This window comes from Seriola dumerili, unplaced genomic scaffold (assembly GCF_002260705.1).
Source record: "Seriola dumerili isolate Sdu_G_001 unplaced genomic scaffold, Sdu_1.0 BDQW01001449.1, whole genome shotgun sequence".
NCBI classification, from domain to species: Eukaryota; Metazoa; Chordata; class Actinopteri; order Carangiformes; family Carangidae; genus Seriola; species Seriola dumerili.
Window position 1 is genome coordinate 675618 of NW_019175704.1, and position 72089 is coordinate 747706.

General features: G+C 40.1%; 3 protein-coding genes across 5 annotated transcripts in view; all 3 read left to right on the plus strand.

Annotated features, from left to right (window-relative positions):
- Nucleotides 1-5744: 5744 nt before the first annotated feature.
- On the plus strand, nucleotides 5745-57168 carry LOC111238670 (E3 SUMO-protein ligase PIAS1-like). Its single transcript, XM_022768298.1, has 13 exons — nucleotides 5745-5786; nucleotides 33839-34334; nucleotides 47942-48026; nucleotides 48133-48271; nucleotides 48376-48510; nucleotides 49220-49325; nucleotides 50210-50283; nucleotides 50576-50736; nucleotides 52115-52251; nucleotides 52584-52815; nucleotides 53442-53581; nucleotides 54151-54191; nucleotides 56063-57168. Exons 1-13 carry the CDS (start codon nucleotides 5763-5765, stop codon nucleotides 56426-56428), a joined length of 2136 nt encoding a protein of 711 aa, XP_022624019.1. The 5' UTR covers nucleotides 5745-5762; the 3' UTR covers nucleotides 56429-57168.
- A 4270-nt stretch (nucleotides 57169-61438) lies between these two features.
- On the plus strand, nucleotides 61439-64157 carry LOC111238675 (relaxin-3 receptor 1-like). The gene has a single exon (XM_022768307.1). The coding sequence runs from the start codon at nucleotides 61531-61533 to the stop codon at nucleotides 62515-62517; it is 987 nt and encodes a 328-aa protein (XP_022624028.1). The 5' UTR covers nucleotides 61439-61530; the 3' UTR covers nucleotides 62518-64157.
- Nucleotides 64158-67580: 3423 nt separating this feature from the next.
- The window catches only part of LOC111238659 (mortality factor 4-like protein 1), an 8804-nt gene continuing 4295 nt past the window's right edge, over nucleotides 67581-72089 (plus strand). For 2 of the 3 annotated variants that reach the window (XM_022768278.1, XM_022768277.1), the window contains exons 1-9: nucleotides 67581-67750; nucleotides 68067-68113; nucleotides 68215-68282; nucleotides 68503-68589; nucleotides 68842-68922; nucleotides 69343-69368; nucleotides 69713-69801; nucleotides 71487-71588; nucleotides 72061-72089. The exon at nucleotides 72061-72089 is cut by the window's right edge and continues 60 nt beyond it. In XM_022768278.1, the coding sequence (XP_022623999.1) occupies nucleotides 67711-67750; nucleotides 68067-68113; nucleotides 68215-68282; nucleotides 68503-68589; nucleotides 68842-68922; nucleotides 69343-69368; nucleotides 69713-69801; nucleotides 71487-71588; nucleotides 72061-72089 (569 nt within the window). In that variant the 5' untranslated portion in view covers nucleotides 67581-67710. Of the gene's footprint in view, nucleotides 67751-68066; nucleotides 68114-68214; nucleotides 68283-68502; nucleotides 68648-68841; nucleotides 68923-69342; nucleotides 69369-69712; nucleotides 69802-71486; nucleotides 71589-72060 lie in introns of those variants that run through there. The other variant, XM_022768279.1, reaches the window with a different exon arrangement.

Here is a 72089-nt window from a genome sequence, read left to right on the forward strand (position 1 = left end):
TTAGGCTTCTCTCAAAGCCTCCAAAGTTAAACTGCAAATTGAGTCTGTTGTGAGTTTAAGGACAGAGGGCCTGAAAGCTGCTGACTACTGGCATGATAAATTATTTCATTATAATTCCATAATTATGAAATTTTAAAATTTAAAGTAGGACTTAAGGGGCTCATTGAAAATGTGCCCTGTGTTCCCACAGTGCTCCACGGCGCATGTCATGACACACTAGTAATAAACTACATACACTCCTGTGAAAATACACAATTTAGGCTATACATCACCACAACTTATACTATTATATATTTATATATATATGTATATAGTGTTTTACAGGGTGAACCTTAGTGTTTATGTCATACCTATAGGAAAACAAAGATAATTAACAAAATAAATAAGTAATTAGAAAATAACAAGCAATATGAATTAAAGAAAAGATGCTGAGGAGAATAATATTTCAAACAAGTAAAAAACAAAACAGTGAACAAAATATATCACACAGCCTGGGGTGATTTCATATGATGCGTGCAATACCCTCCCATACATAACATCTCAAAACAAACTTTTTTTCAAAAGTTTTATACACAGTGTGTAAAGTGGTTTTGCAAGTTAAAAATTGTTTATATGACTTTTGCATCAATATGTTCAAGTACCTTTAATTTTCTGGACTAGCCAGTGGTGGAAGAAGTAAACACAAGTCCAAGTTAAAGTCAAGGATTCAAAATTTTACTTGAGTAAAAGCAGCAAAGTATTAGCATCAAAATCTACCTAATGGCCCCTGTGTCTGGTATTTAATCATAATTGTTGAATCTTTATTATTGATACATTTACATGTAAGCTGCATTTTAATGTTGTAGTTGGTTGAGTTGGAGTTGAATCTCATATATGTACATATGTTTGTGTAATTTAAAGCAAGCATGTGTTTTACTGATTTCACAGCTTTCATTTCATAAAATGGAAATTAGGCACATAAAGCACAAGTTCCTCAAACTTGTACTTCAGAACAGTATTTTCTGCTATTTTCCACCACTGGGATTAGCCACTTTTTATCCATATATTTTGTCCATAAACAGTTTCTCAGCGGATCTTCTATATCGTAAAGTATATGTATTGGTATACTGTACTACTCAGAAAGTATTCAGACCACTTCAGTTTTTGCAGTTTATTGTGTTGTAGATTTAATTTTAAATTGATATTTTTGTCAATCACTCATAATGACAAAGTGAAAACATGTCCTTAAAAGTGTGTACAAATTTATTAAGAATCTAACTGAAATATCTCATTTACAAATATATTCAGACCCTTTGCTGTAGCGCACCAGATTGCGGTCAGTTGCATCCTGTTTGCTTTAATTATCCTTGAGATGTGTCTAGAACTTGACTGGAGTCCACCTGTGGTAAAGTGCGTTGACTGGGTGTAGTTTAAAAAGGCACATACCTGTGTATATAAGCTCCCACAATTCACACTGCATGTCAGGACAAAAACCAAGGAGCTCTCTGTAGACCTCCGTGATAAAATTGTAGTCAGGCATAGATCAGGGCAAAGGTATAAAACCATTTTTAAAGCTTTGAGTGTTCCCAGGAGAACAGTGACCTCAGTAGCTGTGAAATGAAAGAAGTTTAGAAACACCTGACTCCCAGGCCTGACTGAGTAGCCTAGCAAGAAAGGCCTTGTTCAGGGAGGCGACCCAGAACCCAACAATCACTAACAGAGCTGTAGAAGTCCTCTGCAGAGTTAGGGGAACCTGCTGGAAGGACAACCATCTCTCAGCAGCACTCAGGTCTTTCAGGTAGAGTGGCTGGACAGAAGCCACTTTGAGTAAATGGCACATGACAGCCTGCTTGGAGTTTGCTAAACAGCATTTAAAGAACTCTGACCCAGCATAATGGTGGGCACCAGGTTCTTCTGTGCACTGTCCTTGAGTGGCCGAGCCAAAACAAAAGACCTAAACCCTATAACATCTGTGGAGACACCTGAAGGTGGCAGTTCACAGACACTTCCCATCCAGTCTGAGCTTGAGAGGATCTGTCAGGACGAATGAGATAAACTGCCCAAATCCAAGTGTGCAAAGCCTGTAGAGACTTTACAAAGAAGACTTGAAGCTGTAACTGCAGCCAAAGGGGCTTCTACAAAACACTAAATTAAGGGTCTGAATACATTGTAAATGAGAGATTTCAGTTTTCTAAGAACAAAAATGGCAGTTTTGCTCATTTAAAATTTAATCTACAACACAAAGTGTGCAAAAAGTGAAAAGGGTGTGAATACGTCCTGAAGCCGCTGTATAATTATATATTGATATCACAATACAAGATTGTGTTTTACATGCTGTTGGAGTTAGTACATGAAGTGCTTTTACACAGGCAAGCAAACATTAAAGCCATGCACTGTAATATCAAACATTTTAAAAGAAGAATAATGTTTTATCTTGCTGTTGGGCATATTGTCTCACAGTATTTGCTGTCCGGATTAATGATTAATCATTCGCTTGTATAAACATGTGCGGTCAGCAGACACCTGTCCCATCACTGGCCATCAACAATACAACAGATGGCAGCAATACATAATGATATAATAAAACCTCTGTGATTCTCTGTGTATGAAACGAGCAGCAGAACTAGTTTGTCAATAGATTCTTTGTCTGCACCTTGAGGGAACGAGCATTTTCTGATAATGGATTTGGGCATAAAGCCTAATGTGTTTGTTATAATAGCGAATTTTTTTTCAGGATGGAAGTATAAAACCATTACACTAAGCGACTGGTTCTCAAACTGGGGGGGCGGAGGTTTGTAGACATACAGCCACTGCAAGGGGGGAGGGGCTTGGATGACCAGGGGAACAATATTTAGTGAAAGTTGAATGAATATGATTTATGTAGGTAAAATTAACAAACAAGAGTTTGCTGATGACATTCTGTTGACCTTTATTTGACTCAAATTCAACATGGATAATTTTTCATTAGTCACTTCCCCTATCAGCGAACTTCTTTGGCTTCTGAAGAGGGGCGTGTCAGAAAAAGTTTGAGAGCCACTGCATTGAGCAAAGATGTCTTTGATAGGACCAAACAAGCTTTACAGGCTGTAACACTGAGGAGGGTCTGGAGCTGAATATTCATGTTATATTAGATTCATCTTCATTTGAAATGATAGGGCGCCACCTGCTGGCTCATCCAGCATTAAATCTTTTACCTGCTTGTTTCCCCTGACAAAGACTTGTGAGCAGCTTTCTTGTGTCTGATTTAGACCTCTTGTCTGACTTTACTACTGATTGAATAGCTGGTTGAATAGGGAAAGTAGTGGCATGAAATTACTAAACAGGACACAACCTGTTATCCTCAGTCGTAGCTACAACCCTGATTTTGTTTTCTGCAGGTTTGCAGAATCGCATGCTTCACAAAAAAGTTTTCTCACTGGTATATAAAAGTATTCATGTCTTGACAAAAGGGCACATAACAACGAACATGGAAAGTACTTGGTTTTATTACTGTAAAGTCTGCTTTAACATGTACAGAGCAAATCTAGACTTTTTAGTAATAAATTTGTGAGAAACAGAATAACAAAGATTAGGTAATATCAGCCAGCAGAGGCTGAGACATCTTTTACTCCTTTAGTTCGACCCTACCAGTCACTTCAAGCTCCAAGTGTCTGACATGTTTTTCTGTTATGAAAAGTGTAGTCTCCAATCTCAAACTGAGGGTTATTTTGTCTTCTGTGGCTCCCTCCAGAGGGCACTTTCCGTCTCAAGCAAACTAACCATGATGAGTGAAAAGTGAGTTACCATAGAAAAAGAAAGAAGCACCTCTGTGGAGCCAATAAAAATGTACTGAGTACCCCTCAGAGCACTGACCCACTGTGTGTATGTCGATGCGATGCTTTTGATTATCTTGCTCTCAAAGGTTTAATGAGAAGCACAAATCCCCCCTGAACGCAGCTTTGAGAAAACTCTTCTTACTCTTACTCTATTTTTTACATTTATTTTAAAAGCAAATCTAAAGTTTTCAAATGGCTGATCCCCTGTACATTCAGAGAAGGAACCGGCAATCATAGATACGTCTGCCACATTGAACATTCTTTAAAATCCATACAGTTTATTCAGGGCTATGTCATTCTTCAAGAACAGATTTGTAATTTCTTTAAATCTACAGGAATAATTGACAGACACAGAACAATCGAATATATCTAATCATTATCACATATAAATATGTAAAAATGTACTTTTAGTAGTTTGATAAATATAGGCCCAGGGGAAACATGTAAGATTATGCCTTGTGGAGAGTTACATGGATCTAACTTCCAGTATTTGATACTATGACAGTATAAACTGGAGTGCTGCTTGTCTCCCTTTGAAAGATTGTTTCCAAGAAATGTTTAAGGTTAAAAGCGGCAGTTATTATGACTACTTGAGAGTAAGTGTTTCAATTGTATCTAGAAAACTGAAAAACATGTTTATTCTCATATTCCTCCTTTGTGCAGCATATATGAACATACAGTCTGTATGTTTTAGACAAGCCTCTCTTTCCAAGAACAATATCTCTGTTTTACTGTGTTAACTATGTGCTGGACATATACTGTTTATTTTAGATAATCCACAGAGGACAGCGTCAGAAGTTTTTATATAAACTATTTCCCCAGTAGAAAATAGTTCCACTCATGACAGTTAACAGAGATCTTTGGCTTACTCAAGCCACCAACCTGGACACTGTTTCAGTGATGAGATGCTGCTGGGGGGCAGGTACAGTATGGATCAAAGCTGCAGGTCAGTGTTTACATCTAATATAAGCAAAGTGTACAGTTAAGTACATTATTTATATGGTGGCTTTTCCATAACAACAAAGAGTGGATCTACTGCAATGGGTCCGACCTATTCTAATCTTCCAGACAGTATGGATTTTAGACCACCAGTGGTTAGGTTACAGGCTGGATGGGAGAATAGATTTAAACAGTTATTTTTGAAGAATGACTTAACTCACATAGCAGACTGAGCTGGACCAGATGTGTCCCAAGGTTGGCATTGCTGGCCTATGGTCAACACTGGCACAGGGAATGTGAGCTGAGCATGTTGAGGTGGTACAGTTTTTAAAATGGCTAACAAGATATTTGTCGATCTTTGAGACAGAGATGAGATCAGACCATTTGGTCAGTGTTGTTATAGACAGAGAAGTCCGGCATTTTTGAGTAATAATGTTTAAAAACCCATTGGAGCAGAATCACTTCAATACTCATGAAAGAGCTTGAAAAGTATAATTCAACTGTTAATTATACTGCTTGGCTAACACATTATTATCATTATTATTATTATTATTATTATTATTATTATTATTATTATTACAGAAAACAGTCTTGCAGGTTCTGTACTGCAGTCATTAAAGATCTACTCTACCTCTAGACCTCTGTAAAATTTAAAAGTCAGTAGAAGTTTGATAAACAGATTTTTTCATTTTTTTTCACCTACTTAACGAATTTGAGTTTGTTAGTAATAGTAGGTCTATTTGTTGTCTTTCACTTAAGTCTAAAATCTAATTTTAGTCGTTTGATAAGTACGATACCTAGTTGAAAGGTCCATAAAAAGCCAGAGTGGACCTCAATTGAAGATTAAGTTAAGATTATTCTATACTTCCATTCTAATAAATAATATTTTACATCACTGCGCAGCTGTTTTTTCCTCTCATCATTTGTGTCCCTGAACGCACCGCTACCGCTGTGTGCGCGTTCACGCTACGCTCTGCGCGTCCCAGTCATGTGACAACACTTCACCACGCCTGCGCATAGAAATACAAGATGGCGGAGAGTGCGGAACTGAAGGTAAGGCGCAGCCTGAAATCATTTTAAATTTACTCGGTTGCTGAGCGTTTGATTGTGAAGTCACACAGTGCCTCAGTGATTTAAGTCCTCGGGGGCTGAGATGGTGTCGGATTTGGTGTTTATCGCTCAAACACAGCAGGAACTTTATTGAACCCGCCAGCGCCAGCGCTTGCAGGAGCATGTTTATGTTGATGTTGGTTTGTGTGAACGGACCGTTTTCTTCAGCACACCCGGCGCTGGCGGGGCGGGATTCACTTTAAAACCATCCTCTGTGTCTTGCTTTAAGTTGATGGCAGCGGGTCACCTCATGGCTTCGTGGTGACCGCCTCTGTTCGCGTTGCTGAGTGATATTTTCAGGAGGAATACCGCTAGCTTCGGGGCGTTTGTCGCGCCGTCGGGCTCCAGGCTGTCAGTCGGTTTGAATGTGACAGCAGCTTCATGTGTGTTGGTTCATGTTCGAAAACACGCGACCTGGCGTCATCATTATTGTTGTTGTTGTTTTTTTGTTTTTTTTTTACTATTATTGTCGCACATTAATGACTATGAAGTAAATATCGATCCCACAAACCGAGTCCCAGCAGAGGCAGAGTCCGTCTGCAGCTGAAGTAACGTTACCTGTTGATACTCGCAATAATAAAAACACGCCGCTTCATATAATGGTCAAATCAGCAAAGTGTTCAGGGGGTCAGGCTTGGATCATCAACCCCAGACCCCCACGTTTACGCCACATTATTAATTAATTATTTGCAAATCGTTAAGAAATTTGCCCCTCTGAAGCACAAGGCTGGATTACCGACCGGGCAACTGCTCCATACCCCGAGGGCCACACATTCATCCATCTTCACTTGTTTCAGCAGTTTGATAAGTCACAAATGTGTTACGTTATTAACACCACAAAGGTACAATATCACCTAAGGCAGCACTTGCATATTAACCACATGTCTGACCCCTGTGTTTCCAGACTCAGTTTAAAGGCTTCGGTTATATTATCCACACATGGAGCAAATTACTCAATAAAACTCTCAGTTAAATCGCCACAAACTAAGACAGTGTCATGTCAGAGCAGGAGGTCTGGTTGCACAGGACTGGATGGGAACAGGGAGGCAGCATTGTTCATATTCAGAGAGCAGTAGGTGAGGGGTGGGGGTGGGGGGGCTGTCAGTGTGCACCTTGATGCCCCTTGTCTTTACATCCCAACAGCGTTTGGTGTGGTAGCTACACTGAAACCATGTTTTAATTTAACGCTGTAAAGCACAGTTGGAATCTATCTAGCAGTTATTGATCACAGTCTTGGGCTATTTTTAGACTTTTCCCCAGTGTGTTGCTGTGGATCTATACATGCTCCTTTGTGCCAGCTGCTGCTCAGCTACACAGACTGTGGTGAGCTGGGGTTTTTTTTAGCTAGACCCGCTGCCTCTTTTGAAAAGCCAGATGTGGTCTTACTATATAACCCACCAGTGTCTGTATATTATGGGCTTTCTCTGAGGTGCCATTCTTTGTGGGGAGATAGCTGCAGCTTCTCAAACTGGGCTTGCTATTTCTCATTACCATAGCTGAATACTTGGGGTAGGGCTGCAACTGACGTTTACTTTCATTATCAATTAATCTGCCAATAATTTTCTAGATTCACATAATGTCAGGAAAAAATGAGAAATGCACATTGAAATTTACTGTAACCCAAGTTGACAAATACAAATTCCTTGTTTTGTCCGACCAGCATTCAGAAACCCACAGACACATTCAATTTTTAACCCTTATAATTGAGAGGCTGTAACTCAGGAATAATTGGCATTTCTGCTTGACTTTAACAATTAATTGATTATCAAAATAGTTGCCAGTTGATTTTCTGTTATGTGATTGACACAAAACTAATCAGTAACTATTTTGATATTGTGAACTAAAATAGCTTTTTGCGTTTTGGACTTTTGTTTGTTGAATAAAGCAAGATGTCTGAATACATCGTCTTGGGCTTTGGGAAATTATAGCGCCATTTTATAGCACCTTTCACTATTCTCTCACAATTTGTATTCAAATCAATCATTGAAGAAGATAATTGGCAGATTAATCAATGAGGAAAATCATCATTAGTTGCAGCCCTACTTTCAACTCTGTGAGTTTTTGGACTGTATATCAAACAAAGACTGGCATGTCTTGTTATGTTTTTATAGGTTACTATATTAAATGAATAATAAAAAACAATAATCAACAGTTGCAGCCCTAATTTGACCGTGGATAGAGGTGATTTTTGTGGGATATTAGAGTAAAAACTGTAGTAGATTTCTTGTCTACACACATGGACGTCTGTTTTTATACTGCATGCATAAGTGTTTAACTCAAACCCTTGACTTTGCAGTAGCATACAAATTGAGGAGGCTTTTATTGATGCACGGATAGTTAATTTCACTATCATATTCACAGCATCATACAACTACTGTAAGGCACTGAAGGATCTGACAAACTGGCCTGAGGGCTTTGTTTAGAATCCAAACAAACGAGGTTTGGCTTCGCAGTGATTTCCTGGTGACAGAGTTGGCTCTTGCTAACCCGCTTTATGTGTTTTTTCACAGCGGCCAATCACTTATGCATTCCTGTGGATAAAATAGACTAAGTGAATGAAATAAATGAAGGTGGCACACAAATTAATAGAGACATGATATGACATGGCATAGATTTGTGACAACTCCAGGGCTGCAACTTATCGATTAATCTGTTAGTTATATCCTTGATTAATCATTTGGTTTATAAAATGTCAGAAGATAGTGAGAAATTCCCTCTAGGAAGTCCAAGCTGACGTCTCCAAATTCTTGTTTTGTCCAATAAACAGGAAGAAAAAAAAAAGCATCCCAAAAAGTCCAAAATTTATTTACTATCACACAAATTGAAAGAAAAAGAGCAAATCCTCAAGCTTAGGAAGCTGAAACTAGGGATTCTCTGGTATTTTTGCTTGGAAAATCACTTCAGTGATTCATCGATCATTGCATCGATCATTGATCATTGATTACTATTCTTATTAATCAGCTAATTGTTTCAGTTCTAGTCCAAAACCTAAAGATATTCAGTTTACAATGATATAAGAATGACAAGAAAAGCTTCAAATCCTCACATTTGAGGAACAGGAACCAGTGGTTGACACTTTTGTTTGTAAGATAGCTAAAATGATTTCAGTCATCAAAATAGTTGATGATTAATGTCTATCGGTTAATCAGCTAATTGTTGCAGCTCTAGAAAGCAACATTACAAGATACTGATGTAGGGCTGGATGGATGGGGTGTAAAATTATAGTTGTCTCATCATTGGAGACGATCCACGGTACCCGCAGGATATTTTTAACTCAACAGAAAGTAAGACCAAAATCAGACTTATTTTATCTTTACTTTGTCTCATTTAGGCTAATGTGCAAAAACGTGTTCATATTTGACATTTTTTAAATACTTAATCTTTCAGCAAAAACTTAATCGTCTTAAAAACATTGAAGAATGAATAATTTTGTCAGTTAAACAGAAAATGTCTGAACTTGGTTGAATTCAGTTTGCCACAAACCCCAGATTAAACCTTCACACAAACTATTTTTAGGTTTGTAGAGTAGGACAAGGACACATCTGAAGACTTGTCAACAACTTCAAGCAGCAGTCGAGACCTCTGCAGTTGACAGTGTTAATAGACTGTGGTTAATTACGTTTTGTTGCATTTATGTGTGCAAGCAAAAGTCATGGCTTTTGGGAATAATGACTGCTCATATTTAGTTAATATCCATTTGTCAGCTCTGTGTACTGCAGGTGCACACCATGATACATGGTTAACACTGACACAGCAACAGTGGATTAGTGCTGATAAAAACAGTAAAGTTACAGTAATCATAATGAACTATTGCCCTTCCTTTCTCCTTTGTTATGTGAATATACTCATTAAGACTTAAAAGTATGAAATAATTAAATGAGCCTCAGTAACTGTGGTGCATGATCTATTTACTGCTGTTTCACACCTCAGATCAAAATGTGTTTATTATAATGAATGAATTTGTATCTTCTGTCCACATGAAGCATCTGGGGCTTTTGTCGGGCGCCATAGGGTTAGAGAGCACTAAACTGTGATATTGAGCACTGGGCTGACAGCAAACATACAACAGTGACAGTGTGTGGCAGGAGTCATCAGCCCACCACAAAGAGAGAGCTCAGAGGCTGTGGATGCAGAGAATATTAATGACAAGAGAAGGCGCAGACCAAGACAACAGAAACTTTCCAAAAACATTATTGCAGTGCTGTATACTGTGCAGAAACATAACCCCTATTTGCTCTGTAGAACATGTAGGACTGCAACAAATGATTATATGCATTATGATTATGATATCACTTTCTCGTTCAGTAGATGAATCATTTTTCTATAAATCTTCAGGAAGTAGTGACACGTGCTTCACATGTTTCCAGATCAGACTTCAGATATATATGAAATATATATATGAAAAGCAAAGAAAGGCAACAAATTCTCATTTGTTAGACTCAGAAAATGTCAAAAATAGTTCCCAAGTTTAATTTTCTGTTAATCATCAAACAGTTTCAGCTCCAGTAACATGATGGTTTGGCCCTACCTGCTTTATTGTTTTAATTTCAGTAATGAGCGAAGCCCCCCCCCCCCAATCATATTTTAGGAAAGCTTCAGGTGACGTCTTCAAGTGTTTTGTTTTACCTGGCGAACAATTCAAAACCCAAAGATTTTCACTGCACCAAAGAAAAGCAGCAAATCTTCACAGACGAGAGACGAGAACTGGGGAATGTTTGGGATTTTTGCTTGAAAAATTAGTTGATGAATTGATTATCAAAATAGTTCGGGCGATTGACTGATTGATTCATTGACTACTTTACTTCAACTATAATATACTGTATATTGATTTGAATTACTGCGCGCTTTGTTCTTGGTTGCCCCAGGCTATATATTGTTATAGCTGAACTGGTGCATAAGTGTGATGCAGCTGCCCCAGACAAAATCTGTGCTTGTGAAAGACTCTGATGTTGCCAGGCCCCCAAATGTGTCCTGTTGCATCGCATTTTGTTTCACAGGAGTCCCGATCCGCCTCAGCTTCTTTGAACTGTCTTCTCTCTTCTCTGGAGCTGCTGCAGCAGCAACCTGGCAATACAAATAACTGTCTGTGCGCTGGCGGCTTATAGGTGGAGACAGTCTATTTGTAGAGCCTGTGGCTAGGTTAATCCCTAATGATACAGGCCCTCATCTCTGCTCCCCTACATCCTTTCAGCACCTGCCTATTTCCCTTATTGTCATTGTCATTATCGCTGAAGTTAATTTTCGGTTTAAAGAGCATTAGACATCCGCGTGGAAATTAGTGGTGTGAATGATAACTGTTGTTGTCATCTGCTGGTTGTGTTTAAAGCTTACATCCATGTGCAGATGTTCATGTGTGTTTTCAAGCTCATACCAGGCGATGAAGAGAGGCATCTCACAGCACCATCCCAGACAGGAAAGGACAGAAATGTAAAAATCAGATTGATGATAGGCAGATTAAAGATTTATGGCAGTGAACGGCAGAGTGTATGAAGCTCACAATGTGAAGCATGAGCTCGTCTGGTGCAGAGATGTCAGCGCTGATGCTGGAACAAACTGTTGGAGGGTTTATTACCCTTTTCCTTATTCTTGGTATTTAGTGAAGTTTATCATTTCTGCTGGCGGATGAAGACAACAAACATGCTTTGTCACCTCAGTCTCTATGATTTATGTTCTGTATTGTACATTCGAGCTCTGCTGTTGTTTTGTCCTGAGAGCACATGTTGTCTGCAGGCATCGACTTTTAAGCTAAGCTTTTCTGAACTCCTGTGGTGATTTTGTTACGCAGTCCTGTTGCCGTGGAAACGTGTCACATTTGAGATGCACATGGCTAGGTTGCAGTTTTGTTTTTTTTTTAACTCAATTGTGTGTTTCCAACTGGAAGAGAAAGACAGGCAACACTGGCCTCCCTCTTGGCAGATTTGTAAGGTTTTTAAATTTTGGAATATGAGAGAGATTTTGGTGTGAATCAAGAAGGATAAATGAATAAAAAATGTCTTGCGAAAAGCCTATCGCCATAAAATATTTCTTTATCTTGCTCCAGGATTTAAGAGTGTGGTCTGTTTGTCAAACCCTCCCCCTTGAAGTTCATAAATCTCTCCACTCAAGACGTGCAGCATTGTGCAACTATAGTGTTGTGAGTTTAGTTAAACTTTCACTTTTGTAATTTGTGACTCATAATTCACTCATGATTTGCAGCGTTGTTGCATGCGGTTTTGCACATGACACACGTCAAGATTGGCTGCTGTTTTCCAATAAATCTCCAGCCTAAGTTTTACGTTTCACTGCCACTGTGCAGTGTATTTGACGTCATGCTGCCAGTAACACCTGATCGCACCTACACCACAGGTCACACAAATAGAAACAATCATTTGGAAAGAATTTGTTGCATCTTGCTGCATAAATTTGCAAGTTAATGAGGAAAAAAAATGTGAAACATCTGCTTAGAAATACAGACTTCATATTTATAGGCTCTGTATAGTATGTTAATGTAAGAAAACATTTTCCAATTTCCTGTTTTTAACTTTATTTTATGAACTGTTGAGGGTTAATAATGTCATGGTGAGTGTGACTGGACAGTCATCGATTCAAATAGCTCTTGACTTGGCTCTTGAGTAAATACAAAAGCAGTGATTTAAGATTATGTAGAGATGTGTATTTTTGGGTGTTTGTCCAGATGCAACTGTCTCTTCCAGGTAAAAAGAACAAGGAAGCAGCAAGGATTAAAAGAAAGTGCTGTTTTATTTTGACAAACACGCACAAAAAATCATTTAGATGTCCCAGGTTTTATTTTTTCTACATTTTAAGATAATTGAAAATTTAATTGAATGTCAGGCACTGCCACCAAATGAAAAGAAAGACATTTGTACTCTGTACATGCCCAGGTGTTTGACTTGACGGATAGTTTCCTCTGTTATGTCTGTTTAATGTCATATCATGACACCTGCTGCCCCACAGCCCTTTGTCTCAGCAGAAGTGATTATGTGAGTGTGTGGGAGAATGAATCCAGCTGGTAAAGATGTTTCTGTTGAGTCCTGAACGGCGAGCTGAAGGGTTAATTGCTAATAATAGAAGAGAGCGCATGTCGTAGCCTCTCCAGTGACCTGTAACCTGAGGGACTGCAGCTTAAGACACTGATTCACCAAACGCTCTTCATTCTTCAGGAAGTGGCTCACTCTGAGCAGAAAATCCCTCAGCATTTTTAAGAAAACAACTTTGTATGCTTTGCTTGAAGAACAAAATTAAATGAAAATGTTGTGATGATCCACTGGGTCACCTCTTACCTGTGGATTAATGGCCACAGAGGCCACAGTTGGCTTATTAACCGACCATGACGATGACGATTAAAATGTAATGTTTAGAATAGATGAGTCTCAAAACACATAATGAATCCTCCGGCGCCAAGTGCGCTGTGTATAACCAGCGTAATCACCTCTCCTGTGTAGGAACATGTCGAATAACTTATTAAACTAAATAGCAAATAGTAGCCAGACTTTCTAATGTATTATCAGATTAACAAAATGAAAACACTGTAATGAAAACTTCCTCCTCCTCCTCCCCTGTTCTCAGCTGATTAATGATTAGAAACAACAGGTAACAAAAGGGGAACTTCCAGACGTATTTTACAGACCTTAAAATAAAATAAAGGGTCCGGGTCCTGAGCAGAGCGAACAGCTTGTCTGCTGGTTCTTATTCAGAAATAGCAGCGTGTCGACGTGCTGTGTGGTTAGTCTGGTGCGCAGTCTGTTAACTGTGAGACCCGCTCAGATGGTACTGATGTCCCAGGATATTTGAACTGTTAAATTGATTTGTAGTAATTAGTCAAAATTCTAATTGTTGGTTAATGTTTAATTATGAACAACACTAACTGATACACACAGAGCTACTGTACATTGTATCAAAACATCATAGATGTTTTAGATGTTTTAGACACCTACATCTATATCTAATGCAATCCAATATAAATGCTCTGATGTAGTATTTGTCTTTAGCTCATAATGTTCCCTTTTGTTTTTTGACATTGTTGGAAATATTTTTCAGTCATAGTTCAAGGTGCTGTTGTACTGACTACATTATAATGATATGAAATGACACATAACATGAATATTAGAAACACCCCAGAATATAATGCAGTCCAGTACAACACCATCACTAACGACAGCATATAACATGTAATTCAATTATCAGCTCTTTGACAGGATCAACAAAAGCTGAACATTACAGTTATCATAAAAATAGACTTAATGGCTGAACAGTTGTATTGGATTGCATTATATTGCATTATTGTACAGGTGTAGGCCTACCTGTTTAAAATTGCCACTGGATACAGGGTGGCCTAGCTCTTCCAAATCTCTGTCATTACTATTGGGCCACAAATGTTCAAAAAATCTTATGTTGGTTCCACACTCCTGATACAGACTGGTGCCACTTTGAAGCCACATCTTGCATCTCAACGTCTCTCAGAGCCCTGGTCACCTCCAGCCTTCCCCTCTCTATCTCACAATTTACTGACAATCCAATCGTCATAAATACCCTCAAGATATGGTTTCAACTTAGGCGGAACTTTGGGTTTAAGAATTTTCTCCATGCAAGTCCTATACATAATAATCACCTTTTCCCCTTGGCTAGATTAGACTCTGAATTTACTCTTTGGCAAAGACATGGCATTTATAAATTTAAAGATATGTACATAAACTGTATTTTTGCAAGCTTTGATGACTTATCACACAAATTCGGTCTCCCTCGGTCTAGCTTATTTAGGTATTTCCAGGTCCGCCACTTTATTCAGCGTCATCACCCCAGCTTTCCACACATGTCTTCACTCTCTGGTTTAGATGATTTGCTAGAAATTCCTTTCAACTCCAAAAGACTAATTTCAAGAATCAGTGACTGTATAACTTCTTTTAAAACCACAACCCTTGCGAAGATCAGGGCGGACTGGGTGGATGAGCTGGGGGAGGAATTGGAGGAGGACACTTGGAACAGCGCTCTACAAAGAGTGAATGACAGTACTTCCTGTGCGAAACTAAGTATAATACAATTCAAGGTTTTACATCGTACTCACTATTCCAAAGCAAGACTGGCTAAAATATATAATATATATAATATATATATATAATATATACCCTAGCACAGATGCAAGCTGCGACAGGTGTCGAAACATTCCTGCCAACTTAACCCATATGTTTCGGTCGTGCCCAGCCCTGACAACTTACTGGTCTGTGATCTTTAAAACACTATCAGAGGTACTTAATATTGATCTCCAACCCAATGCAGCATCGGCCATATTTGGCATCACAGATAGAAGACATTCTGCAATAAGGAAAAGACATAAAAGCATCATCGCTTTCACAACACTGCTTGCACGTAGAAGAATATTACTACATTGGAAATCTAAAAATCCTCCTAATGTGTCTTTGTGGCTGAGTGACTTGACGCAGTTCATACAGTTAGAGAAGGTCAAATACACACTCAGGGGGTCCAGGGACAAATTCTTCTCCATCTGGGATCCCGTGTTGAAGTACTTAGGTGGACTTAAAATCATGCCCACTTAGTATCACATAGCAACCCTTCTCCATTTATGATCATTTGTTCATGCAAACCGTAGTATAAAGTGCACAGCGTCAATAATGATAAACCTATGTATATGTTTTCTCTTTTCATCTGGGTGGGTGTCCTACATGTTCCGGTTGGGTGGGACATGTCGGCTGAGGTGTTACTTGTGTTTGTATAACAAAGGAAACAAGGGTAAAAAGTCATATTGAAAATAATGTGTGAGCATTGTTCCAAGGATTTTTCCTATGTTTTATTCTTGTGTACATAACTTGTATCATTGATGCTCAATAAAAATATATTACAAAAAAAAAAAATGCCACTGGATGTAGATAGTAATATAAAGTGATATGGTACACTAGTGATTAACAGATAAACTAACCATTTGAACAGGAAATGTACATGAATGCACAAAGGCAATCTGCAAGTGGTGGTCATGCAAAAAGGGGTAGAGTGGAAACACAATTTCTCTCAGGCAGTATTGTCTCAGAGGCAAAATAGTTTCAGACATGACTTTTCCAGTTTGTCACTGGCTCTGCAGCAGCCGGACGTCTGCCTGGTTTCTCAGAAAACCAGCAGTGTAATGTTAAAAAAATGTGTTAGGTGGGTATTGGGTTTTTGTGACATACCTATCAACCAAATGTCAATAAACGGAGTACATTTTTTTTTAATAACATATGCCTGTTAGGGTGACAGTAACAACATGACTACATAATACATTAAAGCTGCTAATTCAAGAATACAAACCATGACACTACAGGTTAATTGGAATTAAAACACCTAACCAAGTATCAGATTTGATGTTATTAGCCATCCTCAGTAAACTGACAATAGGTATTGTTCTACAACAGGACAGGTTTCTTGCCAAAGGCTGTAATTTTAATTTAACATCATGGGGGAAACTGCTAAACAAAGTGTTGAGGTGTGACGTATCATGAACATCTGCTAAACTCCTAAACATTTTTGGTTTAAATTTAGAAAAAAGAAATTATATTGGAATGGCTTTCTCTGCACTATGGATCATAGTTTCAGCAAAAACAAATTGCAGCACATTTTTCCTGTCATGCAGCTGCAGTGAGATATGTGAAGCAGAGTAGGAATTGATTTGGGAGACTTCATTCAGCACAGGCCAGCTGCCTTCTTTCTTTGAATGAAGCTCAGAACGAGACCACAGTAATGCAACTGCAGGTCCCAGGCGGTCCTGAGATGTAGCCCAACATCAGAGCGGCCTCTCTAATGATAAAAAAGTTATCTGTGCTCTCTGCCAGCAACATGTTTGCTACACAGCCTGCAGTCACAGGTTACCGTTCCCCTTCATATCGCTACCTGCTGACCTCCACCGAGTCGGCGGGAATTAAAGGGTGCGGAGGGCGAGTGCAGCTCACTAGTGTCTTCCTACTCTTCTTCATTTTCTCGCCAGGCCAGTGCAGCGGGATTGAAGCATGTAATGTCTTCATTCTCAGCATTTTAGCTTCTGTTCCGTCCTTTCTTCAACACCGGGGTCGGAGATGTGGCGTTTTGCCCTCACTCTATTGTTAGTGCCAGTTTGCTATCGCACTTCTTTGCCTTGTTTTTTTCCTGCCATCTGTCTTTGTCTTCGTACACGGCACCAAAACTACCAGCAGCATGTACCTGCACCGTTTTGGAACCAGATTAGAAACCCCCGTGTTATCACAACTTTGTGCCATTCAGCCTTGAAAGGTGGGTTTTAAATACACTATCTGACTGTGGCAAGGGACTAGAGTTCTGTATGCTCAGGTGTGGTGGCACTGCATTTAACATACTAATGATTAAAAGAGAAATCATTCTGAACTCAGTCCAGCTAGGCTGCATGAACCGATCCTGCTTTGGGGGAGGGATGGCCTAATCCATATTTTTGTCCCAAACTCTGTCTTTTGTTTTGATCCATAGTGTGCACTGGTTCTGATACCACAGAGGCAGAAGGGAGAGAAAACAACAGGCGGAGGTATTTCAGAGTTAAGCCTGAGTCAGAGAAGCTGGAAGGCTAAGAGGAGGGGGGGATGGGAGGACAGAGAGGGGTGGAGGATGGGGAGGGAGCTGGCACTGAGTACACAGCCCTCTAGCCGAGAGTGGGAGCTTTATATAATGGCCAGGTAGTGTGCACGCTCCCCCCCCTATCCGCCTACACAACCTCCACACACCCACACACAAACGCACACATCCTGCAGAACCTTTGCAGAAACTGCTTGGCACAACATTATTAGCCTCACCATCTCCCAGTCTCCTGGGACTCAGAAGAACTGCATTACTGTTCACCTCCTCAAAACCAAGTAAAGTGCAATAGATTAGCTCTACTAGCAAACGTGTGGAGCTCAAAAGGAAAAGATGTTGGTTTCTTAAAGCCGCTACTTTGGTCAAGTCAGGTGTAATGGCAAGCATTATCTCTACGGGACACCAGCGGACGTTTTAGAATTTTACTATACCCCATTCAGTCTGACGCTGCGACACAGTTAAAACTCACGGCGACTCTGTTGGGGATGGAAGTTTAATTTAATCCTATTGACATTTAAATGTCATTTACACAAATACATACAGAGGAAGAGGAAGAGAGACACTGAGTGCGCACATGTGATCGGTGGAGTTTACGCGCCATTGTTCACTGATTTTCTCGTATGCATCCATGGCAGTTACTTGCTTCTGATGGAGACCAATGAGACAAAGGCCTGATAAAAAATCAAACACTTGACGCTTAATATTTGAGAGTTTGGCCTCTTTCTTTTATAAATGAAGAAATGTTTGTTGTATAAAACATGTTTTAATTCTACAAATTGTTTTGGTATTAGTTGCTTAACTCATCATGCACCGGCCTAAAAAAAATGTCATGTGATACCCATCCCTATCTGTGAACCCACAACATACAGTGCATTTGGAAAGTGTTTCACATTTTGTTACGTTGCATCCTTATGCTAAAATAAAAATGAAAAAAAAATTTCCCCTGATCAACCCTAACCCACTTACACTAGACGCTTTGATATGACACTTGAAATTTAGCCCAGGTTCCTCCCATTTCTCTTGATCATCTTCTAGATGTTTCTGCACCTTGACTGGAGTCCACCTGTGGTAAATTCAGCTGGTTGGACTTGATTTGGAACGGCACACACCTGTCGATATGAGCTCTTACAGCTGACAATGCATATGATAGCAAAAACCAAGCCATGAGGTCAAAGGAACTGCCTGCACAGCGAGACTAGGTGTGTTGAGGTGCAAATCTAGGGGAGGCTACAAAAAAAAAACCTCTGCTGCATTTAAGGGTCCCAAGAGCACAGTGGCCTCCATACTTCTTTCATGGAAGAAGTGTGGAACAACCAGGACTCTTCCTAGACTACTGAGTGATCTGGGTACAAGGGCCTTGGTAAGAGAGGTGACCAAGAGCCTGATGGTCACTCGTCTGAGCTCCAGAGATCCTGAATCCACGGCAGAGTATTGTCATCGTCTGCATTCGATTGATTGTGCCTCATTGAGTTCCGCTTACATTTTCTCACAATAGGAACTTGTGCCAACAGTATCTACAGAAGTTGATCGTTGACTGACATTTACATCGGCTGGTAGTTCTTAATCCCCAGAGACTCGTGGAGGTACAGCTGGAGTGGTTCCTATAAATGATTGATTGAAATTTGTGCCCTAAAAACCATCAGCCTCCTCAGTCACTAAATTAAGGCAACGCGATGATGGAAACACGGAGGTTTCAGTACACCTTCACATGACTGCCAACGTTTTCTGACTAATCTGTTTAAGTGTAAAAATCATGATACCACTGAAGGCTGCAAGTTGGAGTCAGAATCAAGGTGTGGTGTAGAGACTCCTGTTTCACCACATTACCTCTTAGTGTCGTCATCAGCGCGAGAAAATATTTATGGTGTACTGTGTCACCTCAGGCAGTGTAAAAAAAGCTAGCCTAAATTCGTCTTCCTACGCGGGCTAAATTTGTACCAGGCCATTTCAATCTTGCATCGAAGGATTTTTAAGTGGAGTTCATCATCTTCATCACCACAAACTCCTTTCGTCTTTGGTTTCTCTTTAGCCCTTTGAAAGGGGAGGTTGTGGTTGTTTTCAGCTTGTTTACAGGTTTATTCACATGGATAAAGTGTCATTGTGTGCATGTCATTTGATGGTCATGGGACTGAATGGTACATTTGAGGTTTTGCTACACACACACACACACACACACACACACACACACACACACACACACACACCAGTCATTTGGCCAGCACATGCGAACTCTGAGAGCTTAATGATCTCTTGTGTTGTGCACGGGTCCTGATGCGCTGTGTGTGTGTGTGAATCTTTTCTTGCTGGCATGCTAACTCTTTGTGTGCCAGATCTGTGGCATGCACTTTGTCTTTGTGACTGCCCTTTGCACGTGTGCTCAGTTGAACTGAACCTGGCATGATCAGAGTAATGTACGTGTGTGTGTTTGTGTGTGTGTATTGCACATATCTGAATTTGTAGTTTTCACTTGTTTGTGGTCGTTTCCCCTTTGAAAATTTGAAAGCTAATTGTGTGTGATGACATTTAAGAAAACGAACAACACAATTCAATAGTAGACCTTTTTCACTGAAGACATTTCACACCCGAGAAACACAGGTGTAAATAAAATAAATAATGGCTGATTTTCATTTAGCTCCTTCAGTTGCAGGATCCTAGAATTATACATGCTGGCTTAATAAACAACTGTAAGCAGCAACACAAAACATCAGTTTTAAGTAGATAGTTTCACAAACATTTATTGAATTAGAGATAAGAAAAATAATATTCAAATATATGAAAAAAAGTCTGAACCGTAATAAACTATACATGTCAACAGACTAAACTCCAATCAAAAATGTTATTTTCAGTTCATATATTTGCCATTTCTGTACTGTTATTTCTTATCGACATGCAGCACTGATTAGAACTGCAATGATTACCAAATTAATTGATTTTGTCTACATCCACACTACTGTGTTTTCATTTTAAAACAGTGTTTTCAAACGAAAACGATCTGTGTCCAGACAAGTGTTTTAGCTCCGCATTCATACATCAGCAATCACGTACACTAGACATGTGCGAGCTGGTGTTAAACAGGAAGCAGACTGTCTTCTATGCCGTTGATTAGTTGCAGAAAATACTACGAACGAGGGACAGCAAAGAGCTGCAGTGTTAAAATGCACAATTTAAATGCACAAAAGCTGCTAGCAAAGACAACAAGGTCAGTAATGCTTGTAATTCATTATCCATGTTGCTTTCACCACTCGTAGTCGATACAGATGAGACCCAATCAGGGAGCGACTGTGGGTGTCTGGGTCATCGTTTCCAAAGGTGTCCGTTTTCACCCATCTAGACTAGAACGCAACGCTGTAGTTGTCAAACTAAATCGGGGCCAGCAGCGTTTCCAAAAGTCTCCAGAGTAGTGTGGATGAGAGGCGAAAGCGTAGCAATAGAGATGTATTTTAAAATGAAAACGTAGTAGCGTGGACGTAGCCTCAGTCGAACAATAAAATTCATCAGCATCAACTTTGATAAACAATAAAAGTAATTGTTTTGAGTAATTATTTCATAAAAAATACCAAATTTCTCCTCAGGTGTAAATATTTTGTCCTTTTCTGAGTCTTCTGTATTAGAAAACTTAATAACTTTAAGTTTTGCATTGTTGGTTGCACAAACTGCAACATTTGAGTACCTCAGCTTGGGCTTTGGGAAATTGTGAAGGGCATTTTCCCCATTTTTTGACATGACATGATTGCGTGCAGATTTGTCAGCTGCACATTCATGCAGTGACTCTCCCATTCTACCACATCCCAAAGATGTTGAATTGATTTGAGGCCATTAGAAGTACACTGAACTCATTGTCATGTTCATGAAACCAGTTTGAGATAACTTTTGTTTTGTGACATGGTGCATTAACACTGGAAGTAGCCGTTAGAAGATGGTAAATTGTGACCATAAAGTGATGCACATGGTCAGCAACAATACTCAGACAGACCATGGCATTCAAATGATGATTTATTTGGAATAAGGGGCCCAAAATGTTCCAAGAAAATATTCCCCACACCATTAGACCAACACCAGCAGCCTGGACTATCCACACAAAGCAGGTTGGGTCCAAGGATTCATGCTGTTGACTCCAAATTCTGACCCAACCATCTGCGTGCCTCATTAGAAATCCAGATTCATCAGCCCGGGCTGAGTTTTTCCAGTCTTTAGCTGTCCAGTGTTGGTGAGCCTGTGCCCACTGCAGCCTCAGATTTCTGTTCTTGGCTGACATGAGAGGAACCTGACGTGGTCTTCTGCTGTTGCCACCTCAAGGCTCAATGTGTTGTTCATTCTAAGAAGCTTTTCTGCTCACCACAGTTGTAAAGAGTGGTTATCCGTGTTATTGTAGCCTTTAACTGAAGCTCCTCAGCCGTATCTGTATGATTCTATGCATTTTCAGGGCTGCCACATGATTGGCTGATTTGATAATAAGCAGGTGTTCCTATTGAAGTACTCAGTGAGTGTATGTGTTAAGCTGTATTTGCTGAGCCAGTGTATTGTTTGGGCTCTGGCCAGTAATCTTTTCAGGTGATGTAGAAAAACCAAAAAGCCAATAAACTTCTCAGCTTAAAAAAGCATAAAAAAGAACAGAAAAGAAATGACAGCAGAAAAATAATCAAACATCTTGACTGTCCCTAAAATAACAAGGGAAATAAAAGACGAGTCCTGGAAAGTAAATCATAGCAGCTGCGAGAGCGGTAACCTGTACTGATCAGGACTTTCTCAGAAACCAGAGCCACTCTGCAGTTTTGGAGGCCAGCGTGTCTCCTGACAGATAAAACAGCCCATTGAGGGCGGCTCGGCCACTGGCCAGTTCCAACCTGTCCCTCCCCATCAAACAGGCCTCCGTGCTGCCTGTTTCCTTTCATTATGGCTCCACTGCAGTCGACTGCTGTGAGCTGCAGCACAGTGCTGCTAACAGGTGTGTACTCACGGTAGAAAGTACGGGTTTGTTTTTTTGGGGTTTTTTTTGGAGTGAGTGTGAGTGTTTGTGAGAAAGAGAGAGACCAGGCATGCAGGAGTTGGTTTGCGTCTTTCAGTAATCTTTGTGTGTATATGGGTGTTTTGATAACATCTAAGCCTCTGACCGATGCAATAGTGTCAATCTGAATCTCCCTCTGTCTCTGTCTCCCTGTGCCTGATAACACATAGGAATGGAAACAAGCTATATTTAGCTTAGTGCTCTGTTTTTTAAATATTACTGTAATAGAGTTGAGAAGTGGGAGGTGTTATTTCAGGCGTCCCGGAGTAAAAGTTCTGTGAATTTTCTGCATAGACGGTGTTAGGTTACTGACATTTGGAGCACTACCGGACATGCAACTCTCCCAGTTGAATCATCAGTGCAAAGAGGAACTGTGTTAGAATATAAATATGGTTCATTGATTTAAAAAGTAAAAGCACTTAACTACAACTCCCATGGTGCATTTGTGCACATGAGGAGGCTAAAGAAAGCACTTTTTACTATAAACTAGAGCTGCAGAAGTTAACAGTTAATTGACAGAAAATAAAAACATTCTCTGGTCCCAGCTTCAAATGTGAGAATCTGCAGCTTTTTTTCAGCTTTATAGTGGCTTCAGAAAGTATTAAGACCCGATCACTTATGGGATAAACTGCCCAGATCCAGGTGTGCAAAGCTTGTAGAGAGTCACCCGCTAACATCTGTCAACACTTGGCTTTTGTCGGAAATGTGAAAGGGTACAATCGGCATTCACTCTCGCATCAAATGACCCTGAAGTACTCATGGGAATTTATCGGCTGCAGCTCCAATCAGCAGGGAGTTAAACATGAGGCTTACCGTGGATTTAATTGCTGCCAAAGGGTCTGAATACTTATGTAATTTAGAGATTTCACTTTAAGATTTCTAATAAATTTGCAAAAATTTCAAAAAACATTTTCACTTGGTCATTACAGGTTGTTGTGTGTAGATTGATCGGCAAAAGTGGCAATTTTCTGACAACGTATATGATTGTAAACCAAATATTTTGGATTTTGTACTGATGGTCAGATAAAACAAGTTTTTGAAGATCTCACCTTGGGCTCGAGGAAACTGTTCACTGTTTTCTAACATTTTACGGGTCAAACGATTAACCGAGAAAATAATGGGCAGGATGAACACAAAAGTCATTTTTGGATGACTTTGGCAACTACAGTGAGATGTTTTCTTCCCAGCTGCAATGTCAAATCAGTCTGAATTTGTTACAGGTCAGAGTTGTGAGTCTTTCTTCTCCAGAGCAGCAGTGGATGAGGCCCGTGGTGTCTTACTTACAGTAATGTCACCAGCTATAACCAAAACGTGTGGTAAAATCCAGATTTCTCTGAAACTCCATACTTGGCCATGACATAAAGAAAGATTGTTAAATATCCAGAAACAGGATATTATATTATTAAAGAATAGTGAAATTGGAATTTAAAGAGCCAAAAAGCAATAAGCCTCCAGCTGCTTCTCCCACTTAACAACTCTTTATACTTTTAAGTGTTTGTCTGTCACCATCAAATGCTTTATCCGCCTGGATTTGCTGTTACTTACTTATAAAATATATTTTATAAATTATAATCATGACTTGTTTATCTTCCTAACACCAGTTATTTTTTTATAATCAAAAAAGTTTGAATACAATTCCAGCAGCGCAGTGTTAGCCTCACCAGTACAGAAATGTGGATCTTTTTATTTCTCTGATAACGTGTCCATCTAAGCTGCCCCCTCCAGCCTCGCCACCCTCCTCCCATCCTCTCTCATCCTCCCTCCCCCTCCCTCCTGTGTTTTCACTGGAGCTGTGGAGAATTTCATTTGGTTTGGAGGCTCAGCTGCTCTCTCTCTCTCTCTTTCTCTCTCTCTCTCTCTCTCTCTCTCTCTCTCTCTCTCTCTCTCTCTGCCCATCCCCCATCCCCCATCCCCCATCATCTCATTCCTCCATCCGTCATTCTCCCCAGCTCTGGACATAGCAAATTATTACCCTGCACACTCTCCAGACCGACAAGAATCTAAAGGGTTTCTGCAGGTCCTGAAAAGTCTTAAAAAACATTGAATTCAGCTTCCTGAAAAAATCCCTCAGAAGGTCAAAAAAAAGTTAAATTTTATCTCTCGTGAACCCTGCAGACACCCAAATCTTCCAAACATTTTGGGACGGATGAGATTGTAGCTAGCGTCATTTAAGTCAAGCTCAGAGTGAACAGTGTCCACAGTAAACCGGTTAATTATATGGAAGCCATTCAGCAGTGCCTCCATATGTGTTTGGTTATTTTTGTAAAGATCTTTGTCCACACTGAAACACAAAGACAACAGGATGCTGCTAAATTTCTCCTTCCACTTTCTCTTTGCAGTCAGAAAGCAATGAAACTGTGCATCACAGACAACATCAGCTGTGGGGTGGGATAGACACAGCCCGGCTTCTCTGCTGGGTCTCAGCTTGTTAAACCTCCGTTCTCTCCCCACCTAGTCTCTGCGATCTGTACTGTTTTTCTAATGTTAGACAACTGCACAGGCATAAAATAGTGACTGGATCACGCTGCAGAAGTGCAACCTGGGATCAGCTTTGTTGACATTTAAAACAGAGAGGTTCCCTAACTTTACTGCCACACAGTCTTACAGCACAGTCGTCTTTTCTGAAAAGCTCTGTGTTGAATTAATGAGAGACAGAAGGCCACAAAACAGAGAGAAAAACATGCATCTTAATTTTTAGCTGGCGTCATGTGGATGTGGTCTTGGAAACATGGATATCCAATTTTCCAAAAATGGATGTATTTCAGGACCAGACTGTCAGAAAGCTAATATATTGGTTATTAGTTAACAGCAGACAAAATTGACAGATTAGTTTGCACCTAGATTTTTGGGTCGCGGGTACATGAATATAATATGCATGAAATAACATTTCAGTCATTTATTTTGAAAATGGTAATTTTATTGATGATGTGCAGCATTGCCCTTACTATAGCAGTTACAATAACCAAATGCTGGCATGTTGTCAATGAGGAAAAAATAAATATTTATATAAAAAATATTTTTAAAAAAATGTCCGTTAATCTTAGTTAATCCTTCCCTCTTTTTGTCTACCTTGAAAACGGCCATCTTGTTTGAATTGTCACTGGACAAAACCAACTGGGGGCTTCGTGCTTACGCTCAGTATTAGCTCCACAGGTCAGTTGACCCCGCACAGTGTGAGCAGAGAAGTGGCAGGTTCTGGCTGTGCAGCAAGGCAGATTAAAACATCACAGCATCGGCTCAGCTTTGAGGGTGAACCCCTTCGATGAGATAGAAATCTCTCTGTTACACCTTTTTGCTATCAGGGTTTGTACGTAATCACAAGCCAACGTGTCCAGTGGGCCAGCATGTTTGGACAGAGTCAGCTGCGAATGTTTCGAAAAGAAGAAGGAACATGTCTCCACAATCACCAGTACCGTAACGGAGAAGTTGAGAACAGCTATAGTCAGGCTAAAATCTAGAGCAGAGCAGTTTCTATTGGACTTTTATTACTGACTAATCAGATGTCAGCAGAGGGCTGACCAGAGACACAAAGATGCATTTAGAGATCATGTCAGTTTGTTTTTCATGTATGTTTCTTGCCTTTGTGCGAAGCGATGCTTTACTGAGAGCATAACTGTATGTTTTAATGTTTATTGCTCTGCCAGCGGAGATGAGGAGGGGTTTTTATTTTGATCCTGTTCCATCTGTTCTTGTTCAAAACATTTTGGAAAGATTAGCTGTGTTGACTTTTGTTGAAAATCTAACATTTGGAGCTGTCATACCTTCACAGCTGCACAGAGTTGATGGGGCCACCTGCTCCACTGAGTGCCATGTCATTTGCTCTGCAGGGAGCACGGTTACAAAAATTAATTCCAGTATACCTTTGTTACTCATATACTCAGCTTAGATATTTTCATAAATTCAACACGAGATAGAATAATCCATAAGACTAAAATTGAGCACTGAGGAAAATGATAAAAGATTGAAAAAGTGGTTTTAAAAACCGAATTCAGGCCCAATAAACCTAGTAGAGCGAGAATCCCTTAAAGGTAATTTGTCTAGGGGTAACAATTATAAAACTTTTTTTTTATTTTTTTAAAGTTCAGTTACATTACAGCAACTTTTGTTTGACTAATCAGCAAAAATCAGCCCTGCAAACCCCACCTGGATAGTGCCCGGGGCATCAGGAAGAACTACATCAGCAGGGAATTTTTGAGGGGAGAAACTAAAAACTGCCAAAACTGGAACTTGACTCCTGCGATTGAGAAGAAGATAACATTCCAGACTTCCTCAAAAGTTTACCTGAAAAATTCCTGCATTGAAAAAAAGGGCATTACTTAAGGTCAAAGAGGGCCTGAGATGGCAGGAGTAATAATTGTTTTTCTCTGTCTGTTTCTTTCTCGGCTTTAATTGAATTCATTGAAATAAATTGAACTCCATTTATTTCCAGGGACGGTTTAAATGCTAGCTGTTTCATGTCAAAGTTAAGTTAACAGACTCCCCATTTATTGTGCACAAGCCTGCAAATAATATATGCAAAATAAAAAGGTTACTGTTCTTCAGTGACCTTTCTTTGTACTGTTTTGATAGTGGGGTTTTTTTCTAAATGAGTTGTGGTGCCGTGGTTTACTGTATGAAACGATTTCATCATTCGGGGGTTTTGTGGGTTTCAGCTTTAGTGCCATGCGTTGATCAAAATTTTGTTTTAGGGGCCTTTCCATTCTGTGGAAACAGTGAATCCTCTCCCGCTCTCTGGGACAAAAACTGTCATATTTAAATATACTCCACATATATTGCAGAGTATATTTACCAGGCTGGTAAATTTAAGGCTGAAGTCTCTGCTTGGGCTTTCAGAAACCCACACTGGTCTGCATGCTGTGTGTGTTTGTGTGTAAAAACTCCTCTGTTACCACTAGCTATTCTCTTTGTGTTGTATTCTCTCTCCCTCTTTCACCCTCCTTCTTTTGTTGCAGCTTCCCTTTGCACCTACATGTCAAGTTGTTTCAGTGAAGCAGTACAATAGAGCAGATTCTCACACAGATGTGCTTTGTTGAAACCTGGCCTTTCAGCGCAGTCTGAGCTGTGATGGTCTGATTTTTTTTGTTTCAGAGTTATGCAAAAGTGTTATAACGTTAAAATTATCTTCACTGTGGTGTCCTCAGGAGATCAGTAAGTACTGTTTACCACATTAGAAATAATGTTGTGACATAATAATGTCAAAATGCCTCTTTGATGTTACTTTAAAGCATTTACTTGCTGTTTTTCAGCAGCTTTGATCAGTGTCATGACTAAACCAACTGGTAATTCAGGCACAGGTTAGTTGTTTCATCAGGTCACTGCCTCATTATGAAGTGCAGGAGGATTTGCAGCAGCACCACTACATATTGTATCCAAATAAGGGCTCCATCTGTTATTATTTCGATTAATTGATTAAGAATCCAAGGTCACACCTTTTTAAATTCCTTGTTTTGTCCGATCCAAAGTCCAAATATATTCAATTTACAACAATATAAAACAGAAAAGCTGAAAATTCTCACTGACTGAAGCAAATAATGTCTTGTTTATAGCTGCTCTTAATTTCATAGTTTTTCGTTATATGAGGTGGAGCTCAAGCAATTAGTCAATAAATCCGTACGCTGCCGCCACCACCATCACCACCACCACCAATCTGATTAGGGGGGTTTGTGTCCAACCATTTCTGACTATACGGCATTCACACCGTGAGTGGACAGCGGTTCAGAGGTCAGAAATTAAGCTGGGTTTGACCTTTTTCATTTGTCATACGGTTCATAGTCTTTCAACTTACTGAAGACGGCAAACAAATTTTTCTTTTCCTTTCATCTTTGACTTGTTCATCGTCTTCCACTGCGAGAAACTCTAACAGGTTTAGTTCTCTCCGTGTTTGAAGAACGGCGCCCTCCTGGCTCTTTAAAGCCATGAACTGCCGCAGTAAATCTGGTGGCAGACAGTAAATTTTAGGGAGAGAAAAAAAAAGTGCCGTCAAATGAATCACACTGTAAACAAAGCTGGGAACACCAATTCATTCAGTGATTGTTGACCGGGGAGATGGAGCAGTTTGGGGGCCACCTGTCCTGGGGAGGAGATTGATTGACTGATGGAGAGATGGACAGAGGAGAGAAGAGAAAGAGGAGATGGTGAGAGCAGTGAGCTTCATCTGTCTCTCCTCCAACACCACCCGCTCCACTGTTTTCTCTCTTCTATTTGTTTTCCCTTTTTTTTTTTTTTTTTTTTTTTTTTTTTGTGAAGCCAGAGGAATGTTACACATCCGCAGTATGGTGGAGGAGTGTGCGTGTTTTTTGTGTGTGTCAGGTTTATGTGAGCCAGTGTTTGTGCTTGTGTGGGTTTGTCTCTCTTTTGTGAGTGTTTGCTTTGCAGAGAGAGTGGGTGGGGGCGGGGGGCTTCGCGTGTGTGTTTGTGTTAAGGTGTATGCGTGTGTGTGTGTGTGTGTGTGTGTGTGTGTGTGTGTGTGTGTGTGTGTGTGTGTGTGTGTGAGAAATGGTGGGCAGCCGGTGTCATCATTTTTTCACACCCCCCCTCTTCTCTTCCACATGCATATTTCATGGAACTGGTCATTTATGTCGCCAACCGTAGAGTTCCTTCGCCAAACCAATGCACTATACTCTGTATGTGTTTGTGTGTGTGTGTGTGCACGGATGTGTGTGTGTGTCATTGTGTACTTTGTGCTGTCCAACTCTAGGGATATTAAATGGAAAAATATTGAATTATCTAAATTATTATTCTGTTAAAAAACATCTCTTACTGTTGAAAATCCATAGACAGACAGCTGCTGTCTGCGCGCTGCATGATTGAGCGTGATTGTCCTGCTGTAGGAGCCGTCTATGTTTGACTGATGTGTTTTTATAACTGCAGTGTAGTTCAGACTGGAGGCATCAGAATTACATTCACATATGGGTGTCCGCCTTCTGATTATCCCCCCCCCCCCCCGAGTCTGCCTTTACCGTATTTCTGCAGTGACAAAGGACAAGGACAGACAATTTTGTCTGGATTTTATACACTTGTTAATACCTGTGTGTGTGTGTGTGTGTGTGTGTGTGTGTGTGTGTGTGTGTGTGTGTGTGTGTACTTGTGTTGCTCAAGTTGGGGGGGCATTAATCTGTCTACACAGTCACATTGTGGGGGTTGGGGACTTGACTTGACAAGAAGGTTTAAGGCTAGTGCAAATGTTAGGGTTAGGCAAGTAGTGGTTAGGGTTTGGGTAAGGCCGAGCTCAAACAAGTGAACATTTTTTTTTTTTTTTTTTTTTTTTTTTTTTTTTTAAATGTTAGATAGTGAGAGAGAGACGGGGACGTTGGAGAGAGAGAGGGAATGACATGCAGCAAAGGACCGTGGGTCGGATTCGAACCCATGGTTGCTGCGGTTAGGACTGAGCCTGTGTGGTACGTGCTCTACCAGGTGAGCCACCGAGGCGCCCCGAGCTCAAACAGTGACTATGAGTTAACACAGGCCCTCTCCTTCATTTGAATAGGGGACGTGTGCTGATGCAGCTGGGGTGATATCAAAGTCGGGTTGTCTAAACTGATGCAGCGTTGTGGGGCAAAAAAGCTGAACCTGGTTCAGCTTTCTCTGCCATGCAACGTAACATCTTCCCCATTCTGCAAGGTGCTGCGTTGGCCAATCCCATACATGCAAGTGTATGTTTGTTGGTGAATGCTGTATTTCTGCTGCTCACCTCAAAATTGTCACAACAGTTGTGTTAACTATCCAGAGTTGTAAAATCATGTTTCTGAGTATTTCAAACCACTGTGCTGTGTTTTGGCGTCTAACAAGCTTTTAAAGACATAAATCTGTTCTACAGGATCATATTTCTTTGTCTCACCCCCTCGGTAGGTGAATGAACAAACACGTCCCCGCCAACACGGCCCCTTGCATTGTTTTAACAAAGGGAAAATGTCTGTGTGAATACAGCGCAAGTCTCCAGGAAATGTAAGCCAATGTTTATGTCCCCTGAAGTGACGGAAACACAACTGTATGTGTGTGTGTGTGTGTGTGTGTGTGTGTGTGTGTGTGTGTGTGTGTGTGTGTGTGTGTGCGTGTTGTGTGCGTGTGCGCAGGGCTATGCATATGTGGCAGCTGTACACAAGATGCAGTGTTTGGTCTGTAAACAGCAGCCTCTGCTCTGTCACACTGGGCAGTGTGAAGCTTGGTTGGAGCCCAGATTGTCTAAAATAGTCCTCTCCATGCAGGAGCAGGAACCGAACAACCCCATAAACTAGGCCATTGCATAACTGTGTGTGTACAGCTGCAAAAATTCAACGATCAGTCAATAGACACAAAAATTAATATGCAACTATTTTGATAATAAAATAATAATTTAGTCAATTTCCTAATTCCAGTGTGAGGATTTTATGCTTTTCTTTGTCATACATGGCAGAAAAATGAATATCTTTGGTGTTGGACTGTGTTGGTTGGACAAACTAAGACATTTGAAGATGTCACCTTGATGTCTGCCATATTGTAACAGGCTTTGTTGACAATTTTTTGAGATTTTATTGACAAAACGGTTAAGAGATTAATCAAGAATCTGCAGATTAATCGACCCTGTGTGTGTGTGTGTGTGTGTGTGTGTGTGTGTGTGTGTGTGTGTGTTTGTTTCTCCTGTCAAGAAGTCTCTAATTTCACAATTTGATTTATGTAAAATAATAAATGTGTACTTCTCTTTTATTCTCATAAACAAAATAATAAAATGATAATAAATATCATCTCATCTACATGAACATATTACAGAACAGAACCGTGGTTTGTTTTGCTCATCATTACCATGAAATGTTTTTGGATGACTTAAGACGGTTCAACTGTCGTGCTGTTATTTGAAGCACCTATTGCTTTGCTACACTTGTGGCCACTGAAAGCTAGAAGTGCAAAAGTGCAAAAGTTTTACAGTAAACTGCAACACACAGGGGTTTCACTTCCTTTCCCATCTACTGTTAATATGTCATTTTTAATAATGCAACACTGTTCTGTGGTCGGACCAGATCAAGAGGTTTCTGTCACACCTGTGACACTCGCACACACACTAAAAAAGAATGTAGTTTTGGTATTGTTTTGGTTATTTTTAACATTCAGATGATACTTAGAGCAAAGTAGGGCAGCAGTAGAATAAGTCTCAGTTCTGTCTTCAGTGACCTGACAGTACTCCTGCAAAAAGGATCATAAAGGTGTGCTTGAAAGAAGTAAAACTAAAGCTAATGAGTGAGGTAAGGGCTATTTCAGTCCCAAATGATGTATGCTAATTTTGATATGTGGATGTGATATGCATTTTCAGATAATTATGCATGAACTTTACTGTTTGTATTGTGCATGTTAGTGTTTTCATTTTTCAACTGCCTGTAAGGCTAGGTCACAAAAAAAAAGATGCATACAGCAGTCATTTTAAATGTCAATTGAATGCAGATCTCCAGAGTAACCCAAAAAGAATGTGCCTCATTATAAGAAATGTAATCAAGCCTTAAAGGTTTGATTCTTTGTATGGACGCTACACCAGACATATTCTGTACATAACTAATAACTATCATGTGTGTACATAATTGATTAGCCTCATGGAAACTGACACTAACAGTCCTCTGTGCTTTGTCATTTAAGGGGTGTGTGTTTGTGTGTGTCTGTGATTTTTTTTCATCCCTGCTCTGTAATTAAAGGAGATGAAGGCAGGTGGTTTATATAAGACATGCTTAGAGGTCTGCCCAGTAGGTGTGTGTGTGTGTGTGTGTGTGTGTGTGTGTGTGTGTGTGTGTGTGTGTGTGTGTGTGTGTGTTTTAGTTACAAGAAAGGCAGAGCTGGTTCTAATGTGTATATACAGTATGTGTCCATGTTTATGGCTCGTGTAATGCTGTTAAGATTGTCTGTCTTTACGGCCTGTCTCATAGCTATAATTTTCCATAAATTGTCCACATGGTTAATAGATGCTAGTGATGGATGCTAGTAGTTAATGGGCTGAGGTTTCATTTGAACTCTATTTCTTACCAACATCAACCTTTAGATAACCAAGCTTGTGCATTACTATTTTGTTCTGTGTGTGTGTGCGTGTGCATGTGTGTGCGTGTGCGTGTGTGTGTGTGTGTAGAACGATGGATAAAAACTGTTTTTTTGAGAAAAAATAAAACTTTTGAGTGTGAAAATGCTTTCAGTGGTTTTTGAAGTGTTGTTTTGAATGCATTTAAAACTTAAAGCACTTAAATTCACATCTGGGATTTTAGTTACTGTATATGCAGTAACTATAAGTGTAGTTTGTTTCTCTATGTAAATCTAAATTTGTCTGATGTTTTTAGTTATTTTTCCCAAGTTACTGTCGCTAAGGGTGTAACTTTGCTTCTCATTGTCAAATCTTACATATAGGTATATGTGGACAGTTGGTCTGTTTAAATGAAGAGCTGCTAGCACTGGTTGTAGTTTTGGCCAACCCTAAGCTGAACCTAAAGTCAGTGCTTTTTCCCATGCTTTTACTGCAGCTACTCCATCCCACTGCCTCCTGGGAGGTACCGCCTCGGCCTCATGTTGAGCCTTGTGTTGAGCCAGGGAAAATCCTTTGTTGGTTAAAGTTTTTTTTTCTCATTCCAACACTGATGAAATCTTGTTGCATCAAGTGCACTGCTTCCCAGTGTCAGTGGTGCCTGTAGTATTAGGACAGGTGCTGATCCATCTGACAGGTTCTCATGCACAGATCAGAAAATGAACCTGTTCTTGTACTGAGTCTTTTATCGTATGCACTGCAGTGCAATGAAATGCATTTCTGCCAGGAGGAAAGCTCCTGTGTGTGTGTGTGTGTGTGTGTGTGTGTGTGTGTGTGTGTGTGTGTGTGTGTGTGTGTGTGTGTGTGTGTGTGGTTTTGTATAAACATCTGTGAGGCAAACTGCAAGCTGTGCAGAGCTAAGGTATCTTAATGTATGGAGAGACTCAGCTCTGCCTTTGGCTTTGTTGAAAGGCAACACACCAGCATCAAGCCTAATAAAGAGAGTACACAGAATATTGATGAAACTATATCCAAATATGCATTTAAATTTCAATCCATCCATTTATATTCATACCTGTTCAGGTTGACAGTAGCAGAAGGACTTGCAGAGCAGCCAAATGTCTTCTTTCTCAGTAATGTCCCCCTCCTTCCCCCGAGACGAGCTGAGAGTAAAGCTGTGTTCACACAAAGTCGTAGATGGTTTCTGGCCTCTCATAAATCTCCAGCTCTGTCAGTGTGTTGCGTCAAGCACATAATTTACAAAGTCTTTGGCCACTGTCCTACGCACAAGGAACTTTTTAATTTCCTGTTATGCAGTTGTTTCCCAGAGTACAGAATAGCTTTGTTTCCTGTCTCTCTAAACACAGTGTGTTTTGTGGAAAGTGTTTTAATATGACAACGATGCCAGAGTGGACCAGAGTTGATTCCTAATCCTCTTTCTTATCCTCTCTCCCATCACAGCAAATGGTGATGAGCCTGCGGGTGTCGGAGCTGCAGGTGCTGCTGGGCTACGCTGGGCGAAACAAGCACGGACGCAAACATGAGCTGCTGACCAAGGCGCTGCATCTGCTTAAAGCCGGCTGCAGCCCCGCTGTGCACATGAAGATCAAAGAGCTCTACCGACGACGCTTTCCTGCCAAAATGGTATCCCACTCAGAGCTTGCCCTGCCTGGACCGCACCACCCTGCCACAGCTGGAGTGGTCGGAGGAGGGGGCGCAGCACTGCCCGCTGGTCTGACACAGCTGGCGTATGAGGGTCACGCCGGTCACGGTGGAGCCCCGTCGCCTGCTGCCTTACTGCCCCTCTCACTGCTCGGCCCTGGGAAACATGAGCTGACCGGGCTGACGCACCACCTGCCCACCTCAGCCACGCTGCATCCGGTCCATCCAGATGTCAAGCTCCAGAGGCTCCCCTTCTATGACATGCTGGACGAACTCATCAAGCCCACCAGTCTAGGTAAGGAAGCGTGCGAGTGTGGTTTTACTTATCAGCTTTATAGTTTTGAATCAGGACCTTCAGTATTTGGATCAAATGGCCTGTCAAAAATAAGGTTGGTTGAATTTAGACGGCTACGCTTGTTATTTCAATGTGTTCAGTAAATATAAGTATCAGATTTGGCCTCATGGTTAAAGTAAATACCATATTACTGCAATGTACATTATGATTCCAGCCAGGGAACCTACTTACATCTCAGTCTCTCTTTCTCGCTCTCTCTCTCTATCTTGTCAGACCGTCTAATAAATGTGAAGCTACCGAAAAAATAATCTGCAAGGTTATTATTAGTTAGTATATTATTCCCATGTTAATCATGGCAGCAGTCACAGAAAACATTGACATTTATATTTCCTCTGTTGTGTAAAAAGGTTTCCTGCCAGTCTTGGTGTTGTGCTGCCTGCTAATGTGTTGACAGGCCACAGAGAAGTTAATGCAAAAATATCATTTTCACATTTCTCTGGAGAGTTCAGAGTCGACAGGGGCCACAGTTGGTTCCCAAGAGGTGTTTGTGAAAATATTAATCGGGTGCCTTATCCGTCATTCATCCAACAAAGTAAAAGCTGGAGAATTTGTCTTCTCAGATTCTCTTGTACTAGTTCAAAGACTTTACCTAAGAGTGTTTGTTCTCGTTCAGGTGTTTATCTCCATTAATGATCAAGAAAGCCTGCAGTTAGTCACAAGCTTGAAAACAATATATGAATATTAATTATACCATATTTCCTCTCATTAAAAACCGAGAGTCAATTAAAAGCTGGGGGCAAATAAAGGCTGGCCCCCAAATACAGGCCAGGGGAGAAACAAGGATGGATAAACTCCTGGTGCCTGTCATATCATGTGGATGGCAATAAAGCATAATGTATCTCTACTGCTCTAATTTAATAAATTCAATACAATCGTGCTACTTTCAACACTTTGTTGATCTGGATTACTCATCGAAAGTATTTGATTCAGTCATTCTGATCCACTTTTCGGGTGTTGTTTTATTTGAGCCTGCAAATGTTTCACAATAAAAGCCCTGTTAAGAACTAAAGAGTTTCGGTCCAGTGAAACGCTAGAGGGCTTTTAATTAGAAATGGTTTGTATTAGTTTGTATTAACAGCATAATGCAGGAACTTTGAGAAGACAAACAAGAACGGATCAAAACGAGGTTTCTTACCAAAATATGACCAATTATATATATCAACCAGAAAGAATTAGAAATCTTTTTTCTTTTTTTGTGGATCTGAAGGTAATTTTGAGGGGGGCATTCAATCACTGGATAAGGTTTCAGTATGCATGACAGGTGAATAATGCTGCTTATTTGGATATTTGTAATGCTATATGTGGACTGCTGTGCTGTAATTTGTTTTTGGTGGGTTGAGCAGTGCTGCCATATGATGTATTTTCATTGTATGTATATGTTTGTAACTATGAGACCAATTTTTCATCAGCGTGGAACCACTGAATATAAATGGATCACTGCATGTAGACTATCAACAACATAGTTGACAGTATTGTTACGGCGCTGCCCTGGAAACAGCTGTGGCCAGAGGCATTATGTTTTCTGTTTGTCCGTCTGTCCATCTGTGGATATGTTTGTCATGTGAACACGATATCTATAGGAACACCTGGAGGGAATTTCTTTAAATTTGGAGCAAACGTTCACTTGGACCCAAGGACAAACTGATTAGAATTTGGTGATTAAAGGTCAAAGGTAAAGGTCAATGTGACCTTGCAAAACACGTGTTTGGATAACTCCAGAATTCCTAATCTGATTATTGGATAATACAATTAATACCTTTTATTATGAGTCTGGTCAGACATAAATGTAAACTGCAACTTGACAACTGCAAGGCAGTAATTCTAATATTTACCTATAAAGGCTTGTGTCTCCTAGGATACTACATTAAGTGAGCAATCAGAGGCCAGGCATTTATAATGTTTGAAGGAAACTCTTCAAGCACAGTAGTTGAGCTTCACTCAGTAGCACTCCTGAGAAAATATTTGTGCACTGGCTCCACATAACACCATCATGTCTTAACTTCCTTAACAAAACTCAGTTTTCATAGTGGTTTGATTGAAATACTACGAAATACTGTTTGTTGCACAGATGTATGTGACATCACCTCTTTCCAGCTGTGCCCCACCCACTTCAAACCCATGAGAGGAACCCAGGCAAAAATGCAAATACGCAACTCTTTCATGTAAAATAGCTAACACTGTTCCAACTTTGTTGGAAAATAGTGTGTTCATGTAAGACCTCACTGAGAGTAAGAAGCTGACTTCATAATCCAGATATCTGGTATCTTCTCTTGTCTGATTTCATGAAGGCCCAGCGTTTAAGCATCATGTCTTGTATGCAGTCTGCCTTTTAAATCGCTGCTTAAGAGACTTTTAATCTTGGCTTTATTTTGGTCAGATTTGTCTTTATATTAGCTGTGCATCCAGCACCCAGCCTGCATTTAGCTTGACAACATTCTTTGGGCTCTGGGATATATTGCAAATATATGGAAATGTCTAGATTTTCCTACATTAGCATTTTAATGGAGTAAGAGACCATCTCATGATTAATTTGCCTGCAGATGCATGTACAAACACAGTGCCTGCAGCTCTGTCATCACACCATGTTTCTCCTCTTCCCTCTCCCTTTCTCACTCTATCCATTTCCTGCACATTTCCCTTCCTCCTCTGGCTCTTCTCTCTCTTTCTTTCTCTCTCCCTCTCTCTCTCTCTCTCTATCCCTCTGTCCTCCATCCTCACTCTGTCTCCGTGGCCATCCTCGATTAAAATTTGCATGCAAAGTGATGAAATCATACAGGCATACACCTGTGCCCGCAGAACACACCCACCCCTCATTTGAATCACACTGCTCGCACACTAACTGATACACGCGCGTCTGCACAGCACTTTGAAAACACAAACGTACTTTCCAATAAATAATGCATGTTTATCGCATTGTTCTCAGAGAAGCAGAGAGAGTGAAAGGATAAGTAAGAGGAGCTAAAACCCAGAGGAAGATGGTGCTCATCATTAGACGACACCGAATTTGCTTCAAAAAGTGAAGCTCAGCTGCGGCTTTGGAGGTGGCGACCCTCTTCATCCTAATAATAATGTAGCGCAGTAATGAAACCACTTGATTAACTGTGATTCCTCACTGGTGTGCGGACTGAGAGATTTTTTTTTTGCTTTAAGGCAGCCGTGGTCTCCTCTGCTTGTTTACGTCTCTCTGATCTTCTGATTACTGTTCAATCCTTCTCTCCCTCTCTCTCTCTCTCTCTCTCTCTCTCCATTGTTGGTGCCTCTCCTATTCGCCTCCTGTTTATCTCTCCCTAACTCTCTCATTTTTTTCCTGACTCCCTTCCCCCCACTTGCTTACTGTCCTGTTTTGCTGTGGTTTTTTTCTGTAGAAAGCTGATTTGTTGGCTATGTATGTGCTTAACCAGGATTCTAACAGGGTTTTATAAGAGCACATATGCATGACAGACAGTGCAGTGAAAGGACAGATTATCACTTGTTTGTTGCGTCCTTGAATCTAAAATTGGAATAAATAAGTCTGTTTCCACAGCTGAACTGGAGGTCATGTATGACCCATGTGAAATTTAAAATTGAATTGGTCTGCTTGCAATTACACAAACAATTTGGCAAAAAAAAACACACATAAAAAATGCAAATAACTACAAAACAGCTCAGCAGAAAACAGCACAACATTGGATAGGGGAAGGTTTATGCCACCTGTCTTAAAGAGCAGCAAGATGCAGTACGTTCTTAAATATGGGGCTAAAATTAGATAACATTCACAGTTTGTTCGCATTTGTTCGTATAAATAGCTGTGTAAAGAATGAACAAACGCTATCTGACATCCAGATGTAGCATCAGATAAGATTGTATGCTGTCTCTACCATACAAGTTCTGCACAATGTCAATTCCTCACTACAACTGTCCTATAAATTCAGCACTTAAACTAAAATACACAGATTTGTTTACTACAGTAATGACCTCTTGCATATTCCTCTCATGTTAGCTTTCCCCTCATTTTAAACAACTTTTGGATCATTTCATTCAAAAAGCTTTGGATGCTTTTTATTGCCGTCTGGTCGCAGATACAGGGCTTTAAAATGGAGAAAAGCTTGTTTTGGCAGAAGTTTTGTCCCTTCTGCCACAGCAACCCTAAACAAACTGCATCACTGACACTACTGTGCAGATCCAGATTCGTGTGTGTGTGTGTGTGTGTGTGTGTGTGTGTGTGTGTGTGTGTGTGTGTGTGTGTGTGTGTGTGTGTGTGTGTGATTCCCAAATTTTTGAACCTTTAACTGAATAAGCACGAGAAGTAGTTTTGTCTGCAATTCTGCTGTCTTTTCAAAAACTGGACTTGATCTGTTTAATATGCATTTCCCAACACTTCATACAGGAAGTGATGTTGAAGTTTACTGTAAGTGAACAATTCATGATCTAAGAAAGCTTTGCATGCACAGTAAGATGAAAACTATGTTCTCTGTCACTGCAGGCCCAGTCCTGTTACTGTGACATCGGTCCAAATGTTAGAAACTGTTCAACCTGCAGCAGTTTGTATCACAGATAAACTCAAGATATGACAGCTGTGGTTCATAAATTCGGTAGAGGAGCTGGAAAGAAATATGGTTATGTGGAATGAGGAATTACAGTCCTTGTGAACATCTTCTTTGGTTTCCTGTCTTAACCTGATTGTGCATTGTGTGCATGGAAATGTAGTTATTATCACTCACACGACACCCACCCCCCTTCTCACTCACTCCCTCCCTGTCATTATCCTTCCCTTTCTCTCCCTCCTGTGCCGTCTCCCTCCTGCTCTCTGCTGAGTCTTATCAGTCTGTGGGATAAAGGTTAGTTAGGTCACAGTTTAGCCCTGCCAGTATAAACTGGTCAACAGTCTGGCTGTTCTTTTATTACCACGGCAACCTCACTGGTTGAACTCCAGTCTCATCTCCATCATTATCCGTCCTCAATAGAGAACTATGCCTCGCTACTCATTATTGGATATCACTGTGGTGCACATGCATTATACATGATTTAATCACCATATCTCTGGGAAAAAGATGCAAGTCCATTTTGCGTTTGATGAGTGTTTCATGCATAATGGCTTCTTTCATGAGAAGATTGCTGTGATATTCATACAATGGAGTAAAATAATGTGGTAAAAAAAAAAATGTTTCGACCATTGCTTCCTTCAAAGATGAGTCACTCAGTTTCATTTTTGTATACTGAATCCTTTGGAAAACTACACATCAGGGTTTCATTGTTATTATTTTTTTTTGTTCCCATTTAGACAGTAGGTCACAGTCATATTTGCACTCGGTGTTCTTTCAAAGGCTCAGAAAATGAAAACGAAAAAAATATCTTCAGCAATACATACAGTTTACTGTGGTGCCAGGACATGAATCACGTCAGCATGGTGCCATCTGCCTGCTGCTTCAGTTGCACTGTGAACATAATAACTTATTAACTATTGATAACGGATGCAAATATTATGCTTATAAAACATGTTTCCCCTCCAACTTATAGTGTAAAATATATGAGAGAAATATTCAATTTACTACATATATAATGAAGACAAGCAACAAATCTTCTTGTCATTCTTGAAACTTAATCAAGTTCCACAATTCTTACATATAAAACTCTCATAAAAATATTAATTATTTAGTTAATGGTGTTATTTGCATGGATATACCGTATACCATATTGATTATAGCTGCACATGCTCAAGTGCCTCTCAGACTGCCACAAATTGATTAAATGAATTGATTTGAATACATTTGATATTCATTGTTTTTAACTGTTGAATTAAAGTGTCCCTTCATAATCTTCATATGTAACCAGCAGTAACATAACGTAAAGCACAACCACAGAAAGGTTTATTTGTTCTGTGTTTGTAGCCATCTGTTTTATATTTTGTGATGTGAATGAATTGTAAAGTGTGTGTGACAGATGTTCTATGTCTTTAGATATTCATATATGGATACATTTATATAAAGTATGGGAAGGGTAAATTACATAGTTGTTGTTTCTGAACACACACTTGCATACATATGTATATCACCACAATGTTACCAACATCTGCAGACTCATTTACAATGCAACATTCCACAAACCTGTCGGCCTGCCACAGCCATTCCTTCACCTCAGAAAATGATTACACAATCACCGTATGTTCCAGCAGCCACACCGACGTTCATCCAGTAACATACAGCACAACACTAAGCACTAGTCCCATAATGTAGCACCAGCCTAAATCCTAAACTTCTCACATTTTCAATATATGCCGAGTCTTGGCACATGTTCATTTTTCCTCCCCAAACTATTTACATGTGTAGTGTTGCACTCACCGCAAGAGTGTTTGTTCAAGCCTGTAAACTGTGTAGGGTACAACCATAAAGTGTTATATAATGGCTGTGGCCTTTATGTAACGTAGATTTTTCTATTTTTTCTTTATCTGTCTTCATCTTGATGATGAAATAATTACAGGACTTAATCGTTCTGTCCCCGACATAGTCTGATATGTTGTATTTTAAATATATTATTATGTTGTGGATAAACCAGACCAAAAAGAAAAACAGGAGAATAGAATCAGGTCTATATTTAAGATAGGTTGTCATTAGAAATATATTCTATCATATTTTCTCTTTCCGGATCTGCTTTGATTGGCAGGTGCCAGTGTTTTACACTGAAAAGTGGTTCAGAAGCAGCAGTAACTTCTTTACTTCCCATAAAGGCTTTTATTGTGAAACACCTGTAGGAAGTGCTGATATTAACTACCAGCAGCCTAATATCAAGAAAATATGGTAAAGTAGAATCAATCTTGAATGAATTAATCCATAAACTCTGGGTTCAAGTCCTCAGGATGACAGTCAAGCACCATGCTGGAGTGTCCTTGAGCAACCACGCTTAATCAGTGCAAACCAGTTGTTCTGTACATCTTGTTTTGCCTTTGTCCTCAGTGAATCAGTAAAGATAGTATATCACATACACTATCAGCTACATAAAACAGGTTATTGTGGTGTTGTTCCTAAACATCTACAGCACAGAAACCAACAGAGCACCTCTTCACTCCACATCAGACCACCACCTGACATTTACCAGCACACACTCTGACCCCTGCGTGCTCCCGAGCAAAATCTTTTTTCTGGCTGTAAACATCTCAGCCTTCTCACAACAAATGAACATCAACAAAGGAGCCCTGGCTGCGCCGAACTATAAACACGCTGCACAAAATGGCTTCCATCTCTCAGAGCCTATTAAACCAGCATTATTTTCTTCGAAGCCCGGGTTGATGCGTTGTCGTCATCGTCATCATCATCATCATCATCCCCACCAGCTGCCTGATTAGACAAACCCCAATCCTGATTGAAACTCTCAACATTAGCCGACCTCAAACATAAGCAACTCTGTTCTTTCCACTGTTGTCAGACATTTAATGTTAACTCTCAGTGTGTTTAATGGTATACTCACTTGGGTGTGGCATACATTGCATGAGGGCAGCTCAGGAGATATTGTGAAATACCTCCTACAGTCTATACATTGATATGGGTAGCAGGGCCAGCTGCAAGACTGAGAAAATGTAATGCCAGCCTTAGCAGTCCTGTAAGCACATTGGAATGCCTTAATGAGCCCTATAATATACATAATATATAACTGCACAACAACCTTATGCAGATAATAAAGGGTAATCACTGCAGTTGGGGGGGGGGGGAGAGAATAACACTTCTGGAAAGTTTTCAGTTGTCAGTGTGGGTGTAACATCCAGATCTGACCTTTTGTTGCGGATCCTTCCAGCACTGTAGTTTTGAATTTGAGTGACGCTGAAAGGATTTTTGTCTTTGTTCGGCCTGTGAATGTTGCGCATGTACGTGTGTCTGTCATTGTGTGTGTGTGTGTGTGTGTGTGTGTGTGTGTGTGTGTGTGTGTGTGTGTGTGTGTGTGTGTGTGTGTGTGTGTGTGTGTGTGTGTGTCTGCGGTGTTACGCAAAACAGAGAAAAAGTAGCAACACCACTAACAAGTTAATAAACTCCAGCTGGGCTTTGTTGTGCTGGAGACAGGCTGTAGAGTTGAGCACATTCTCTGTAGCTTAGCTCACACATCTTTTCTTCAAACCAGAACTCAGCCCAGAACCAAGGGTTTTCTAGGTTTTCACGTGCTGTAGGTTCAAAATCAGCATGGTAAGAATATTCATACTTTCCATACTAGCAGGCAAATGAGCTGGTTGGTAGACCCCCCCCACACACACACACACATATTTCAACTATGAAATACTATAACACAGCTGGGTTTCAGTGTAGCTGCAGCAGAAAATGTAGAAAAACTTCACTGTAATGTAACGAGTGCCTTGAGACCAGATGTGACCAAACTGGCTCATGAATCTAGTTATGTGCAAACGTGAATGTGCAGGGTGCAAAGGCTTGTTTCATCTCTCAGATTAGAGTTTTTCCTCTGTGTGCAGAGAATTTATGTTGGACCTTAAAATGAAGATGACAAGCATTTTGTCACCTTCATCCCCTTGTGACCAGTGATTATAGTCTGTGGTTTATTTCCTTCACCACATGAGTATTACAATTTTTCCCCAGTGTCTCCTGTATTCAATGAGATTGACAAAATTATACATCTTCAAAATAGTATGTTTGAAGTGATCGTGGCTTTTTTCATTTGAATATTTATTCAAATTTGAGAAATGTTTAAAGGTGTCACACTCAGTTTGCAGTTTAGAAGTTTCAACTAGGTGAAACTCTTTTATTGACACGTGTTTCAATTATTTATTATTCATTTATATCAATACGGATGAAATAAATATTAGAAACACTACTTAGTATAACCAAATACAATTCAACAGCACTACAAACTAGGGCTGCAACAAGCCATCATTTTCATTATCAATTAACCTGACGATTTTCTCTAATTGGGGTGGAAAAAATATTAGAAATACCTCTCAGTACAGCTGTTTATATGATACCTAATTAAGTGGCAACTGACTGTATGTTCTGGGTTGTCCTTAGTTTATTTCCTCTTCAGTGTAAACATCAACCCATTAGAGGTATCAACCCGTCTGTTACCCTTCCCACCATCTGTCTTTCAGTATAAAATAGTATAAAACAATGTGAAGCACAGCACAGCAGGGGTCTCAAGCCCTCAGACCACATCCCACGAAGCACAGAGAGTCTGCAGGTCTTCATGCTATACAGTCACTGCACCAAGACGCTTTCTCAGTATGCACTATTTAACACAGACAGTCCATCACAAACTGAAAAGAATCATCCATTCAAGAAGTCCATTCTCTTCAAGACAGCTTGGAAAGCACTTTTTTCCCCCATAAACTCTGTATTATCCACTTCACACCCTTGTGAAATGTCACCTCAGCTGCCCTTCTGTCCTGTGATGACTGCACCTCATCAGCGGTGAAGTTAAGTCAGAACAAACTCTTAGTACTTCCTTGATGCTCGGTTGGAGATTTGTGCTGATAGACGCTCTTATTTCTTTGTTGTAATTAGGCTTGTGCCTCAAAATTAATGTCCCAGTGATTTATTAATGTTCATACTCTAATAAGCACCACTAAGCAGAAATACGATTACATGCAGTGGCAGAAATGTGCTTAATAATAGTAATTACAATCCTGCTCACAGTGTCATTAATTTTGTGTCTTCTTTCAGTGAAGTAGAGACTTCATTTATTGTAATTATTCTGTATGTTGTGTAGTAAACTTTATGCTTTATAATGACTCAAGTAAAAAGCAAAAATATTTGTGCAACACTTTTAAAATTGAAGAGAAAAGACTTAAACAAGGATCATCAAAATAAGATACTTGATATTTCAAACCTGCTTTTGCTTACCCAACCTTTAGCCTGCACTCCTCTATGTTAGTTACCCAAATTTAGCAGATGATAGATTTGCTGATTGGTTGAACTAATCAGGCCCATTCTGATATTTTGAACCAAAGTAAATTATGATTTACTATCTGTCTCTGTTACCAGTTCTCTGTTCGCCCATGTGTTTTTCCTGTGTGACAGTATTTTTATTTTTGGCTTTCTGGGTATGGTTTAAAAATTTTTTATACTGATACTGTTTTTGTTTTGGCACCAATACAATACCAACAGTATATTTAGTGATATTTTGTCAGTGAATGGATTGTAAAGTACATGAGACCGATGTTCTATATGTGTGTGTTTAGATTTATATAAGGATACATGGGTGTGTGTGTGTATATATATATATATATATATATATATACATACATAAGGAAGGGTAAGTTACATAGTCGTTGTTTCTTAGCACACACATATAGTACAGACTGTACATATACAGTGCAAAAGTCCAAAATCACCATAATCTTGTCAGTATTTGCCGACTAATTTACAATATCACATTCGACAAACTTGTAGGTCTGTCAGAGTCATTCCTTTACCTCAGAAAATGATTACACCACCACTGTATGGTCCGGCAATCACACCAATATTCATCCAGTGTCATACAGCACACGGCTCGAAAAGCTCTAGTCCCATAATGTAGCACCAGCTTAAATCCTAAATCTCACAAAAAATTATTTCCATCAGTAAATTAAAGGAAAAAAAACTGAAAAATTAGTAGAGAAAGAGGGTGACAATGCCTCTGTCCATAGGACACGAGGGGTCACTGAATGGTTTGATGGTAGGATACCTTACAATACCTCTATATTAAACCTTTCTCACCGCTCAATATGACGCTGGAGCCAGCAGCCAGTTAGCTTTGTTTAGCATAAATACAATAAAAAGGGGAACAAACTTCCCAAAAATAGTCTGGCTCATTACCCTCCTGTAAAATCACTACTTGTCTTTTTTTACACTTTGGTTTTTGTGTGGATTTAACAAATTAGATCTAACATGTTAATTAATGAGCTTTAGAGAAGCTGGCAGACAGATTTTGTTACCGTACGACAGAGCCAGCCTAGCTGTCTCCCCCTGTTTCCACTCCTCATGCTAACCATCTGCTGGCTGGAGCTTCATATTTAACCGACAAATTATGAGAATGTTTTTGACCTCCTCATCTAATTCTCTGCTAAATGAAAGGGAACTATTCATATATGGGTTTTTTTTTAATCATAAGCAGCCTCATTATAACTTTGTCTAAATAAAATACAGTATACATTTGACAACATTATGATTTAAATCAGACCTTGAATCTGAGCGTTTAACTCCAGGGTTCGGCACTTGACAGTTTTCAATACTCTAGACTTCTGCTACGGAAATAGACTCATATCAAGCCTTAGTTTTATTATCACAAAGATACGACTTTGGGAGTTTGCATGTGCATTAGGGTAAAAGTAAGTTAGGGTGCGCATGTACGTGCGAGCATGTGTTAATGTGAGTGTGAGAGAGAGATAGAGAGAGAGGAAGACATCAATCAAAGCTCATTTCAGCCCTTCTCATATCTCTCCTCACCACACACATTGAAACACCAGAAACAAATCCACTGCCACAGAGAGAGAGTGAGTTAGAGGGGGGGGGCAAGCAAGGACAGAGTTATAGAGAGAGAAAGAGAGAGAGCAAGCGAGGACAGAGTGAGAGAGAGAGAGAGAAAGAGAGAGCACTTTCTATTTATAGCCAGAGTGCCCGGAGAGGAGGAAGACTGTTGTTCGAAAGCACACTCGATGCTCATGATTTTGTTCTGCAGTACACACGCTGCCACTCAAAAGATGCAGGGACAGAAACATACGATAAATACAAGCCATACAAATTATATACCATGTGGGTGGTGAAATGGGTCATTACTGGGAAAATGAATGGCTGTTTGAAAGGCTGATGAGAGGAGGAAAATGATTGGTCCAATAATTATCCACAGGAACTGTAGACTTTGTCCCCCTCAACACCTTACATGGAAAGAAATTACCTCTATGTACTTGATGCTGTGTGTGTGTGTGTGTGTGTGTGTGTGTGTGTGTGTGTGTGTGTGTGTGTGTGTGTGTGTGTGTGTGTGTGTGTGTGTTATCTGCACCATCATGCATGCACAGCTGTCACTCACGAACAGCAACAATCATGATTCATAACAGGTAATTCTTTGACTCATCTTCCCCTCTCATTTACACAGCCTTCAGGCCAAAAGATTTCTACTCAGACACAAAATGTTACAAAGGCTATAAAATACTACACTGTTTCAACAGCAGCTATACTCTGTAATGCTTACTCACCAGTGTAAGAAGCAATCTTGTGGTAAAGGCTGAAAGCTTTTGCTCAGTGGAGAAGATTTTAGCTGGTTTCACCTTCGAAACAAAACAGTTTCCTGCAGAGACGGACGTTAGTCAACCCTGTTTGTTTGTCACATACATCACCGCTCCTGAAAGCTAAGCCTATGATTAGTTGCAAATTTGACAATAAAATGATGTGGCATGAATGAATGTGGTGTGGCCAAGCGTGTTTGCATTTATGTGCATTATATGTTAAACCGGTTTTGGCCTTAACAGATTAAACTGTCGACATGGTTTGTTTTTTTCTGTAACACTCCACCGACTTTCAAAAGACCACCCACACACACATTATATATTTCAAAACACTATTAAATGAAAGATTATTAGACTATCAGCTTTGTTTTCATTATACTTACCTACACAACAGAACATTGTCTTCTTACATGATGGATCTTGGTGGAGAGTCATGAATAGTATACAGTACTGTTTAGACATAATTTAGAGGTTCATTATTAACATTGCTACAATTTTATTTTCTAAAAGCATAAACTGTTGTCTAAAAAGAAATTGTTCCAGCACATAACTTGCACTAAAATGACAGATTTGGGTTCTGTTTGAATATGGATGAAACCAACAAGATGTAATACGTTAATAAGTGAGTTACAGAGCCCTTTAGTTCAGTTTTTATGTTATGCTAAGTTGATCGCCCCCCACCTCTAGCTTCATGCTGAACGCACTGACTCGAGAGTGGTCTGGATCTTTTCATCCAGCAAATGAAAAGAACGTTGAGAAGCATATTTCCCAAAATGTTCAAGTGTTCCTTAAATACAAATGCAAAACAGATTTGAGCCCTCATAGCTCCTTGTTTCGTGCTAACCTTCTGCTAACACACACACACAAACTTTCCATGCCTTTGTGAACCTGCTGTCTCTTTAATGGGGGCTGGGTTAGTTGCACCAGTTATTTCCAGCACCTGTGGGTTGGCCTATAAATAGAGTGTGCGCACACACAGACACACACACACATTTTCTTCTTCGTCTTCACCTCTGTGTGGGGTGGTGTGGTTTTGACGTCCAGGTGTTCTTGAGCTTTTGAAAATTTTATGCACACAAGCTGCAAGAAACACCCACTTATACGCTGCTGTGCACACACTGCGTCACTCTCTGCATTTTTCATGCTTATCTGTGCATTGAAACTGTTTATTTTCAGAGGTTTGGTTTTCCTGATCTTAATAACTGCGGATCACTGTTTTGTTTTTTATAACTGGCCAGGAAAGAAAAACATCATTCCCTCTTGTTTTTATATGTCATTTTCTCAGGTATTTAAAGTTTCTTAAAAATCTCCATCCCCTTTCTCTCTCTCTCTCTCTCTCTCTCTCTCTCTCTCTCTCTCTCTCTCTCTCTCTCTGTAGCTTCAGACAACAGCCAGCGGTTTCAGGAGACGTGTTTTGCTTTTGCATTAACACCACAGCAAGTCCAGCAGATCAGCAGCTCAATGTAAGGCCGCCCTCTCAACGCAGGATGCTGAATGGCTTATGAATAATTCATGAATGTACATGGTTCCTGCAGATTTGTTGTAACAAACTTGTGTCCGTCCTCAAAGGGACATCTCGGGGACCAAATGTGACTTCTCTGTTCAAGTTCAGTTGCGGTTTTGCCTGTCGGAGACGAGCTGTCCTCAGGAAGACCATTTCCCACCCAATCTGTGTGTGAAAGTCAACGGGAAGCCATGTAACCTGCCGGTGAGGAGCAATGAATTAACCACATAATCGAGTGACTCTGCACGTGAGAGCTTTAAACCCTGATGAGAATCGTAATGTTTCTAATACTCTTTTCTGTTACCCAGGGTTATCTTCCTCCAACCAAAAACGGTGTAGAGCCCAAGCGGCCCAGCCGGCCCATCAACATTACTTCACTGGTCAGATTGTCCACCACTGTCCCCAATACCATTGTGGTGTCGTGGACCGCTGAGATTGGGAGGGTAAGAACCAAAGCCTCATGTAACTTCTAAATGAATGGCGACAGTTTTAATACTTTATAAGTTGTATAGTAGTATAAATATATAAATATTTGCTTCAAATATGAAGAGTTGCTTGCTTTTCTCTCTGTTCAATGTCTAACATTACTTTGGTCACTCTCGTGTCTTTAATTGAGCATATTTTTTAATCTTCTTCAATCCAACCAAATATACTAATTTCACAAGTTATTAATATATCAATTAACACCCCTATGACCTTGTGTGGTCCAAATGCAGGGTGAGTCGAGGATGAGTGCACACTTATTGATTAAATCAGCCTTTGATGAAACATTTTAGATCAAATAAATCAGTTAATTTAACTGAAACTAGTCTGTTCTCTCATATACTGACTTATATTGAGTGGAGCTTGACCCACCATCTGCAGACAGGCAGTAGAGGGCAGTAAAGGAAAAGTCTCACAGCTGAAGTTCATACTGGCCTCAAATGTCAGTTTACAATGCACAAGTTTTATTTCCCTCTTTTCTTCCTTACACATACATACGTTTGGCTCAGAGGATTGACTTTACATTAGAAAGTTACCTTGAGTAATACTGTTCAAGGACAGTCTCTGTAACTCGCCCAGAACTCAGACACTGGCGAGCAAAAATGTCTCAATGTGCGATTTAAAGTGTCAGTTTGCACATTATTACATTATTGTATGAATTGTCCACAGAGTTACTCCATGGCAGTGTACTTGGTGAAGCAGCAGTCGTCTACAGTGTTGTTACAGAGACTACGGGCAAAAGGCATCAGGAACCCAGACCACTCCAGGGCACTCAGTAAGGACCGTCAACCTCTTCTTTTTTCCAGATGTACTTATCCAAGGTTCTAGATCAGTATCAGGGCCAATACTCAAACTGATTGGCATTTAATACAGTTTCATTACAAAATTCAGTTGTTCCACTATAATTTTCAGATTTTCTATTAACTTTTCCAATAGACAACCAGACTAAATGCAACACTTTTGTATATATATATATAAAAAAAAAACTTCTGTATATAACTTTTGTCCACATGACAACATGACCCCAGTGACTTTCACACTGTGATGTATACATGTCTTAAAGATCCTGAATCAATATGAGTAGATGCTCTGAGTTATTGGAATTGGTATTGGGAGAAAAAGTCAAATTGTTGCATCCCAGCAATATAAAAACAACCTGCTTGTGTGTCAATGGTCTTAGAATCAATTCAGATATTAGCTGGACTGTAAGTTTTACTCCTTTTTTTTTTTTTTTTGATAATTCTACATCGAATGCTCGTAACGTCGTGTCTGTTTGAGCAAAAGAAGCTGGAAGTGAAATGTGTTTCTTGCACCATAACTTTTTATCTTTGGTAGAAATCAATAATACTTCCAATGTATGAGACTGTGTTCTCAGCTAAGGAGTCTATCTTGATAAGCTCTTCATCCAGTCAGATTGCCAAATTGCTTCCCATTTCTGTTGAGGGAGCACTGTATTATGAATGACATTTTATATATCTATCTATACATGTTTTATACCGCGTGGGAAGTGATGTCAGAGGATTCAGGTGCGGAGGGGATTCAGCATGAGGAGCTTTATTTTTGACCTTGGTCTGAAACAAGTAGTAAAGGAGTTACAGTCTGATCTGATAAACTAAGCACGTTTCTAAGACGTCTGTGTGTTCTGCCTCTGTTCTGCAGTCAAAGAGAAGCTAACAGCAGACCCAGACAGTGAAATAGCCACGACCAGCCTTCGAGTGTCGCTGCTCTGCCCGGTAAACATGCTCCCTGCTCTTCATGAATTTAAGGCACTGTTTAGAGATTCAGTCATGCCCAAACATGTCCGTCCATTGTTTTCCTTTTTTCCACATCTGTATGTGACTCAACATGCCTTCATGCACGTAACTCCTAGTTGAATGCATGATCCTCAAGTCAAATCATCTTCTCAACCCGTATCATGTATCTTTTCCATGTGGGTTTGGCATGTTTATGCCATTCATGCATCCTGCATGCTCTCCATCCCTGCTGTGTGCGTCATCTTCATGCCCTGACTACTTGTGTGTGCAGCTGGGGAAGATGCGGCTGATGATCCCATGCCGGGCACTGACATGCTCACACCTGCAGTGCTTTGACGCCACACTCTACATCCAGATGAATGAGAAGAAACCCACCTGGGTGTGTCCTGTCTGTGACAAGAAGGCCCCCTATGAACACCTCATCATCGACGGGTAAGTCACCCAGCCCCCAGCTTCCGGTTAAAGGAGTAGTTTGACATTTTGGGAAATATTCTTTTTCACTTTGTTGTTGACAGTCACTGTGACAACATTACTCCAGGAAGTCACTGCGCATAGATAGCAGATAATCTACGCAGATAACCCTCTATCAAACCATAACATGTCATTTTTACATCTAGGTTTTTGTACCAATCAAACAAATGGGATATAATGCATTCATCAGTGAGCTTAGAGGTGCTGTTATGTGGATTTTCTTACCTTTGGACAGGCAAACTGTTTCCCTCCCACCCAGGCTTTATGCTAAGCTAAGCTAAGATAACAACTGCTGGCTGTAGCTTTATATTCACAGACATGGGAGTGATTTCAATCTTCTCATCCAACGCTGAAAAAGCAAAGTAGTTTACTTCCCAAAATGTTGAACTATTCCTTTAAACTGATTGAGAAACCAAGTCCTCCAATCAGTGAAATTAGCAGTTGGTCATGTAAGTTTATTCTTGACCTTGGAAAAAGTTGTTTTAGGAAACTAATCTCAGCTCAGGGTCGTCTCTCTAGCTTTTTGCTGGAGCTTTCAGATTTGTCTTTTGGACTTTGTTGTGTGCAGTCTCAGTGCAGTAAGTGAACCTTGAGTAATGATTTTATTTTATTTTATTTTATTTTATTTTATTTTATTTTTATTTTGTCAGCTGTTATACTCGCTGATCTAAACTGACTCCTGTCTTTCACTTTTAACACTGATTAAGATAATCTTTTAAAATGGTTATTTATAATGATTGCTGCTTGCACATCCTCATGCCTGTCCCCACAGAGTTCATATTCTGTGTTTTGAGAGGAAATAGCTGCACCTGTCTATAACCGATGTACCACATGTACAATCTCAGAAATATAGAGCTCCACAGAAACACTTAGACAACTTGTTAAAATTTCAATATGTGTAGACATTTGAAGAAAAATCTGGTTCTGAAAGGCTTGTATTGCATTGACAACAGAAACTCTGGGTCACGTAGAAAATGCATCAAAAAGGTTGGTAAAAACTTTTCAGACCACTCTTGCAGCATGTTTTCAGTATGTTTCAAAGACTCACATCACTCACTCAGCCACATTTGAAGCCTGCAGTGGGAGAAAATTTGATCTCAAAAGATTGATGTTTCGGTGGAGTGGTCCATCAAGTGTTTCATGCAGAGACACCACTACAGCACAGCATTGATGTTACCCTGTTTAGAGTGGGTTTCATGTTTTTCAGAATTTAAATTGTAGCCTCTTTTCCACGTCGCTCAGCCTTCGTTAAAAAATACCAATTTGTGTGTGTGTTTGTGTACATTGTGGATGGGTTTGTGTATGATGTGTGTGTGTGTGTGTGTTTGTTTGTTCTCAGGCTTTTTGTGGAGATCCTCAACAGCTGCATGGACTGTGATGAGATCCAGTTTAAGGAAGATGGCACCTGGGCCCCCATGAGGTCTAAGAAAGAAGTGCAGGAGGTGTCCTCTGCTTCTTATAACAACGGGCTGGATGGTAAGACAAGGCATAAGGGATAAAAGGGGACAGGGTGCGGTTAAGAAACAGAGAGGTTGCTTTTACATTAAGGCAGTGCCAAGAGGCTGGAAGGGATTAAATTAGGATTAAAGAGACATGGTTAGAAGAGAGGGAGGGTGTATTTACATCCCCTCCTTATTTGTTTATGCATTGTCAGATTTAATTTGGTGAAGCATCAGTCATAATTCCTTTGAGTAAACTGCCTGTCTCCATAGTAACAAACATACTGTATCTCATATGAGAGCAGGGGAGATGTGTTTCTCAAAAAAATTCGTACAAGCGCAAACTGGTCTGTCACTGCTGCTCTCGAGGTTCATGTCGAACGTCTGCAGGCTCAGACCAGCGGAGCTCGTCATCGTCCAGCCACGGCGGCGGCGACAGCAGCAACAGCAAGAAAGTGGAGGTGATCGACTTGACACTGGACAGCTCCTCAGACGACGAAGGGCAGGATTCCCCGCCTCCGCAGCCAGCGCCGCTGCCTCCTCCGCCCAAAAGGGCATGTCCATCTATGTCCCCGACCTCGCCGCCCATCATCAACAAAGGGTCAGACACATAACCCGAGACTGTTTGGGTTTCATTAAATGTGGAAATGAGGCTCATTTTAGCTGCTTGCATTTGGATGTTGAATGATTCATGAGTTTTGCACTCGAACACATACAAGTATCTTTTATTATTCCACATCAACAGTGCTCACAGTAGGCAGAGTGCTGACTGAGAAACATGTGTGACTTAACTCCTTTTTTTGAAATTGATAGATCTCAAAGTGAGCGACTTTCCAAAACAACATCACTAAAACTGTTTGTTTTCATCGAGAGGATTAATGTTTGCCCAGTTGTAATTTCACATGTATGTAAACTGTAAAAATGTAATGCTTGACCTCTCACCTCTCAAACTTTGAGCTAAAGAAACATATCTTATTCAGGATTTGAAACTTTAACAGCTGTATTTATGGTCAAATTGTAATTCAGTATGTGCATCTGTGTAGAAACTGCTGCTGCTTCATTTGACTTGAATGAGTCCTGACTGTTTATGTTCAGAGGTTTGCGTTCCGATCTCAGTGCAGGACACAGAACTTCCTGACACTTACCTGATAAATTTGACATGAAATAAAAGTCTAATTATAAAAGAAGTGGCCTCTTTACCTCCTGCTCCTCTGTATCTGCCCTCAGAGTGTTGAACCTGCACCACCAGGCCTCTCCTGTGAGCCGTACTCCCAGCATGCCAGCGATGGACACCAGCTACATCCCTCCTGTCCCCCCCCTTATCCAAGACTATAGACCCTACTACCACACCCCCAACGACCTGTCAGGTAATAACAAACACGTGCAGACTCAAGATGATTTGGGAGTATTCACTGGAGCGAGTTCATTGCTCCAAACAACAAATTAGAAGTAATATTGCATTCAAATACATAATACATGTATTTACAATTGTATTGTATGTAATGTATTTACTTCTGAATTCATCCTTTACCAAGCACATTCATCTCTACATTAATGACAAAAAAATAACAAAATAAACGAGGATGGAAAAGACTAGGAACAAGGAAAGAGGAAGAAAGGCAGCAAGGAGTCTAGATAATCCTTCCCCATCAACTTAACACACCCAAATTCCACTCGTTAGTTAATGAGGCGGTAGGAAGGGAGGAGTTTCTGAGATGAAGTAAGACTCGCTGTTGATGTTAAGTAGTGTCTGGTTCTAGATTAGAAGTAATGGATTGTGGGACAATGTCAATAATAGCAGACAGGAAGGGCTGAAGTTTAGGACACTTCGCAAAGCTGTGGCTTAATGTTAAGTAGAATCTGTGTAATGTCTTAAATTGAATTATTGGTATTCATTGTCATTGAATTGTTACCACTTCCTGTACTTGATTTTCAGAGTTGAACTTCTTCTCTTTTCTTCAAGGCGACAATCATCAGGTACGTACGACAGCGCATCGTGTTATGTGGAGATGCTGAATTTACCTTTTGTTTTCACCGCTAGTTTTAAAATAACACAGGAGCTGGGAAAAGCCACACAGCATAGCATAAAGCATAAAAAAAAACTTCCTCTTTGCAGCAAACAGAATAGTGATGGAATAGGGAATGGAAAATACCAAGTCAAAACAGCTAAGATAAAAAAAAATCCAGGTATTTGGTGGAATTACCCGTATAAAATGTTACACAGTACACAGTGTACTTGTTTCAACGTCTATGAGGCACAGGCGGTAGTCTGTACGGGCTATTTAAGGAAACACGAGAGCGAGACATTTGACAAATGACAGTTGTCCCCCCACAGTTACTGGTGGGTTGAATTCACTGAGGGAGTCAAATATGAATGCAGATGCCTCTTGATTTCTGATATCTTCATCTTTAATTCTGATCTTCTTTTTAAAGGGTTAGTTTTCCCAAATTACAGAAAAAAAAAACAAAACATTTTCTCGCTTGAGTGGTGCAATATCCAGCTGTTCATATTGTTAGTTTTTGAGGTATCTGCCTCTGAGATTTCTGCTGCCACCTCAATACAGTGCGGATGAAGTGGATTTCATTCACACTCACTGTTCCCACGGTACTGAAAAATTACAGAGAACAAATCAACAGCAACTACGTGTCTAGAATCGAAACCCCTGTTACTCTGGTTCGTCAACAGACTTCACAGTGAACAGCTATCATTGGAATTACTTTCTCCTTTAGAAAGAGCCCTGATGAAGACAGGAGGCAGCATTTTCTGTTGTTTTACAGTGGCATTGCCTCTGGAAAGAAGCTGCTGTTTAATTTTTTAAATGTCATGTTTTTTAATGCCACAAGCAGAGCAGCTCTAAAGAGCAGAGGGAGAATTCAGATGTGGATATCTCAAAACCCAGACAAATAAAAAAAACAAAAGTAATATCACTGGAGGTTATTAAGTATATGTTTTTTGTAATATGAATAGATTATCTCAAAATGTTAAAATTGTTTGATGTTGTCATTCAATGGGTACTGTCAGGAATTAATAGCCTGAGCTGCTGCTGTTGAGCTTCTCATGTCCAGTCTTCATTCTTGTGTTTGGAAAACCGGAGCCATATTCACAAAGTATCTTATCTTTGAAGTTAAATTGCACAAAATGTTCTCAGCTCAGAGTTTCCTCTTTCGACCTGTTCACAAAGCTGCTGAGATGAACTTTCACTGAGGAAGTGAGATAAGAAACGGGTGGGGTTGTCCCTGTTGCCATGGATGACATCACTTTCACGACTCATTATCTCCACAGTGATGGCTTGACAGATGACCTGTCCATGTGAATGAATGTGAAATAAAATATTCATCAATACACAGGAGCAGGAAGAACAAATTCAACATTAACAATCTGTTTGAAAAACACTGACAAATGTGTTACTGTAACAAAGTACAATACTTACAAGTCTTTGATGGAGTAATTTTACATAATGATTTCAGAGGCACGTCATCAGCTCACGTCTTTATTCCAAAACTGCAATCACAAAATTACCCAGTGAATTCTGCATCATTTCATGTTGTACTCTGATTGGTTGGTTTGCAGACATGGGTTGTAGCAGCAGTCACATTGTGAGAATTTGGTCCTAAATTACTGTCTTTGGTCACCAAAGCTCTGAATCAGCCGTCGGTGAACATCCCTCAGTATCATCTTAGATCAATGTTGTCAACTGACATCTCAGACAACCCAAAATCTCACAGTGTAAAGTCTCTAGGCCTAAAAACTGGCACCCGCTTGATTTCAGGAGTTTCTCAACACGACTGAAATACGACTCCCACGCCACTAACACTTCCTCCTTTGTCATGTGTCCCCCACGGTTCAGCATTACAACATGGTGATGGCAGCAGCGGCCGCAGCTTCAGCCTCGGACGACCACGAGCTGCTTCTCAACCGCTTCCTGCCCTACAGCACCACCTCGTCCTCCGCCTCCCAGCTCTTCCTCGACCAGTCGGGAGCCTCGTCGGCCACTTCGCTGACTGCGCCGACCAACGGGGCAAGCAGCTCGGGCAGCAGCAGCAGCCTGGTGTCGTCAAGCAGCCTCCGTGACACTCACTCCACACACTCGTCTTCACACTCGGGCTCACACTCCTCACACACACACCCCGGAGTGGTGGCCAGCCGGAGCAGCACTGAAGCAGCAGTGGCAGCTATTTACGGCGGGATACCGGATGTTATATCGTTGGACTGACTCAAGAAGAGTCAAGACTTCACTGTGGGTTCAGCTGTGATCCAGTAACGAGCCCGATTGCAAACTATTTGACTGCAGGGTAAATTTTTTGATCCAGAAACTAAACTGGAGCCGAGTCATTGAACGTTTGTGGAGTCGTAATGACAAGACTCAAGAAGAGCACTAATATAATGAGTGGGTAACAGGCCTGAGGGTTCCCTTCACTAGGCTGACCTGAGAACAGTACTAAGTCATCACTTAAAGGGGTCAGCTGTGAGCGTTGTGCTGGTATACTGACTTCGGATCAGAAACCTGTCCAGCATGTGAACCCACGTTACTGCTGTTGTGGTAGCAACCTGGCACAAACAGCAAAGACGCTACCTGAGCAAAAACACGAAGGAGGATGGCTCTTTTTTACAAAAACAAGGAGTGGCACCGTGTACAGAGAACAAAATATATTTTCCTCTTTTACTTTTGTATGTTAAATCGGGACAGTTTCAGTCTAGTGAGCTGCTTCTATCGCTGTTTTAAAGTGGAGGACAGAGGTTTTTTGTTTTTTTTGTTTCTTTTTTTTTCACAAAAGCTTATACATATGCTTGTTGCCACGTGGTTTTCTTTTTCCTCTCTTTTAGCTCTATCTACTTTAAATTTTCCATTTGCATTTCTCCGATATAAACTTCAATTCTCTGTCCCCTTTCTCTTTCTCTTCTGCTCGAGCTCATTTTTAAATTCATGGTGTATTATTTCTCTATCCAATGACAAGAACTTTTCAGATGCTGAATTTACAGTTTATTCATGTACTAATAATTTTATTATGCTTTTAAGTGTAATGTAGTGGATAGTGTGTGATTTGATATGGTAACGCATATTATGACTTCGGAATAACTATACGGATAAGCTATAGTATATAACTATATATATATGCATTCCCTTTGACCTTCAGGTTAATGCTGTTGGGAGTGTGTAAGCGGAAATTAGCCATTTCTGGTTTTTAATTTTTCACTCCTTGATTTCAAGCTCCCTACAAAGACTCTGGCAGCGTAGAGCATTTAGAAATGGAGACTTTTAGAATATTTATTCTTGCCAGTTTAGGGTTTTGAGCTAGAAGAGTTTATTTTATTTTATTTTTTTTTTTTTTTTCATTTTTTTGCGCAATGCCAAAAAAAAAAAAAAAAGTACGGTACCTATGAAAATGATCACAATAATCAGAGTGCAGTTGCATAAGCCTGTTGCCACAGTGTTTTCAGTCAGCTGTGTCCTTTTGTCTCTTGTTTTCTCAGTTTCATCTTCTTTTTTTTTTTTGCTTGACTGCAAGTAATTACGATGGAGGTCAAACTGTTATGGCAGCGTCAGGCCTTTTAAAGAGACAGGCGTCTGTGACATGTGCCACAGCTCCACTGGGGCGAGTGACCAAGTTTAAACTAGTGCCTGTTTGTGTTCATGCTTCACAGCGTGTTTGGGTTTTGAGTTTTTAAACTCGAAAGAATGTCTTAAATGGTCAGCCACAACCTCTGCCCCATCTCTGTCTAAGCAGTTTGTGAAGATTTGACCTGCGACTGATATTTTTAACTGTGTAGGGAGTTACATTTGGGAAAAGCGCTTGTGGAAAAGCATAGAATAGTGTAAGCAGGCTATTTAGTGCCATAGTGGAAGGGGGTGATCCGAGCATGCCAACTTAGACTGGGCGCAGAGCCAGCTGGTTTAAAAATACACAACCTGTCTGGAACTTACAAACCCTAAGAGATGGTCAGTGTAAGATGTGGAAGTGTTAAAGTGAGGCGAAGGTTTCAGGATACCTCGATGTTGTTGCCATTCAGCTGAAAATGCAGGGTTTGCTCATGAATGTATTGTACAATTTTAAGAGCGGACTCACTTTTGTTCCTTGCTTCCATTACAGTTACTAAACAGAACAGAAGCTGTGGAGATCCAATGAAGTCTGGTCACATTAGCAGTGACGTGCAGTAGATTTGGCACACCTCCAGTCCCGTCAGCCCCACCCCTCCTCTCCTCCAGCCTGTGTGTCCTTGAAACTTTCCCAGAGTCCCCTCTTATCAGTCTCTCCTCAATCTCTCACCTCCGGATGTCTGAGTTAGGCAGCTCATTTTAAAGCATAATTATCCCCACCACAAAAACATAACCACCTCTGACAGCAACCCCCGTCACCTAACATCCCCTGTCCTGTCCCTCAGCAACTAACTGTGAGACTTTAGACGACCTACAATGACCCCCAGCTCTCCCTCCATCCTTCCCTCGCTTTTGGCATTTTTAACTTTTATTCCCTGTTCTTCTCACGGGAATCAACCCCCTGCTCTGACTCAATGACTCATTTGCCGGAACAAGTCTTGTGTATTTCCTGTGTTGTGCAGTATTTTATTTATTTTGTATTCTTATTTCTATATATTATATTTTTACAAATTGTTTGCTTTCCATGGGTGAGAGAGTGAGTCAGCTGTTGTGTTATGAGTTTATTTAATATCCATTTTATTATTCTTTGCCAGCCGCGCAATATCAAAAAGATATTGTTTAGTTATTCGTCATGGAAATATCTTATTGTATTTTCTTTGGGGCTGACTCGAGAAGCACTTTATAATAAGGGCACAAAACACATGCTTAATTAATACATGCATGACTCCTGATGATATAATGTATTAATTAACTCAGGATATATTATGAATTCCTGCAGCTCACCATTAAGGCGTGATGGAGTCACTGTTTATGTGATTACTAAACTCTTAATGGATCATAAATTAATGATTAAGTCACACTTCAAACATTAATTTAAATGCCACTAAATTAGCTGGAATCCAGTTACACAGAAAAAGAATCTGTTTTTTTTATCAAACTGGTAGTCGGATGCAAACATTAACATGCTGCAGCAGTCAACAGAGTAAACCTCTAGTTAAAAGTTGGATTGCCATGAAACTTTGTACAGACATTCATGGTCCCCTGGGGATGAATCCCATTGACTGTGACCTGCTGGCACGGCTGAGTTCATCACGATGTAAACACCTCTTTTCCTTACTACATTCAGCTTCTTTCAACAACAACAACAACAAAACTATAAAATAATCACTTGCTAGGTTGTAAATGTGTAAGCAAGGACAACTGGGTCACACAGCAACGTAGATGCTTGTACCTGACTATGATGATGATGATGATGATGATGATGATGATTATCTAAAAATGCAAGGTTACAGATTCCATCTAATTTGGTGGCAAATGAAATATGTATGACGTAACTTTGAGTTAACATTCATGAAATGATAATTTATTCAGTCTTAACTAATCACATGAAGATGTGTGTTTGTGCCTTTATTATGAACTGTTACCACGACTTGCTATACTGATGAAGACGTTGATCCTTTAGTTTCCATCATGTTAGTTTAAATATTAATCCAGTATTTGGATACTTGATGAAGTGGCCACAGTTAATTTATTTAGACGTCCTCACTGCAGCATATTACAGTTACGCACCTGGAATGAGAGAACAGACCGTTCTGAATGTGTTTCCATTGAAGTGCTCTACACACTGGGGTCCATGTGGGATTACCAAAAAGTCAGATGCTCTGCCCTCTACAAATTGTTTCATTAAGTGTCCACAGCTCCCTCCTGTGGTTCCCAGTTGTTAGTTTCAGGTAGAAGCAGTCATCATGAAGCTGGGGTTCCTTTCTTCTAACAAATGGGCCTTCTTTGTGAGAAAAGGGTCAGGTTGCATGCAGGGATGGATAAGCACAGGGCTGTTGCCGTTTCGGTCCTTCTCCAACTTCAGTCACACACAGGTGTAAACAAGTGTGTAGTATGTATACAGCATTTTTTGCAGCATCTTATGTATTTGCTGGTTTGAATTCTGTGTGAGGACACTGGGACAAAACCAGCGTCTGCACAGAGTGAAGTGAATGGAAAAAGGCCACTTTTATCAGTAGTTACTCTTAATGGTGTTATCAAGAGCTCCACAGGCAACCTTGAAAAGCAGCTCAACTCTTAGGTTGGCATGACGTCTCACCTTAGATAAAAGGGAAAAGTCAACAATGTGTATATTATGTCTGTATGGAAACGTGAAAACTGAAAGTTCAGATCCAAACATGGGTGTTTGATGTCCGTTCGTATGCTTGTTGTGTGTCAATTCAGAGCGAGAGAATAAATTAATTTATATATTTTTTAGAAAATGAAAGCTGTATTATTATTATTAAAAAAAAGGACTGTGGCCAATAAAGAGTCTCACACAACTGAAATAATCTCAAAGTCAGACTCGAGTCGACATCTGCACTCACTGCCTTAAAACATTCACAGGTTCTGTTTCACAGCTCCAATCCGAGAAAAATCATAAAAAGGCTTTTCAAGGAGGGAAAGGAGAAGACAGTGTACAGTAGACCCTCGTCAGTTTGTACAAATATACCAAGTGAAAAAAAAAATATTTATTACCTGCATTGGAAGAAATTGTTTACTTATTGAATGTTACCTGTTTATGTAGAAAAGTTTAGATGTAATAAAATGCATTCTGTTATTTCTCTGTGTGTTGGTGTGGGTCTCTCTCTGATACATTTTACCAGCCTGTTACACTTAGAACTGAACACCGGGTGGCAGCAGAGAGTCGCTGTGATCAACTTTTCCCTTGCTGTTATGGTACAAAAACCAATTACGCACGCTTTGTCAACTCCAACCGGTGTCTTCCTGGCTGCGACGCCAGCTGCACTTAACGCGTACATCTTAAGTTATGGATTAGATGCTTATTCTTGGATTTAAAAGTGATGGGGAGGCCTCACGCTTCGAGGAGCCGCCGTTACGCACAAGACTGATGGACGCATCAAATCTAATGTTCAACAATCAACACCTCAACCCCACCCCCGGACTGAGTGAATGAAGGACGGGGGTTGAAGCATTCCTTTCATACTGTCGGAGAAGTGATGGTGGATGTTTATGCGTCTTGGGGGGATAGAGGAGGGGGAGATGACAGGACAGGAGGGTGGGGTGGATACAGATAGAGGAGTTGGGATGGCATCATGTACTTAACACTAATGTGGCAATCCCAGATCCAGCTGCATCTAAATGTCTGTGTCTAAATTTAATGTGGACTACAGTCTGGAGTCTAGATTATCCTGAAGTGTATGTGAGCTGCTGACATTATGAATGAGGAAAACGCAAGCATGTGTTTGAACAGGTCGCTGACGGAGATGGACCGCTTCAGCAACCTGGAGGACATCGACGTTACAGCTGACGGGAGCCCGGTTCTGAGATTCCTCATCTGCCTCGTGTACTCGGTGGTCTGCGCTGCGGGTCTCGTGGGCAACCTCCTGGTCCTCTTCTTCATCAGGGTGAAGAAAGAGAGGAAGAAGTCCAGAGTGAACTTGTTCGTCCTCAACTTGGCAGTGACGGATCTGCAGTTTGTTCTCACCCTTCCCTTCTGGGCCGTGGACACCGCGCTGGACTTCAGCTGGCCGTTTGGAGACGCCATGTGCAAAATCATCCTCTCCATCACCGTGATGAACATGTATGCAAGCGTGTTTTTCCTCACTGCCATGAGTGTGACCCGCTACTGGTCACTCGCCTCTGCCCTGAAGAACAGAACCGCGCGGGAGTCATGTTCAGCCAAATGGATCTGCGCAATTATTTGGACACTGGCGACTCTGGCCACTGCGCCGACGTCTATCTTCTCAACTGTTAGCAACGTAACTGGGGAAAAACTGTGTTTGCTGAGGTTCCCAGGTGGACAGTATTGGTTAGCAGTTTATCACATACAAAAAATTCTTGTAGGTTTTGTTTTGCCAATGTCCATCGTGTCCATCAGCTACATCATGCTGCTGCGTTTCATCCGCAATCGGAGTATGAAAACGAGCAACCCCAAACGGAGATCCCAAGTCACAAAATCTGTCACCATCGTCGTGTTGTCCTTCTTCCTGTGCTGGATGCCAAACCATGCCATCACCTTTTGGAGTGTGCTGGTCAAGCTCAACTTTGCAAACTGGGACAGAGCGTATTACATCGTCCACACATATGTGTTCCCACTGACCGTCTGTCTGGCGCACACCAACAGCTGCCTGAATCCGATTATTTACTGCCTCATGAGGAAGGAGTTCAGGAACAAACTGAGAGGTCTGATTCACAGAGGATAGAGTTTTTGGAGCGGTGTGAATGATTGGACGCAGCGCGAAATGTGTCGGCAAACAATAACCAAGACGCACCGGGAGCGCACGACATAGAACGCGCATGGAGCGAGAGAGGAGACCGGTCAGAAAGCACAATCAGGACTAACAAAGTCATTTCGAGACTATTTGCTAGATTCTGTTCATTGAGACTGTTCCTTTCATCGGCGCTTCTTGTCTTCACAGGCTTGCGTAATGTGTCTAATTTCTACAGAGAAACCATTGAAGCTGCTTCAGGGCTTTATGCACATAAGTTGCTCATTTTGTGTAAGAATACTACACGTATGATCACTGCGGCAATGCTTGTTAAATACCCAGTAGGAGTGATGTACCTCTAGTAGTCCACAGTCAAAGTGACTGCGTGCGTAATTGCGCATGACAATCACACGTCTTAGTGTGCTGGTGTTATAATTCAACAGGTGAAACGTGGCTGAGCGCTTTCTGCATCCATTAGGAATGTCTTAGTGAATAATGTAACCGTGCGTGTTCATAACACAATCATGGCTATAAACATCACCTCATCACCTGCTGAGGCAAAGGGGCGAAAGACCTAAATAGGTTAGCGTGCCCAAAACAGTAGGACAAATATATGAAATATGATTGTTGTAAATACGCCAAAACAAAAACTGTATGCACTGTGTGTGACAATAAAAATGTACTCACGCTTTCACACAGGTCAGTTTTGCTTGTAAACCATAACTGATGGTGATGAAACAGATTTGATTAGAAGGTTTCAACGAGTTACAAGGGGCTGGTCTTGATAATAGTGAACACACTACAGATGTGTTTGCGTCCTGCAGGTTTCACTGTTCATTCAGAAGTTGACCACTGCAGCTGGCAGGCTCAGCCATGCAAAGCGGGCGGATGAAATAGACTTCATGATGGATTTTTAGCTCAACACCAAAAACTCTTCACAATCACTCATTAGAAAAAGAGCCGGTTGCACGCCCGAGCACGGCATGAGCCTCACGTGCGCAAAGGCCTTACTGAATAGGTTGGCGAGCTGCAGCGCACGTGCACACACAGCTGGGTGTCATGTGTACACATTCATATCAGAAACTAGGCTCTATTTCTGTCTGGCAGGATGGACGCTGGCTGCTGCTGCGGATTGAATTAAGTGGACGCGAATGTAAAATGTTGAACTGAACAGAATGCGAGGTGAACGATTCCTGTTTTATTTACATTAGTATTTAAAGGAACCATCAAACTGTTGTATTCAGATGTATTGACGTGGATTTTTATGTATGTATTTGTTAGTTTATTCTTATTTATTAGTCAAGTGTGTTGTAAAGATTTTGTTGTCTGATTGTATGTTACACCGGTTGTGTCAGTGCCAAGTTGGAATTATGTGGATCAGATCCATTAAAGAAATCCAATAAAATGAAATAAAATACAAAACAGAACAAAATAAGTCATCACTTTTGAAATGGTAAGACAAAGAGGTTTAAATGTGTTTACTGAAAAAAGCCCATAGTCTTATTTTCCCAAAGATGCCCCTTCCAAACTGAACATGCCTTTGGGAACTGTAAATATCCAGTTTTTGTTCTGGACCTATTAAGGACACTTGAACTGACACAGAAAAAAAAAGAGACTCTCCTGTGAATAAATGTTGTTGTGGTCATATTTCACACAAGAAATGGATGATTCATACAATTGTATGAATGTGTGTGTGTTTCTTTTTACCTTTACCTGGTTCGTAGTTCTTCTTTCTTTTCCCATTAGACATCTTGTGATCCTTTAGAGAAGGGCCCTGATTGTATCTAGCTCCACCTGGAGCAACTACAACAGTAAAAATGCTGCTGACACATTGATGCATCAAGAATAATAAGCAAATACAAACTCAATAAACAATCTAATAATGTCATATATAATGATATGTCAGTCAGAAGGGTCAGAAAGTTTCAGGAGAAAGAGTACTTGTAGTTCTGATACATTAACACATTTTGAAGTTTCCATTTTGCTGATAATATATAGTATATTGTTACTTCTATAGGCACATAACTTTTTCACTTGTAATTGAGTATTTTAAGATTGTTGTATTGGTGTGCCAGTCCTTGGTCCTTCTTCCACCAATGGCAGCAGGGCTGGACAATGTGTATCTTAGGTAAGTCTCAACACCTCAAGGTAATACAGTTGGGATTAAAAGGCAGGAGAAGCACCAGTGTAATGTTGTCTATTTCCCAGAGGACGTCAATAGGATGCTGGAATATTGTCCAGAAGCTGTGTATGAAGTCTTATAGTTTAATTTTCCACCAGGATTTGAAAAAAGAAAAAAAAATGCCTTAGTGCCTCTGATCTCTGCTGCTACTTTAATCATGAGGATGATACTGTAGACCTTGTAAAGGTCAGTTCCTGTTGACATTTTGGAGGAAACGCAGTTGTTAAAAGCACCAATCAGGCCTCCTCTCAGGACACTGAAATTGTGTTCACTGTGTTCTTGAGAAAATGAAGGTGGAAAACTAGGAGAAAAAAATTTGCAAGAAAATAAGGACTCAGACCATTACTGTAAAAACAGTCCTCTAATCAACCCCGGTCATTCCCACCAGTTACTCCATAAATAGAACTGATCTTGCATGGCATGTTTTCAGTGTTTATCGCCATTATGCACTGTTATTGCTATAATAAACCTGAAGAAGGAAAAAAAAAGGAATGTGACTGCACTTGTTTCCCTGGTCATGCTAGCAGCATTAAAATATTTTCTGTTTCTTCCTTTTTTAATTTACAACAGTAACTTTATTTGATATTTATGAGATAAAAATTCGCTGCTATTTAACCGTTACATAATAAGCAACTATTTATCCTTTATCTAAAAGTTAAATATTATTGAAATCCCTGAATATACTGTATATATAATTAATCTATTACCTGGCCTTGATATAAAGCATTACTGAAAATCCTATTCCATCCAGACACCATTAAACCGCTGGTTTAATCTTTAACAATATATTCTATTTTAGATTATCCTATGTTTTTTAATATAATGTATTAATCTGAAATGTAACTATGGCTCACCCACACAGATACATAGCTAGTTGAGTAAATTGTGGAATATTTCCCTCTGAAATGTTGTGGAGCATAAAGCATAAAGTGACAGAAAATGGAAATACGCAAGTAAAGTAGAAGCACATTGAAATTGTACTTAACCGCAGTACATGATGTACAATTTATTGTATGTATAATTTATTTTCCAGCAATGCTTTTGTCGTCATGCAGACAATAAGTTTTTCTGAGGAACAGAAAAAAGGAAGATTATCGTTATAGTAGAAAAAAGCTCACAAAACCCAGAAAAAGACTAAAAAAGGCAATGTTTTGGCTCTGCTGGGTAAATTTTCAACATGACCAAGGACAAGGTATACAAAGGCACAAAACTGATTGAATCCTATTGACATGAGAGTGAAAAGATCAAATAAAGAATACACAGCAACACTCATAAGGTGACTCACTGACAACATTTATATGATATTATTCACCTGTTTCAGACTCAGAGGATCTGAATCAACAGGAAGGGAAAGAAAATACAATGTATCTGCACTATATTAGGCGGTATGAATTGTGAAATGTGTTCAACTTACTAGAACTCACTAACACTGAAGTTTTCTCTGACTGCCTCATTGACCTTACTCAGGAGACACTTTGATTGTGAAAATGTTTCAATCTTGTCTATCTCTTGGTTGTGTACTGCTCTCAGATGATATTATTCAATTCAGTAATTATTCAATGAGTTCCAATTGCTACAATGAACAACGTACACTGAATGTGTAGAGAAGCCTATAGTTTATCTAATGTAAAAAAAAAAGAAGGCTGAAAAAAGTTATTTATTGAGATGTGATGCAGTAAAACAGGTATTTATGAGCAAAATGTTAACAAGTCATCAACAAAGGGTCATGGGTTTCTCTTTATGATTTTATCTGAAAGTGGAACCAGTTCAATAAATGCCTTGAAGATATTTTTCTTGATATTGTAGGCTGTAATGATTCTTTGCCTTCTGTCCTCATCAATAATCGCTACAGGATAGTTCCAAAAATTTTCCATTTTAGCTTGACTTTGCCTCCCCAGCAACAGATAAACATTGTTTGAGATGTTGAAAAGATGTTTATTGGTCTTTGATGGGTAATTCATTATGATGGTAAGGCTGGTAAGGACTCAGTAGCGTTTTCTGTGTCTTCCAACCAGCACTATATCTCCTAGTTGAAACAGTGGTCTTCGTTCTGACTTCACATCTTCGTATTCCATGTCATTCCTGTTTATCTCTACTTAATTTGCCTCATGATGGCAAAACATGGAGCAAAAAAGAGAAAATGACATTAGCGCCTGTCATTCTGCAGTGCAGAGACTCTCAATCATTGGTGTGACACTACATGTGAAAAACTGATAAATCAGATCTGTCAGTGCTATTAAAAACACAACACAAATGTATGCTGAGATCCAATTCACATGACAATGTGACAACTCAATAAGTTCAGAGTTCATGAGAAATTGCTGACCTAAAAAACATGGTCTCAGGCCAGACAAGGCTGAGAAACCATGGTGTAGAGAAGCCACAAAAATGTCATCTTTTTTCAGTCTGCGGCTCAACAACGCAGCTAAGTTTACTAAACTGAAAGGCTACTGAGAATTTTGGAAACTTTTGGAATGATGTAATCTTACACTGACACACAACATATTGAACCCACTTTTTTCTTTCCTAAGACAGGTCAAGTGTCATGATTCATGTCTGGAAAGGTTTCTCATACCACAGCCAAGAGGGCCGTCTAGATGTTCACTGGCACCTATCAAGCCATTTGGGGCATTGCAGTTTGGCCGTTCCTGAAAGCAGAGTTCTCAATATATAAACAAACAAACACACAAACACTTCTTTTGTACAAACACTTCTTTTGTGTATATATATGTATATCTTTTGTTTTATATTTATATATATAAATATATAATACATATATAATATAAAACAAAAGAAGTGATTGTTTTTACGAGTTTTAGGAGGAACCCCTGAATGCAGCACACCTCGGAGGCTTCGTGGTCAGGTGACCCAGCAGCAGCAGGCAGGCCAGTCTCTGCTTCTCCTTCGCTTTGGCTCCGATGTCGGAGGTGTTTGTGCCTGGAAGAAATGGGCTCTGGCAATGCACGAATTTGATCATTCAGACATCCGACCAGTTGAGTCTGTGAATGGCGCCAAAACAGGACCCTAAACCTAAATTTCAAGAAGGTTGGTACAGAAAAACGGATGAATCCCTGGAAGGGGGCGGGTTTGTTGTTGTTGTTGCTGCTGCTGCTGTAGCTTGATAATAGTGGTCTCCAGGGAGGGGGACAGAGCCTTTATAACTGCACATAAACATAGAACATTAATTTAAACACACCCAAAACTGACACATGTAAAGGCGTAGCACCTTAGAGTAAAGCTAAATGTGTAAATCAGACGTTAACGCTAGGCTAACGGTTAGCTAGCCTGTTATTTATGCTATGCATTGTATCGTGGTGTGTTTTTCATCCAAGCCCTCACTTTTGTTTTTCCCTCCTCGCAGGTGAAAGAGTCCTGTGCTTTCATGGGCCATTGCTGTATGAGGCAAAGGTGTGTTTCAGTGCTGCATGCGTGTTTTGAGTGAAATATTAACTGTAAAACAAACGTCAGCCAACGATTGACGCAGGCCTGTGTGTTTTCTTGTTTTACAGTGTGTAAAGATCAGCATAAAGGATAAGCAGATTAAATACTTCATTCATTACAGCGGATGGAACAAAAAGTGAGCAGCTTGGTTTGGATACAATATGATTTTCTGTCCTTTTGTGCTCACCCCAGATCCCCTGCTCATTGTGTGTGTGTGTGTGTGTGTGTGTGTGTGTGTGTGTGTGTGTGTGTGTGTGTGTGTGTGCGCGCGCGCGCGTGAATGAGTGAGTGAAAAAAACTACGATTATTTTCATTGTGATGGAGTTTCAAGGTTTTGAGGTGTGTTTCTTTTGCAGCTGGGATGAATGGGTTCCTGAAAGCAGAGTTCTCAAATATGTGGACAGCAACCTTGCAAAACAAAAAGAGCTTCAAAAGGCTAATCAGTAAGTTTGCCTTGTTGTACACAGAGGGTAGAGATGATGATGAGACCTCTGTTACCAGGTAAAATTAATCCCTGATAGGTAGAATTTCTTTTAAAAACAATGTAATTTGTACTTTGTCAATTAAATGTTGACTATAAATGTATTATTATTTGTTCTGTTAGTTGAAACACATCACTCTTGACAGCACAGTATATGGACAAATGCCAGTTAAGTTTTTTATGTAATAATCCTCACAAATTTTTTCCTCCACAGGGACCATTATGTTGAGGGAAAGATGAGGGGTTTAGCACCAAGCAAGAAGATTGCTGCTGTGCAGCAGAAAAATGTTGATCTGTAAGTGTCAAACTTTCCCACCTAATAATTCAACATATTGTAAACACTGATGTCTCCCATAGATTAAAATGCAGATGTCACTTTAGTCACAGTTCCTATTGAAACATTAGCCAGCCGAGCAATCTCAGTGACTGAAGCTCCTGTCATTTGTGTCCCAACGATGAAATCTCTTTCAAAGTCACTTAGATCTTTTCCTCTTGTCATATGAAATCATTCATTTTTATATATGCCACAGAGCATGATTGGGTTGGATGTTAATTACTTAATTCTACCATGAAGCATCTGCATTCATTGTGTTTCTCCACTCATTTATTCAGGTTTTCACTTTAATTTGTCACCCATCTATATGTACTGAATGTAGTCACTGTGCAAATGTTAAGTATTGTAATATCACTCACAATGTCTTTTTTTGGCTCTTAGGAAAGTGAAAAAGGCAAAACAGAAGAGTAAGTAAAGTGTTTCTACATGAAATGTTAAAAGTAAATTTTAGTCACATTTTGTTTGTGCAACCCAAAATCACACATTTGCTCAAAAGACAGTTTGTTTAGTCACTAGAATTACACAGCAATGATTGTTCTTGCCATTCTAGACATTCAGGCACTGTTCGATAATAAAATCGAACGGCACAATATTTCCTATCATATGCAAAATTTTTCATAATGGATCTATTCAGTAAAAGAAGTCACTCTTACTTTAACAAACTACTGGAATGATCTGACAGACTTTTTTAATAAACCCACTAACCTTAATTTCTACATGATTTATAAGCTGTAATGTGTGTCATGTTTAGCCCCAGGGCCGGGTGAGGGTACCAGCAGTGGGGAAACGCCACAGGGACCACGGAAGAAGAGGGCTCGGGTCGATCCCACTGTGGAGAGTGTATGTACTATCAGTAACGGGTAACCCTGTGGACCCACATGGAAACATACCTACCTAATTATATAGCTTAAACATTTCATAGCATAGCAGTTTGTTTCTTTCTAAAGCTGGAAAGAATGTAATGACTTTGTTTTAAGGAGCCATTTAACCACTGCGCTTCTGTACCGTTAGATATTGAAATCACAACTGATTATTTGGCTCAAGAGATCCTTTCATACAACTGCAGACTAAACTTCCTGAGGAGTGAGAAGAGTGGGGAAATATTGAGATGTCAGGATAAAAATGTCCTTCAAGGTTCCAAATGACTGTGAAATTTAAAATGATGGGCTGTTCGTCCATGTTCTCTTTCATTTTGTCTGGCTCATAAAGTTTGATGAGTAGTCAGTTATTCATGTATGAATGTGACCACTGTCCCTTGTGGGCCACAGAAGGTGACTGCTGATTGCTCTTTCACCACTTCTTCCTGTGTGCTCATATTGTTGCCTAGGGGAGAAGAATGGCTTTGTTTGCCTCAGAAAGCTAGAAACAGCATAAAATGTTGGCACCATGCAGCCAGTAGTAGAAGAAATGATGACCAGCATACAAACCAGGGTGTCTACAAAAGATAACAGCACTTAATGTATAGAGATGTTACAATACCATTTTTACCAATACCAATTCTGATACCCAAACTTGTTTACTGGCCAATTCCAAGTACCAATCTGATGTGTCGGAAAAATTTTTAGTATATTACTAATCCTGTATGGATGTGATATGATTGCTCTAGGTGTTGTATGGCATGGATCAGGTTAAACCCTTTGTAAAACATGAACAAATGCATGAATGCCATAGAATCTGACTTGCATGCATGAAGGAATAAATAACAATTCCTACACTGGATGTCCTAACACAAGTGCCCCCCCATGAAATGAAAGCCTTGCAATACCGTACATGTTGCCTTTCTTTCTGGTGGCACTTTCAAATTTAACATATTGCCAAATTGCTGACATTTTACTATTGGATAACATTTTACGTTTTTTTTTTTTTTTTTTTTTTTTTTTTACGATAACATTATTTACTGGAAATCAATTCTTCTTCACAAACTTCACTGTACACTAGTTGCCAGTGGCAACATAGCACAACTTCCTGTGTATGCTACTGTTTTAGAGCAGCGAAGAAGAATTAATTTCCAGGAAATCTAGGTGTGAGACTACAAAGTTTGCCAATAAATTATGTAATATCAGATCGGTGCATAGACTTGTGTACTTGGCGATACCCAATACAGTATTTTAGGCAGAATCGGAGGCATTTCTGATACTAGTATCTTGATATAATTCAGTTGTATTAAAAGAAGTGTAAATATAAAAGAGAAAATATATGAGAAAAGAGAAAATGTCAATATAATTAAAGTGTATACATATACTGGCATTTGATAAATAGCAATAGAAACTGGAACAGGGAATTTTAACCTTGAACAGTGAGGTAAAGCACCTGTACTAGTCTTTGTTCTCTGCACTTCTCATTTTTCCTGTTATACTATACAGGTACCATGGTTGTGGGAGTAAAGCTTTGCAGTCATACTGTATGTACTGTACTTGTGTGTTTGTGTGACGGACAGACATTGCTGCTCCTAAACAGAGGGAAAAAGAAAGAAAGTTATTTGTGTGTGTGTGTGTGTGTGTGTGTGTGTGTTTTTGTTTGTTCAGGAGGAGATGTTCACCAACCGTGTGGAGGTGAAGGTGAAGATCCCCGAGGAGCTGAAGCCCTGGCTGGTAGACGACTGGGACCTCATCACCCGACAGAAACAGGTGAAAAATAATAGCACACACAAACCATAACAAGTTCATATGTTGGCTGTATTTTTACATCAGCTAAGGTCACCTCATGACAGTAAAGAAACTGTGTAAATCTTTAGAGTTCATATGGATGTCCTGCTTTACCTAAAAAAAAATACCTAATTAACAACAGTTTTTATACGTAATGGTCATGGAGTGAACCAGGAATGAATCACTGTGTCAGAACCAATATTGATTCTCAACTCTTTTGTCAGGAAATACTTAAATCTCCTTGAAATGCAGATTTATTCCTTATCTCATATTTCTTTAGAAACTAATTTGTTATGCTCCTGAAAGTTGCCTGCACATGGTACAATGTACTTTGAAATCATACCACATTGAAGTGGACAATTAAGCTTGAAAAGGACCCTCAAAGTGAGGGAAACAGTGATGTTTTGTAAATGAAAAGGTTTGGATAAAAACAAGAATTTTCTGTTGCTTGCAGTTGTTTCACCTGCCTGCTAAGAAGAATAT

Coding starts and splice junctions, on each gene's coding strand:
- LOC111238670 (XM_022768298.1), top strand. CDS start 5,763: ATGGCGGAGAGTGCGGAACTGAAG. Junction 48,272..48,375: donor GGAAGCCATGTAACCTGCCG/GTGAGGAGCAAT, acceptor TCTGTTACCCAG/GGTTATCTTCCTCCAACCAA. Junction 52,252..52,583: donor TTATAACAACGGGCTGGATG/GTAAGACAAGGC, acceptor GCTGCTCTCGAG/GTTCATGTCGAACGTCTGCA.
- LOC111238675 (XM_022768307.1), top strand. CDS start 61,531: ATGAATGAGGAAAACGCAAGCATGTGTTTGAACAGGTCGCTGACGGAG.